We start from the raw sequence: 72,089 nt of genomic DNA on the forward strand, positions 1-72,089 counted from the left end.
TGAGGATCTTTACTGCAAGATGGCACTGAGGCTGCAAAAGGGTACCACCTTCTTTGTTTATGTAATCCACTACTGTGGTGTTGTCACTCATCAACACCACAGAGTGACCTGCCAGCAACTGTTAGAACTGATGAAGAGCTAAGTATGTTGCTCATATCTCTAGAAGATTTATGTGCTGGTACCTTTCTGACTGACCAAAGGACTGAGATCTTGTGATGCAGCAAGTGAGCCCCCAACCCTTTTTTTTATGCATCTGTGAAGAGCATCAAATCCGGAGGAGGGACGAGAAGGCCCTGACCCCTTTGAAGGGTTTTGTCTGCCCCAACCATCAATTCAAGTCTGTCAACTGGAACTAGAGTGTCCGGTGGATCCAAGTGTTGGTTCCACATGGACTTTAGCTGAGGTGGCCATTTGGAACCAGACGGAGGAGAGAGGTTAGATGACCTTACAGACTCAACAAACAAGAGGCAGGGAGGATTTCATTTCTAAGGAAGGGTGAAGACACTTCTCTCAGTCTGTGTACTCTTTCGTCTGATGGGAAGACTTTCTGTTGGACGGTGTCTATTATCATACAAAGGTATACCAGCCTTTAAGAAGGTTGCAGTGATGACTTTTCAAGATTTATCAGGACACCCAGATCCTGACAAAACTCTAGAAGCATGTCTCCAAGTCTGCCAGGATTAGCCAGTCGTCCAGATATCTGAGGAGATGAATGCCGTTCCTGTGAGCCCAAGATGACACTAGGGCAAACACTATGGTAAATACCCGAGAAGCTGTCGCGAGACCAAAGCATAGAATGAACTGGTATATATTTTCCTCATGTATGAAACTCATATACTTCCTTGAAGAAGGATGGATTGGGATCTGGAAGTATGCGTACTTTAGATTCAATGTGCATACGAAGTCCCTTGGTCGAACTGCCTGAATGACCGTTTCTGGTGTCTCCATTCTGAACTGAGTCTGTTCCACAAACTTGTTCAGAGAGGAGAGATCAATGACTGGTCTCCAGACTCCAGCTGCTTTTTTCACCGGAAAAGTTTGACTGCAGAAGCCTGGGGACCCGTCCACAACCTCTTGGAGAGCGCCCTTCTGCAGCATGGTCTTTGATTTCGGCCCTGAGGGCCAGCTCCTTTGCCGATCCCTTCACATAGAAGCTTAGATGCACTGGATCCTGAGTCAGAAAAGGGAGAAATTGAATGAACAGGACACGATACCCTACAGTGATCACTTCAACCATCCAGGGATCTGTCCCGTGGCATTGCCACCTCTGCCAGAGGCGCTGTAGGCATCCTCCCACAGGTGGTAGGTGAAGAGGAATGCCATGCCTAGTGGGAGGGACCACCTTGGCCACTTCCCTTTCCTCTCTTCTTACCTCTGAAGGACTTGTTCCCTTTCTGGCCTTTGGACTGAAAGAGCCATTTAGACACCTTTGTAGGTCCTCAGGACCTAGAAGTTGAAGGGAGAGATGAAGGTGCTGCCTGACTGCGAGATAACTGGGAAGGTCTATCATAGAGCCTCGATGTCATGGCCCTATGAGGAGAGAATCATTTAACGATTTCCTCCATCGTTCAGAAGCCCTTTTTATCTCCTATGGAATGAAGAGAGAAGAACCACCAGGGGTGGAATTCTGCAACTTGCAGGTGTAATTTCCCGATGATGGTATCCCTTCTCTTGAGTATAGCATTCGCCCACAAGTTGACAATGTGGTGCAACAGGAACTCAAGAGTTCAGATCCCAACAACAGGAAAGACTCCAAAGTTTTCCAGGCCGACTCCTTCGAGAGATAGTGGGAGCAGACCATGAAGCCCAAGGATCTGAGCCATAGGTCAAGCTATGAAGCTGCCTGCAATGCATACTTCGCGCCTCTCTCTATGTTAAGGAGCTCAACTGCCAAGAGTGAGGCCCTCAGAGAGGAGAGGGTTTGAGCCGGAAGACCCTTCGTTAGAGACTACTGTCCGAGGTCATTTAGGAGAAGGACGTGTTGAGGGGCTACCCGCTGATGGACTGCGTGAATGCCTACCTCTACCTCTAGACGAGGAACTTCAAGACCTTGATTGTGAACACGCGGTTCGCAATCATGAACGAGCTGTATGTGAACGGGAGCGTTTAGCTCTCACTCAAGAACAGCGTGAGCGTCGTGAATGCCTAGCTTGCGAACATGAGCGTTAGCATCCTGAACGTGAGTGTCGTTCTCGTGAACGGCGCCCTCGCAAGTATGAAAGCCGGCCTCGTGATCTAGATCGTCGAGATCGACTGGAGGTGAAGTTGTTCCTCTAGGTGAAGCAATTACCCCTCCTGTACACCGGGGATGCCAAGCAAGGAGTTGATCGGTCTGCGCTACTGCTTGATCGTCCCCTGGAAACGCGTGAGCGAGAAGGAGCTTTTGAAAGAAGTTTTGGGGTGCGAGAGGAAGAACGCACTTTCGTCGCCCCTGAGGGTAAAGGTCGCGCTTGGCCTCTTTCTGCGCCGCCCAAATTTCTCCCATTGGGAGGCTCGCCACTCCCTACACTGTGCAAGGCGAACCCTGATCACAACGATGCCCTCTACACGAAGGACACAGAGAGTGGGGGTTGATACCCAGCGACAACATGGAGGTACTGCACACAGCACCGTCACACCCAGGACAGGTCTGCATGAAGACGATCCGAAGAAATCACGCACACCTGAAAAGAAAAGGTAATTAAGATGTCCAATGACAGCCTTGGGAGGAGAGAGAGGAGACGTCCACTCTCTACCGAGCCAAAAGAAAAAGTGACCAACTGTACCTCACAGCTGTGAGAGTATATATAGAGGTGGCTGGGTAACCCCCAAAGCCACCCCTGCCCTACAAGCTCAAGCAGTTAGGCAGGGTTGTCGCCTCGCACTTTAAATCTAATGGCTACCTTCCAGCTTCGCCAAAAGATAATACAAATAAATAATGAAAGGTTTGTTAGTATGGGAACAAATTAGTTTTAATTGTTTTATAATTTTACACATTTTGTAAAAATTTTGTCTAAATAATAAAAGAATGAGAAATGTTACAAAAAATCCTTACACATAGAATATGTCTTCTGAAATTCAAGGGGTTAATGAGATATTTGTTTTAATGTGCATTGCACAATTAAGAGAAAGGCTACTACAGTATATTTCACAAAGGTATTTCAAATTATCACACCATTTCCCCTAGTTTTCAATCCTTTCTATGCCACAGCTTCTAATGACATTATTAACATGACAAATTCGGAGATAATTTGTATTTTTCCTAACCATACAAACCTTAGCTATTTACATTGGGGTTACTTTTCGGTGTAGCTGAAATGACGAGCCAATAGTTTTTAACGAGGGTTGACTACCCCCACGCTAGTTAGCGGGGGTAGGGGAAGGGGTAGCTTGCTACCCCTCCCCCCCCACACACCGGTGATTTGCTTCACTTCACTTAAGAGGTAGGACTTGACTTGGGGGTCAGGGCTGGCGGGCAAATATGTGTAAATAGCTAAGGTTTGTATGGTTAGGAAAACTACAAATTATCTCCGAATTTGTCATTTGTTCCGGAACCGAAATACTAACCACCCTATTTACATTGGGTGACTTACCCCTTAGGAAGGGTGGAAAGTCCCCAGCCTTACTGACTTTGGCTTTGCCCGGGGGCTCCGCCTCCCAGTGAGTAGCACTTGAGAAAAGGAGCCCCTGGACCTCACAAGTTCCTTGCTTCGCTAGGAACGAGTGGCCTACATAAGTTGTGTGTGGAGGAAAGAGCGTGACTCGTCCTATGAAGTTGACCTTGAGACCTTTAGATAGGAATCCAGGATAGGACGTTCCCAATACCACCTCGTCAGGGTATGGGGGACGCGACAGTATTAAGCTTAAAACTAGGAGCACAAGGAAGCATGGGTTACCTGCAGAGGTCGAGGTCAGCTATGCGAAGACCAGGATGCTGCTTCCCCAAGAGAGGGGAGAATGAAGAAAGAAGTAAGGGTCAGACATACTCTTTCATTCACGCAGACTAAAACCAGATAACAACGCCCTCTACCTACTGCTACTTGTCCATAAAGGAGCCTGAGGTTAGACCAGCTGTTGTGCAGCCACCACAGGGCCGATAGAAAACGTATCGAGGCTCCTGTGGGTCACGTCCAGCAGGTAGTGGGCTGTGAAGGTCGTCTGACGCTTCCAGACCCCAGCTGGAAACACCTGCGTCACTGACAAGTTTCTCTTGAAGGCCAGGGACGTAGCAACGCCCCTGACGTCATGTGCCCTAGGGTGACGTGACGGAGGAGGGTCTGGATTCAAGGCGTGATAGATAACCCTTCGAATCCAAGCCGAGATGGTATTCTTGGTGACCCTCCTCTTCGTCCTGCCTGTGCTAACAAACAATGCTCGCACTTGAGGACGAACTGCAGCTGTTCTCTTAAAGTAATACCTCAGACTCCTCACTGGACATAGTAGCAGCTGGTCTGGGTCGCTTGTTACAGAACGGAGACTCGCGATCCTGAAAGAGTCGAATCGTGGATCAGGCACTCCAGGATTCTGAGTCTTGGCAACAAACTCAGGGACGAACCTGAACGTTACCTCCCCCCCATCCCCTTGAATGGGCGATGTCGTATGAGAGACCATGAAGTTCACTAACTCGCTTGGCCGAAGCCAAAGCGAGCAGGAAAGCCGTCTTCCAAGACAGGTGACGATCAGAGGCCTGGTGTAATGGTTCGAAGGGAGGTCTCTTAAGACCCCTGAGAACCCGAACCACGTTCCAAGGAGGAGGTCTCACTTCTGACTGAGGGCAGGTAAGCTCATAGCTACGTATGAGTAGAGAGAGTTCCAGCGAGGAAGAAATGTCCACGCCTTTCAGCCTAAAAGCCAAGATTAAGGCTGAGCGATAGCCTTTCACTGCTGAGACAGAAAGGCGCATTTCCTCCCGCAGATACACAAGGAACTCCGCTATTGCTAGAATAGTGGCATCGAGTGGAGAAATACCCCTCCCACGACACCAACCACAGAAGACTCTCCACTTCGCCTGGTAGACTCCTTCAGAGGACTTTCGCAGGTGCCGAGACATTCTCTCCGCAACCTGTTGCGAAAAGCCTCTCTCCGTGAGGAGACGCTGGACAGTCTCCAGGCGTGAAGCCGAAGCGAGGCCACGGTCTTGTGAGGGATGTTGGAGTGGGGTTGTCTGAGTAGCTCGTGTCGTGGGGGTAGTTCTCTCGGGAGCTCCATCAGGAGCTGCAGAAGGTCCGGGAACCATTCCGCATGATGCCATAGGGGAGCTATCAGAGTCATCGAACAGTTGACCGATAATCTGGTCCTGTTGAGCACCCCTCTCATCAGACAGAACGGTGGGAAGGCGTACACGTCGATGTTGTCCCACCATTGTTGGAAAGCATCTTGCCAGAGTGCCTTGGGGTCCGGGACTGGGGAGCAGTACAGAGGCAGCTTGAAATTCAACGCTGACGCGAACAGATCCACGGTCGGGGAACCCCACAAAGTCAGGACTTTGTTGGCTATCTGAGGATCCAAAGACCACTCGGTACTCACTATCTGCGAAGCCCTGCTCAGACTGTCGGCAAGCACATTCCTCTTGCCAGGAATGAAGCGGGCTGATAGTGTTATCGAGTGGACTTCGGTCCACCTCAGAATCTCTATTGCAAGATGGGATAGCTGCTGCGAAAAAGTACCTCCCTGCTTGTTGATATAAGCCCTTACCGTGGTGTTGTCGCTCATCACCACCACGGAGTGACCCGCCAGGGTCCGTTGGAACTGTTGAAGAGCCAGGAATACAGCCTTCATTTCTAGCAGGTTGATGTGCAGGTACTTTTCTGATTCTGACCAAAGGCCTGAGGTCCTCTGGTTCAGAACGTGCGCCCCCCACCCTTCTTTTGACGCGTCCAAAAACAGTGTCAATTCCGGGGGGAGGACGAGAAGATCCACTCCCTTCCGTAGGTTCTCGTCGACCAGCCACCACCGCAGGTCCGCCTGTTCCAAAGGTCCTATCGGGACCTGTACATCCGGGGAATCGGATCCTTGATTCCACCGGGACTTGAGCCGCCACTGCAGGGATCTCATCCTGAGGCGGCCGTTTGGAACCAGACGAGCCAGGGAGGACAGGTGACCTAAGAGACGCAACCACGATTGGGGGGAAGCTCTTCTCGCCTGAGGAAGGGTTCCGCCACCCTCCTCAGCCTTGCTATCCTGTTGTCTGATGGAAAGGCTTTGTGGAGATTGGTGTCTAACAACATGCCTAGATAAACCAGTCGTTGGGACGGCTGCAGAGAGGACTTCTCGAGATTTACCACGATCCCCAGATCCTGGCAAATACTCAGAAGCCTGTCTCGGTGTCGAAGAAGGGTCGACTCCGAGTCTGCTAGGATCAGCCAGTCGTCCAGATAACGAAGGAGACGGATGCCGTTCCTGTGCGCCCAAGATGAAATCAGGGTGAACACTCTGGTGAACACCTGAGGTGCTGTGGAGAGACCGAAGCACAGCACCTTGAACTGGTAGGTCTTGCCGTCTAGGCTAAATCTCAAGTACTTCCTGGAAGACGGATGGATTGGGATCTGGAAGTACGCGTCCTTTAGATCCAGTGTGCACATGAAGTCTAGAGGTCTCACCGCAAGTCTGACCGTGTCCGCTGTCTCCATGCTGAACCGAGTTTGCTTGACAAACTTGTTCAGAGCCGAGAGGTCGATGACAGGTCTCCAGCCTCCAGACGCCTTCTTTACAAGAAAGAGTCGACTGAAGAAGCCTGGGGAGCCGTCCACGACCTCCTGGAGAGCATCCTTCTTTAGCATGGTCTCGACTTCTGCCCGAAGGGCTAGCCCCTTTACCGATCCCATGGCATAGCAGCTCAACGACACTGGATTCGCTGTCAGGGGAGGTTGAGATGTTGTGAACGGGACGCGATAGCCTTGGCCGATCACGGAGATCGTCCAAGCATCGGCCCCATGTTGCTGCCACCTGTGCACGAAACTTCGAAGGCATCCCCCCACAGGTGGACACGTGGGGGGACTGCCACTCCTAGCGTTTGCGGCCGCGGCCGCCCCCTCTAGGAGTCTTGCCTACCCTGGAGGACTTACCAACCCTCTTGTCCTTGGCAGGAAAGGGCTAGGGCTTAGACACCACCTTCTTAGCTGCCGGTGCCTGCTTTGATGTCTTGCGAGGCTGCTGCTGCTGTTGCTGCGGAGCTGGAGGTTTATAGGGCCGAGATGTAAGGGCCCTTTGGAGGAGGGAGTCCTGGCTAGACTTCCTCCACCTCTCAGCTGTGCGTTCCATGTCCTGAGGCTCTAACAGATTCTCCCCAAGGAGGGAAGCATGCCTGAGCCTACAGACATCCACGGCAGGGACCTTCGGGTGGAACTTCTAGGTCACCGCTTCAACACCGAGTTGGCCCACAGGGTGGTAACCTGATGTGCTAGGGACTCAATGGAACGGGTTCCCGAGAGGAGGAAGGTCTCCAGGGCCTTCCTATTGGCCTCCTTAGACAAATACTCGGAGCGCAATAGGATGCCCAGAGACCCTAGCCATATATCCAGCCACGAAGTGGCCTGCATGGCACACTTCGCGACCTTTTCATGGCTCAGGATCTCCGACACCGAGAATGTCACCTGCCGGGCGGAGAGCTTCTCGAGAGGAACTCCCCTAGCAAGCTCTTCTACTGAATGATGGAGGGGAAGAGCGAGGCTAGACTCCCCCAAGATCTCAAAATACCTCCTCTGCTGGAGACGAGGAGATGGGAGGAGTTTGTTCCCGGCAGAGGAACGACTGGAGGAAGCGAGAGCTGCGAGTTGAGCATTGGCCCTGGCTCTGGCACTCTTCAACCCCTGGGACCAGGGCAGAGCCGCACTGGCCTTGGGGGGCTTCTGAGTACCGTACACCTGGTCCAGGACAGTGTCCTTGCCTTCTCGGGGGGGGGGGGATCACGGGGTCCATGAACCCGTTGAGTTGCCTCATCAGGCTCAGGACCTGCCAGAAGGCATGCTCAGACTCCTGCTGATCTCCTTCCTGCGGACTGGTAGCTAAGTCTCCCGTCCCCGGAATCTCTTCCTGGGGAAATGCGTGGACATTCTCCCGGGGTGCAGCTGGTTCCTGACGAATCCTAGAAGAGGACTTCGGGTTTGTCTTGGAGTCCTTGGGTTCCCTCCTGGGCGGGATAAACGACCCAAACAAAGAGGTCTGGAAGGCGCCCTCCACGAGGAGATGACTCCCCCCTTGGTGCCGAGGGGGAGATCACTGCCTCACTGGATTCTCCTGAGGACGGAAAAGCCTCGTCCTCGGGAGAGGGGGAAAACGCCTGCGAAGGGGATGGAGCCTTCCGGACGGACCTCTTAGGAACCAACTTCTCCCTGGGAGAAGTCACCACGAAGTCCACTCCTCTCCTTCTCTTCAGCGGGGGCGAGGCAGCCGCTGGCTTGTGCCCTTGATCGGCGAGTGCCGGCTTCATAGCCTTCACCAACGCCCGCATCAGAGGACCAAACCAAGACTGTCGAGAGACGGACACAGAGTCCGAAATTCCCGCTGGAGGGAAGGGGATCGTGCGATCCTTCGGAGTGGACACCACTGGACCTGCCTGTAAAGAAAAGGGGACCTCTCTGATGGGTCTTCCCTATCCTGAACAAGAGTCCGGCGCTTAGGCGGAGGCGATCCTGATTGTGGTCTGGCGACACGCATCCCTGCTGCTGTTGCGGGCTGCGAAACCCGACGCGAACAGGGGTCGTGCTGATGCTCGCACGTAGGCGAAACAACGGAATCGCGAGGATGTTGAGGCGCGGGCTCGTAATCACGCGGAGACAAACGAGCACGGGAGCGATCGCGCGCAGGCGAGCGGTCGCGAGGGCGCGTGGGCGAGCTGGCAAGTGAGCTGGTTGGCGCGTGGGTGAACGAGATCGCTCCGATGACCGCTGACGATATTGACCAGGAGACCTGTAGTGCATGGGAGAGCAATGGCGAGCAGGCGATCGGTGGCGCGTTGGTGAACGCTGGCGGGTAGGCGAGCAATGGGGCGTTGGCCCATGGTGGCGCTTTGGTGAGCGATAGCGCGTAGACCGCGTAGGTGAACGACCGCGCGTGGGCGAGCTGACAGAAGGTGACCAGATCCTCTGGGCAACGGCACGTCGGAGAGCGCTTGCGCGCAGGCGATAGGTCACGCGGGCGGTCTGGAGATCGCCGATGTTCAGGTGATCGCTGACGCGCTGGGCACCGTTGACGCACTGGGGACCGCTGACGCGCAGGAGACCGCTGACGAGCAGGCGAATGTTGATGAGTCTGTAATCGCTGGCGTGCTGGTGATCGCTGGCGAGCAGGAGGGCAACGCGTGGAATCCTGTGAGGGCGCTGCCGGCGCGGTGCGCAAAGGCGAACGCTCACGAACGAGTTCAGGAACAGGAGGCGCGTGGGCGTACAGGCACTTTGGAAGTACGCACAGGAGACCGCGAGCGTTGCTGCGCTGGGACAGGCTGACGAGGGCGAGGAGAAGAGTCCTTGATCACAACCTGAACTGAAGTTCTAGGTAGCGCAGGCGAGCGTGGGCGCATAGGGCGCGAGTCAGGAACTGGGAGCGCAGGTGCGCTCTGACGGGCAGGAGATCTAGGGAGCTCGGGAACGATGGCGCACTGGGCACTCAACAGGATGAACGATGTCCTCAGAAGAGCGCTGGCGAGAAGAGGGGCAACGATCATCAGGGGAGCGCTGGCGAACGGGAGAACGCTGGCGATCAGGAGAACGCTGACGAGCAGGGGAGCGCCTGTACGCTAACACTGCAGGAAGGCGCGCAGGGGAACCCTGACGCGCAAGGGAAGAACCCACACCGTGGGAAGCAACCCTTTGCCCCGGAGGGACCGTTGCCCGTCGGCTGACGAGGTCAGGCTGCTGGACGTCTGCACCAGAAGCTGAAGGTCTGGAAGGCATAGGAGACCGATCCCCAGAGAGGCCTAAGGAAGCTGGAGCTGCAGGCTGCTTACAGCGAGGAGAGTCCCCCTCGGAGGAAGGACGAGAAGATTCAAAAAGGCGCCTCTTAGCACCCTTATAGGGAGACGGGAGGCCCTTACTGCGCAGCGGATGGTGAGCCTTACGGCGAAGGCGGCCACGAGGAAGATCGTCAGGACCATCAGTCCTCCGAAGGGGAGTCTCAGTCAAGGCACTCCCCCGAGAGGGAGGCTTGGTAGCAGAAGAGCCCGCGGGACTCCCTTCCCCCTTCGAAGGATGTACGGAAGGGGGAGGAGAGCCTTCAGCACCATCATCCACAGCAGGAACCGCAGAGGATTGACCCGACCCGTCGGAAGCCTCTGCCACCTGGACGTCGACGATAGACAGAGGATCTACCTCTGCTATCACCGGCGACTGCTTAACAGCAGCCCCCAACTGGACAAGGTCAATCAGGGCTTCCCTGGAGGGCAGGCCCTTAAGCCCCAAGGAAGCCCAAATCTGAAAAAGATCATCATGAGACAAGGAGTCATTAGCAACAACCTCCCCCGGAGGAGGAGGGGGAGCCGCCCCGCTATGGGAAGCGACGCCCTCTCCCTCAACCCAAGGTCGGGGAACAGAACTAGGGCCTGCGCTCCCACTCGGCGGTCTCTCCTTAGGAGCCGAACGAGGGGGAGCTTCGGAGGAGGTTTGGGCAGCGAAAGAAGAGTCCCGAGAGCCTTCCTCCTTCAAGGCAACCCCAGAAGGAGAACGGTCTCTCTTGGACTTCTTACGCCGGTGGCCAAACCTCTCCCACTGGGAGGCAGACCACTCCCTGCACTCACTACAAGTATTCTCTCTGTCACACCGTCGGCCTCGACACTGCGGACAAAGGGTGTGAGGATCTGTGTCCACCGCAGACATGAATGTACCGCAAGGGCGACCGGCAATACCAGGGCACTTGCGCATGGTGAACAACTAAGGGTGAGGCCAACTTCAAAAGCGCACACACAAACTGGAAGAAAAAGCAAAAAAAGACTAAGGCCGTCAACGAGGACGATGGACAGACACGTCTGTTCATCGCCGCAGCCAAAAGTGAAGTGAAGCAAATCACCGGTGTATGGGGGGGGGGACCCCGCTAACTAGCGCGGGGGTAGTTAACCCTCGTTAAAAACTATTGGCTCGTCATTTCAGCTACGCCGAAAAGTAACCCCAATGTAAATAGCGTGGTTTGTATTTCGGTTACGGAACAACTATTAGTTCATCATATTAGGATATCCAAAACAGAAAAAATATTTCTTACTGCTCCTGGTAATATTCTGGTTAATACCATCCTAATGTAGCCTATGTCGTCTTTTGTTAATTCTAAACGTGTATTTTTCAGTATTTACAAATGAGAATTATCATCATTACAGGGTATTTGCAAATGCGAATTTTTTGCTCGAACAGGCGATACAATAATTACAATGACTTGAGCCTTTGGCGAAGGCTTCATGTGTGCCTGCAGTCTGCATCTGTGCAGTGCAGATGTGCAAGTGTACATTCAATGTTATATATGGTGGGCTGGAACAACTCAAAGTTTAATTGTTTGCAATATAAACGGACAAAAATGAAAAAAAAACGCAAGACAACCACTCAAGAATAGAAAATCTTATAAAAATATCTGCTTTTTTATAATCCATTCAATAAATTACCAAAAGAGCTAAAACGTGAGGGGCACTCAATAGAGTGCAGACCTCCACCACGGCAGCTTATTTCTCTTTGGCGTGGAATTTCATGCACTCAAATATGAACTAGGATTGAAGTCTCTGAGACAAGGATGTCCAAACTTATGGCTGATAACATGATATGGACGTTTTGCTCGTCCGTGACCTTGGCCTTCCAAAATTTAATCATTTCCAGCTCTTTACTTTACAATTAAAATTGTAACCGTATGGTTGATAACAGAAATTTGACCATTTGCTTAACCTTGGACTGGACCTTGACCTTTGAACCCGACGTATTAATTGGCATGGGTTTTCATACACTCAAATATGAACCAAGTTTGAGTCTCTGTGACAACAATGTCCAAATTTATGGCTGATTACGTGAATTGGACATTGACCTTGACCTTTGATGACCTTGCAAAAGTTTAATAATTTTCAACTTTTTACATAACAGTTAATAGCTGCAAGTTTCATTACTCTACGCTTTAAAACAATCATTATCTCCTTGGGAGCCTTTGTAGTTTGTTGGGACAAAACAGATGTAAAATTTAAAAAGTTATGACTGAAAACCCACATTTTAAAAGGGAAACAAATACAAGAACACCACATAACCTAACTGTATCCTTACCTACTAATCTACCAGGGGGGGAGGTAGCATTGACAGCCATATTTTTAACTTACCCTAAGACTAATAAATACTTGAAAGCTCATAATTGGCTCAAATAACCCATTGTACATCAAACATAAACAAAATAACAGGTGTCGAGTGAATGTAAATAACAAATGAGCAGTAACCCTCAACCACTCTTAAAAGTAAACGAAATTAAGACACTGAAATGGTGTTCAGATTTTACTCGACCATTACGGAAGCTACCATGCCCCGACCCCTATTAGCCATGCAGAGAAAAATGTCAAAATCGCCAACACTCGTACATTTCTTTTAGTGAAATTGTTTCCAAGAAATTAAAGTAAAAAAAAAAAAGGAGCCTTTGTATATTAGCGGCCAGTTCCTCCAGCGAGAAGATAATATGGACAGCAACTAACATGAACTTTCCCCCCTAACCCAACCTACAAGCCGTGTTCTTACTTACCTAACGAGGGCTAACGGCCCCTACGACCCGCCTTTCAGCAACGAAAGAAAGAAAATAATAGAACTACACCAGCCGTACGAAGAAGAAAGGAAGAAGGTACGGTAATAGGAAACTTGCTGTTCAAGAAAGAAGGAATAGAGAAAAGAAAAGAATATATATATCAAATGTGGAAAAAAAAAGAGAAGAAAATAAAAGAATTAGAATAAAGACGAAAGTTAAGGAGGTACCGATGGAAAGGCGAATCCCTCCGCCCAACAACTGAATTGAACTGCTATATTCTTAGTCAGCCGTCACCATACATACAGTTGGCCGCTATTATACACACACACCCCAAAAAGAATTGACAATAACTAGGGTAAACAGTGGGACTGATGGCTCAAAATGAAGGTCTTCAAAATAAAATAAAGCTGGTGCTTACTTTGACCATTGAATTCTATGTCAGATGGACATTTTAAATTCTTTTACTACAACTACAACCTCCAACAACATTCCCTATTATTATTGTTATTATTACTAGCCAAGCTACAACCCTAGTTGGAAAAGCAAGATGCTAAAAGCCCAAGGGTTCCAATAGGGAAAAATAGCCCAGTGAGGAAAGGAAATGAAATAAATAAATGATGAGAACAAATTAACAATAAATCAATCTAAAAACAGTAACAATGTCAAAATAGATGTCATATATAAGCTATTAACGTCAAAAACAGATATTGCGGTTTCTATGCAACTATGATACCTCAATAAGAACCACAATTGCAGAGATGCCTCTCGTGATTGTATCAAGTTCATAGTCGTAATTCTAATCTCACGCCATGTTGAATTGTTCCATTCTGATGCCAAATTGTGTTGAATTCTTGTGATAAAATATATATCCAAATTCTGAAGCATCATGAGGAAGTAACGCCAGGTAAACAATAAATATTCAACCGAAGGTCAAACAAATGATAAATTAACCAAACAACTGGTTGGAATTATTCTTCTTTTGCAAACCAACACCTGTATATCATAATAAAGATTCTATAAAATACAATTGTAACAAGCCGTAAACGATACGCATCCTTGAATTTAAGGCTTAAACCTAGGCCTACGCTCGACAAATGGCGCCTAAACTGCAAATTGACAACCCAAGTTACGTAAGCAAATTTTTAAATTGTCAATGTAATTTTCTTTTTTACAGCAACAAGATGGAGCTACAAGCCGTTTTACTCTGGAGGCTGAATAAAAATGAATGAGACGTTTCTTGTAACAAAATACCGTCGTCGAACCTGGGAACGGCAGAGTGGGACCCAAACCACGAAAACCACTCCGCTAATTTTAATGAACTACTGACAAGAATATACAAAATACAACATAAATAAGTGTTTAGCATACTTGATAGAATGTCCTGAAAGCTCACAAAACGTCAGTAAGATGTATAAACATTAAGTTTGCAATTTCGAAGTTTAAGACGTTAAATTTTCAGTTGTACACAAAGATAAACATACAGAAACAATGCAAACTCAAGGAATATGTTTCCCGTGGAACTGTTCGTTATCCAAACTTTCATCGCAAACGGCGGTATTCGCTTAAAATGTTTCGGCTTTTATTATGTTAGTTTCAATAAAAGATAATATGTATCTTAATGTTCTGCTAATATATCTAATTTTTTGTCTCAATTAAAGATACACCATATTCATATCTGTGGCCGGAAAAGCTTTTCAACTGCTTCCTTGCATAAGGAACTGCTCCTTTTCCAGCGCATGTTGTCTTGCTTCAAATTTGCATCCACTCAAACTTAATGATTAATTAAGGAGTTGAAAATGTCTGAACGAAACAAATTAATATTATTATTAATGGTATTATTACAAGCTAAGCTACAGCCCTAGTTAGAAAAGCAGGATGCTATAAGCCAAAGGGCTACAAATGGGAAAAAAGAGCCCAGTGAAGAACAGCAACAACAGTCAATTGGATCTTTCATTTGTAAAATACAAACACTTCAAAATAACAAGAGGAATAGAAACAAGATAGAATAGCATGTCCGAGTGAACCCTCAAAGCAAGAGTTTGTGAGTTGTGACATCAAATCCTTTGCCGTCACCTCAATGGAAACACACAACGTTCACGGTGACTCACAATAACACAAGAAAAAACACAAAAAAACACACAAAAAATTGGTATTGTTTCTCTCGTCTTAATTCGATAGGACAACGTACTGAATTAAGAATACCTTTGGTATATGACACCCGTAATATTAATGCAAAGCCGGAAAAAATCAATCTTATATAATCTATTTCCTTTAAAAAGGCACCGGCTACCCATTGAGATACTACTGCTAGAGAGTTATTGGGTCAATATTATATTGGACGGTGACCCCTCTCTCTGGTTACGGCTCATTTCATCTTTGCCAACACATACACAGAATAGTCTGACCTATTCTTTACATATTCTCCTCTTACTCGTACACTTGGCAACACTGAAATTACCAAACAATTAATCTTCTCTTGAGAGGTTAACTACTGTACTTTAATTGTTCAGTGACTACTTTCTTCTTGAAATGGGTAGAGGAGACTAGTAAGCAGCTCTTCTAGGAGAAGGACACTCCAAAATTAAACCATTGTTCTCTGTAGTCGCCTCTTTCTCTACCGACTAATGGTGGAGTAATTAATACCGCAGTGTTGAATTCACTATTTATCTGTTGTGATCAAACCTGGTGACATAGACAATATGCGAGTTAGTATCATTACAAATTGACATGTTATTGATCTAAAATCCATGTGTCAGACAATGAATAACAATGATTTGTATGTTGATCGTTATAGCCTCCTCTAACTTACATTTGTTAATATATTAACATATTATAATTGTGTACAACATTATACATACACAATGCGGTATTGTGGTAGTTTTGGAGATTGCTCTACAATGTGTATTCTCTGCAAATTCTCGTTCACAACTACGTTATACATTCACGATGGAGATGTGTTTATGCTCCGCACATCAATGGCTTGATTCTTTTCCTATGGTGGTGTTCGACAAGTGTTAAGTCTAACTCTAAAGGTTAATGCGCCCGGGATGAGCACTTCCATAGTAAGCATATTTTCTCTCGCTAGCTTTTATCTCTTTATTCTAGTTCCCTTTCTTCCGTATAGCTATATTATTTATTTCACACATATACTTATTCTACATTCGCTGTTATGGCGATTACATTCTCTAGTCTTGGGTAGTGCCGTAGACTCTGTCTTGGGGAAGCCTATAAGTCTACCTGCTGAGTAATCAGCAGTCATTGTTTAGCCTTCTCTGATCCTAGCTTGGGTGGAAGAGAGCTTGGGCGCTGATCATATGTAGGCTATATATTGTCAGCCTCTATGGCATTGTCACTGCCCCTTGCCTCTGTCGTTCAATGGGCGACCTTTATTATTATTATTATTATTATTATTATTATTATTATTATTATTATTATTATGATGATGATGATGATGATGATGATGATTACTTGCTAAGCTACAACCCTCGCTGGATAAGCAGGATGCTATAAGCCCTGGGGCTACAGCATGGAAAATAGCCCAGTGAGAAAAGGAAATAAGAGAAGTAATTTACAATCAAAATAAATTCTTTTAGGAACAGTATCAACACCAAAATAAATATTTCATATAAACTATAAAAACTAACAAAATAAGAGGAAGAGAAAGAAGATAGAACAGTGTGCACGACTGTACCCTCAACCAAGACAGTGAAAGACCATGGGACAGAGGCTATGGTACTACCCAAGACTAGAGATCAATGGTTTGATTTAGGAGTATCCTTCTCCCAAAAGAGCTGCTTACCATAGCTGAAGAGTCTCTTCTACCCTAGCCAAGAGGAAATTAGCACTGAACAATTAGTGCAGTAGTTAACGCATTGAGAGAAGAATTGTTTGGTATTCTCAGTGTTGTCAGGTGTATGATGACAGAGGAGAATATGTAAAGAATAGGCCATAATATTCGGTGTATGTGAAGACAAAGGTAAAATTAACTGTAACCAGAGAGAAGGATACAATGTAGTACTCTCTAGCCAGTCAAAGAACCCAATAACTCTCTAGCGGTAGTAAATGGGTGGTTGGTGCCCTGGCCAACCTACTACCTACTACCTCTCATAAATGAATGCTCCTTAGAGTACTTTATAGACACGCTTTATAGAAAATCTTGTACAAAACGGTTATCTATGTAGTTATTATATGGAAACAACCATTCTGTAATATAATCTTATAGATAATACTTACCATACTACAAACTTTACAATAATTTATTACCACCTCACTAGACCCACTATAGTAATGCTATGTTAAGAGAATAAGGGTAGAAGAGACTCTTTAGCTATGGTAAGCAGCTCTTCTAGGAGGACACTCCAAAATCAACCCATTTTAGGTAGTAGGTTGGCCAGGGCACCAGCCACCCATTGAGATACTACTGCTAAGAGACTTATGGGCTCATTTGACTGGCCAAACAGTACTGCATTGGACCCTTCTCTCTGGTGACAGTTCACTTTCCCTTTGCCTACACATGCACCGAATAGTCTGGCATATTCTTTACAGATTCTCTTCTGTCCTCATAACCCTGACAACGTTGAGATTATCAAACAATTCTTCTTCACCCAAGGGGTTAACGAATGCATTGTAATTGTTAATTGTTAGGGTTGTAGCTTAGCAATTGATAATAATAATAATAATAATAATAATAATAATAATAATAATAATAATAATAATAATGTGTGATATAAGAGTGAATTGTTGATCATGCTTTTTGTTATGGAAGTAGACTGTAAGCCTATATTATGAAATTGAATGAGAGAGAGAGAGAGAGAGAGAGAGAGAGAGAGAGAGAGAGAGAGAGAGAGAGAGAGACGATGTGTTCCTTGTTGAAGGATGCACAGGAAACTTCTATCAAGGACTTACAGAGGCCATCAAAAGAAATGGCTTAATAGATAATAAGGGAAACAGTGGCGTAGTTAATTAGGCGGGGGTCTTTTTTCAAAATATCTCCCGGGCCTCCAAATTATTACGAATATTCACCCGTGTTTAAAGTATAACATTATGAATAGTCTAATTTGCGATATATGCTAATTCATTCTTATAAATGTATTAATTCACACACTTCATTTATTTACTATTATCGGCATTTTATTTTCAAAGTGTCTTTAAACCCAACCTCAATAAAATCGTGTAAAGTATAGAACTACATCTAATTTTTTTTTTCTACAGTGGCGCCCTATCTCCTTTCAACTAATCTAGCTTAGCTTGCCTCTCACCATGGTAATGGGGCTGGGCCGGGTGGGCCCTCCATAATATCTCCCCCACCCCGGCCCCAAACCTCAATAGCTACGCCCCTGAAAGGAAATGGAGATAAGGGACGTATATTGGAGGAAGGAAATAGTCATGTTAGGTTGTAACTCGTAATGATGTCCGGTCCTTAGGTAGCAACACTTCGTCCATACTCAAGTAAGATATGCTCTCGGACCTCTTCAGGGTGTGAACATCGTGGGACCTAAAATCTAAGCGTTGCTGCCTAAGCTGATCACAGCCATCCTTATCAGTTCCAACCTGACCTGACACCATTTCCTTCCGACTATGCATTTCCGGTATCTCTATTGCCCAACCATATCTTGAGGTACTTCCTTTGTTGGGTATTCTGGGCCTTCGTTTTCTACAGCTGAATAGGCCCCCCGAAGTCTTTTGTCCTTTCCTTCCCAGAACCTCAACTTCGTCATATCCTTCTGTTCTATAGAGGCGTTCTTTTTATTTCCTTTCTATTATCCTTTATGTCCATTTTATGATTTTATTTTGAATACATTTCTACCTTTTCCACCTTTATTTTATACTGTTTACATGCGTCTATCAAACTTTTAACTCAGCAATCTTTAAAAGGGTTCCTTATTTGATCTTCCACAATCTCTTGCACTACTCTGTTTCCTTCTGAGGTTACTATCGTGATAATTTGATGAGCATATCATTTTTATATTTAAAACTGTTTTCTATAGGCCATATACCTATTTTTGTTATTAGTCCCTAGAATGGTGTTGTCGAGAATTGTTCTAGCATTCATTTCATTGTTTTGCATTATATGCTTTCGAATTTCTTACTTTCTCTTTTCAGCTAATCTTCACCGTGTTTCTACATACGGAAACATTGTAAGGTTTACTATTGGTTTATGTATCTTAATTCGTATTGATTTTCATTTCCTGTGTGGCACACCATATCATAAATTGTAAAATGGTCATCAGGCAAAAGATGGATCTGATCATTTGAATGCGGTTTGGTATCGTCTAAGGAATGAGATGACATAAGCAATGTGATTAGGAAATGTGGGGCGAGAAAGAAGACCCAGAAATTGTGTGTATGTGTGTGTGTGTGTGTGTGTGTGTGTGTGTGTGTGTGAACGATACAGTGCTTAATCATGTCACTCATTTTATATATGGTACTCACCAAGCAACACTGCGTATTTCGATGTAGGTTGTTAAAACCAAATTATCACTACAATAACGATGAAAACACCGTTTCTAATTTAAAATCCATTGTAACCGCAAGACAACCAGCAACATCAGCATTTAATTATCCTGACACAACCATTAAATATATAGATATATATATATATATATATATATATATATATATATATATATATATATATATATATATATATGTGTGTGTGTGTGTGTGTGTGTGTGTGTGTGTATATATATATATATATATATATATATATATATATATATATATATATATATATATATATATATATATATATATATATATATATATATATATATATATATAGCAGTAGTTCATAATTTTGTTTATTAACTGAGAATGTTAACAGAAAGATTGGCATCTATGATCATTGTTTGCGGTTATTCCTTGGTTTCCACGTTCAGTTTTGCAACATCTCTAACTCACCTATATGTTCAGTATTTTGAATTATTCTTTTGTCTTGAAAAGATAATGCTCTTAACGAAATCGGAAGTACATTCTTTACTTTCATTGCTCGTAGCACATGCCTTCTAAATATGACGCATCTCTCAACAGGTTAAAATGGTAAGTGCCAAGTAAGATACCTGTTGTTTCCCGGTGGCCACCAGACTGCACCAGTTCACGTACTGACATTAAAATAAGCTCCCATTTGATATGAGAACTGAAAACATATCTCCACAGAGCCTGGCGTATCTTGCGGGGCTATGATATAATGGATTTACTGATGGAATTAGAAGTTATCGTACCTTGTGCCAATTTCGGGTAACGAGGATTTTTAAAAAAAATACCACCAAATGCCAAATAAGGCTCTGGATTTTCTAAATCCCTTGCGCTTAATGACTCACCACAGCACCATTTCAACTTTAAACATTCTTCTTTCCTGACTCTATATTATTATTATTTTTCTTTTACTGCTTCTTGGTTTTACTCGTCATTACTTTCAGTTTATGCAATAAGTTATAAACGGTCAGCTCATTTAGAACGGTTACGTTTGGTGCTGAAATATTTACTGTTCTTCGAAAGAACTAGCTTTTCAATTTTCCAACTCATCATTGTATATCTTTGGAAATTCAAGAATGATTTAGGCCATTTAACTTGGATCTAGATTGTGGTAACCTTTTGTTGTTCGTGAGTAAATTAGCCAACCTTAGGTAATTCCTATCTTATCACATAGCTTCCTGTCTTATGTTTGTAACACTTCATTATCAGCTCTTATTTTCCATTCGTTTTCTACATTTCATATCCAGATTGAGGTAATCATTGCATTCTTAACCCCATAAAGTAACTCATCGTCCATTATCTTTTCTTCTTTTTAAACCTTTTGATAGAAAATAATAATATACGTCACTGTAATTGTTCTTATCAAAGAATTACTCATTACATCCGGTTCTCGCTAATGTCTGTGTCCCACACAGTTGTAGTTTACAGCTTGGTCTATCGTTAACACATCGTCTCGCAGTTGCAGTTTGGTCTTTCGTTAATACATCGACTTGTAGTTACAGTCACTTTGTTCTATCTGTAACACGTGTTGCAGTTACAGGTTGATCTCCCGGTAACAAGTCTCTTGCAGGAACTACTTTGCCTGTAGTTAACACGTCGTCTACGCGTCTACCAATTACAGCTTGGCCTATCGTCTTGAATTTTAAATGAGTAGACCTATGCGAACGCTGAGAGATAAAACAAAAAGTGCTGTCTGGACAATAGATAGGTTGCAATGAAAGAAAACTGCCGTACTTCATTGGGTAAGTAAGACAAGTTACCAAAATACATATTTCATAGTTGTAAAGTGATCTAGATGGTAATTCATTAGTGACTCAAAACTAAAACACCTGCGCTGTACGTTGAAATTAATGAGCGTTAAAGTTGTGAAAAACAAAAAATAAAGTTGTTTTGAAGCTTTTCATGTGATCATGATTACAAATAAAGGCCAGAAGAATAGTTAGTCTTGATATTAACAACATTAAGCACAGCAGAGGGCCATTTTAATAGGAATTTCCTACTAATTTGAGGGAGGAATGACATCGCGCAGGAGGTCAAAGCTTGTCACGATCTGTGATCATTGTTGTGTGAATTCATATATATATATATATATATATATATATATATATATATATATATATATATATATATATATATATATATATATATATATATATATATATATATATATATATATATATATATATATATATATATATATATATATATATATATAGTGATGAATTCACATAACAATGATCACAGATCGAGACAAGCTTTGACCTCCCGCGCGAGGTCATTCGTCCCACAAATTTGTAAGAAATTCCTATCAAAATGGCAACACTCCTGTTTGAATGTTGTTTACAACAAGACTAACTATTCTTCTGGCCTTGATTTGTGATCAAGATCACATGAAATGCTTCAAAACAACTTCATTTCAACATACTGGCATTTTTTGCCAGTTTCCGAAGGCTTTTGGTACAGCCAAAAAGGAAAGAAATATATTACCTAGTCACACGAGTTAGGAAATATTTTACGTAAAGGAATATCATACATGCAATATTAAATCAAAAGCTATAAACCTACTGCAATTTCGTGGTGTATAGCTGTATGCCTATTACCGTTTATTCTAAAAGAACTAAGAATAAATTAGCATTAACGATATACAGCATAACAAAAAATAGCCTAGTCCGATAGAGCATCACTCATCATTTCATTTCTGATAGCGATGTCTGGTATTTATGACATGTTATCTTGTGATAAATGTGAGTTTAAACTACTGCATTTCTCCTTTTGTAGGATTGCATAAATGAGTTTGTATTTAAGTGCACGTATTATTGTGTCTGCATATAGCCTACGAACGTGTGTGTTTGTAGGCTATAAACCAAAGCTCATTGGTTAATTTCCCTGTTGGAACCCTTGGGTTTATACAGCATTACTTTTCCAGCGAGGGTTATAGCCTAGTTTGTAATAATAATAATAATAATAATAATTATTATTATTATTATTATTATTATTACTTGCTAAGCTACAACCCTAATTGGAAAAGCAGGATGCTATAAGCCCAGGGGCTCCAGCAGGGAAAATAGCCCAGTGAACAAAGGTAAAAGTGAAAAATAAAATATTTTAAGAAGAGTAACATCATTAAAATAAATATCTCCTATATAAACTATATAAATTTTAATAAAACAAGAGGAAGAGAAATTAGATAGAATAGTGTGTTTGAGTGTACCCTCAAGCAAGAGAACTCTAATCCAAGACAGTGGAAGCCCATGGTACAGAGGCTATGGCACTACCCAAGACTAGAGAACAATGGTTTGATTTTGGAGTGTCCTTCTCCTAGAAGAGCTGCTTACCATAGCTAAAGAGTCTCTTCTACCCTCACCAAGAGGAAAGTGGCCACTGAACAATTACAACACCTTGGGTGAAGAAGAATTGTTTGGTAATCTCAGTGTTGTCAGGTATGAGGACAGAGGAGAATATGTAAAGAATAGGCCAGAATATTCGGTGTATGTGTAAGCAAAGGAAACATGAACCGTAACTAGAGAGAAGGATCAAATGTAATACTGTCTGGCCAGGCAAATGATGCCATTGCTCTCTAGCGGTAGTATCTCCACGGGTGGCTGGTGCACTGGCCAACCTACTACTTAATAATAATAATAATAATAATAATAATAATAATAATAATAATAATAATAATAGCGTCATGTTGGAATTTCCAGTTGACAAGAAAGTCTTACCTACATTAAAGGTCGGTTGCCTGATGCTCCCTCTCCAATACCTTCTATCAAAGGTATCCTTCTTCTGCTCAACCCCTTCGCTTTAATTGCTCTGAAAATAACTATACCAGCAACAATACGTATAAACCACTATTCTATTCTAGCATAACTTTACCTAGGTCTACGTCTCACAGAATTTTCTTCCCATCATGTCACACGGTTGTTTAAAAAAAAATGTAGGCTTATCTTCCTTGTCTGACCCCATTATTTGTCAAATTTTTGTGTTATCTTATTAGATCTACATTGATAGAAAGTCTTAGTTTAAAATAATAAGTAAAAATGGTGGACGATTGACGATTAGGAAATTTTGGATATTCAAAAGCAAACACATCTTTGTTAGTAAAAGAGACTAAAGTGTAGAATTTAAGATATTGTTTTCAAATCTTTCTCTCATGCCACCTGTTATTAGTTGTATGTTTTATACCAACAGATTACCACAATGGCGACAGAAAGTGAGTCTCAGCCTATAAAAGTCGTGATCGTTGGTGATGGTGCAACTGGAAAGACCTGCCTTGTGCTCTCTTACTTAAATGTTAGTAAGAACTGAAATTGGTGAAATCATTTTGTATTGCAGTGTGTGTAGGCCTATATGTTTACTGTTCACATGTAGCGTAATAATTACTGTATAGGCTCACAAGTCTACATTTATAAACATAAACATTAAAAGTTTTTTTTTTATATATATAGCAAACTAGATATGAGAAATTCTGAATCATTCCTATTTGTATAAGCCAAAACAAATTTATCAAAATGTATTAAGCGAAGGTTATTTATATGAAAATGTCTATATGATGATCTCTGGTGGAAGTTTTGGGATTTCAAATTACATCTATTGGGGATAATAACCACACACACACACACACACACACACACACACACACACACACACACACACATATATATATATATATATATATATATATATATATATATATATATATATATATATATATATATATATATATATATACATATATATATATATATATATATATATATATGTATATATATATATATATATATATATATATATATATATATATATATATATATATATATATATATATATATATATAGTATTATATCTACAGCCATAACAAAATTTGCCACCAACACTCATTAATAAATTTCGATGACCTTGTATTTATTCCTTTTTTTTTCTCTTCACCTGGTTTATTGATTATTCTTTCCTTTTTTTCTTAGAGAAGCTTTCCAAGCGAGTACATTCCGACGGTGTTCGAAAATCACGTAGGCTGTTTCAGTGACGGTGAAACGGACAATCACATCAGTTTCTGGGACACGGCTGGACAATGCGAGTACGGAAGACTGAGACCACTGGCTTATCAAGATGTACGTATCACTTTTATAAGCAACCCATACATTACATTTTTTTTTTAGCAGGTTCGTACATTATTTAGGGTTGTATCTTTACCTATGGTAAGCAGCTCTTCTAGGACACTCCAAAATCAAACCATTGTTCTCTAGTCTTGGATATTGCCATGGACTCTGTACTATGGTCTTCTGCTGTCTTGGGGTATAGTTCTCTTGCTAAGGATACTATAGGGCACTCTATTCCTTCTTATTTCTATTCATCTTTTTATTTTTATAGTTTACATATGAAAGGTTTATTTTAATGTGACTGTTCGTAGATTATTTTAATTGTTCATTACTTCTCTGGTATTATTATTATTATTATTATTATTATTATTATTATTATTATTATTATTATTATTATTATTATTATTATTATTATTATTACTGCTGAAAAAAGGAAAGATAGAATATTTCAAGAACAGTGACATTAAAATAAATATTTCCTATATAAACTATGAAAACTTTGACAAAACGAGAGGAAGAGAAATTAGATAGAATAGTGCTCAAGTGTACCCTCAAGCAAGAGAACTCTAACCCAAGACAGTGGAAGACCATGGTAAAGATGGTTTGATTTTGGAGTCTCTTTCTAGAAGAGCAGCTTACCATAGCGAAAGAGTCTCTTCTACCCTTACCAAGAGGAAAGTAGCCACTGATCAATTACATCACAGCAGTTAACCCCTTGGGCCAAGGAAAATTGTTTGGTAATCTCAGTGTCGTTAAGTGTATGAGGACAGAGGATAATGTGTAAATAGGCCAGACTATTCGGTGTATGTGTAAGCAAAGGGAATATGAGCCGTAACCAGAGAGAGGGATCCAATGTAGTGCTGTCTGGCCAGTCGAAAGACCCTATAACTCTCTAACGGTAGTATCTCAAAGAGTAGTATCCTGCTTTTCCAAATAGAGTTGTAGGTTAATAATAATAATAATAATAATAATAATAATAATAATAATAATAATAATAATAATAAAGCAAGTAAGGCAGACAAAGATCAGTGACTTACCAAGATGTATCACTTAGTTTTATAATTAACACATTCAGATATATTTTTATAGTAGATACGTACATTTTTTTAGGATTGCATCGCTCTAATTAAGCAACCCGAACAATGATTAATGAACTAATAACAATAGTAAGTGTAATCTTTATTTTGAAATAATCTATAAAGGAATTAGAAAATAATTTAAAAGAAATATGATGCTATGGTGAAGTATAGTTGAATATCTAAGTTTAATGTATTTGTAGGCCTACATTTTCAAACACTGGTCTATCTCAAGCTATTGAAGTCTACTTACGCCTTAGTTTTAATATGTAAGATACTGCCACTTAGATCCCAATCATAGCTTGTTATATATATATATATATATATATATATATATATATATATATATATATATATATATATATATATATATATATATATATATATATATATATATATCCCTCAACTTTTAATTCTAATTCCCCTTTAGCTTCAATGGACCAGTACTTTCAGAGCTATCACTTATAAAGTATTCATATGATTTAACTTTTGGAAATTTGGTCATATGAAAAAGACGTTGGAAGTGAAAATGGCGTAGTAAAAGTGAAGAACTTGAAGCGTAAATATTCATGAAAGTTTAAGTTTTATTTTCTAGTTTATAGTTTTCATCTTTCTCTTGTGTTCATCTCAATGTGACCTTTATTATCTTGTGTCGCAGGAAATCCTCTTATTTCATTGCGCATCGTCATGTCAACAATACCATACAGAAAACATCCAAGCCTTAAACAAGGGACTGACTAAGAAAACGAGAGCCAGCATCAATCGGAATAAATTATTATTATTATTATTATTATTATTATTATTATTAATTAGTAACCTATAACCCTAGTTGGAAAAGCATGATGCTATAAGCCCAAGGGCTCCAACAGGGAAAATAGCTCAGCTAGGAAAGAAAATAAGGAAATAAATAAACTACAAGAGAAGTAATGCACATATGAAATACAATATTTCAAAAACACTAACAACATTAAAATAGATCTTTCATATATAAACTATAAAAACTTCCAAAATTAACAAGAAGAGAAATAGTAGTGTACCCGAGTGTATCCTCAAACAAGAGAACTCTACCCCAGGACAGTGGAAGACCATGGTACAGAGGCTATGACACTACTCAAGACTAGAGAACAATGGCTTGATTTTTAAGTGTCCTTCTCCTAGAAGAGCTGCTCACCATAGCTAAAGAATCTCCTTTGCCCTTACTGAGATGATAGTAGTCACTGAACAATTACAATGCAGTAGGTTACTAGGCTAGTTGACCCCTTAAGCGAAGAAGATTTTTAAGAACCTTAAACGTTGCAGCCATGTTTGAGGCACATTTGAATAAACTATCTACTCTCTCGGAGCCCCTGACTCACTCTGAGTAGTGCGTAACTCATACATAAATGTACAATAAAAAATGAAACAACTGAGCATATGTATAAAATATTATAATTTCATAAACAGAAGGCTTACAAAGAATCATATTCTACCTTTGTTGTAATTTATAAAGAATTCAATACTTTGTAACATAAACTACAGTATAATACTTATAATTAACGTTGAAACGTTCTATCAATGAAATCTGATGCAATATCTCTTTCAATACGTGTAGCCTATGGCCCTTATTGTATTACAGTACATAAATGCATAATATATAACAACCTAGATAGTTTCGTGGAAAATTACGAACACTAGGCGAATATTTCTAACAACTAGACCAAGGTTATGTTACGATTACCTGCGTAGAAAGATTTATGTATTAACTCAAGAATGATAAGGAAATTATACAAAGTAACAAGAAGTTGAGCAAAATATGATCATATTTGTATTGACAGATCAACCAAGAAAATATAAATAATAATTGCTTTGATTTAAAGATGAAAATTACCACCACCAATGTAGTATGTGATATTTATCAATAATTGACAACAGTCAATGATATAGTAAATGAAGCACTGATGTATTAGGGTGCCCTTAATCAAAGTTGACTTTAAGTCATGCTAAGGCTTAGGTTTGCCTGTACACAGACACAGACACACACACACATCTCCCCTATATAATAAAGGGAGTGGGAAGGGTTGAATCTGTACGTGTATGCATTTGTATCTGAATATTTAGTTGTCATTTTGACGGGTTGTGTAAACTAGTGTATATATATATATATATATATATATATATATATATATATATATATATATATATATATATATATATATATATATATATATATATCATCGGCTATTACCAGTTCACTATAGAAGGGACTCAGACATTTCCTTCCACTTGTATCTGTTTACGGTCTTTCAATGTCAGTCCACAACCACAAACTTTCTTAGTTGGTCTATCCATCGTCTTCTCTTCCTTACCGTGCTTCTTTTACAATCTCTAGTGACCCATTCTGTTATTCTTAATATCCATCTATTATTTGTCATTCTCATAATATGTCCTGTCCATGTCCATTTATTTTCCTTATATGTTGTTAGGACCCTCTACTTTAGTTTGCTCTTGTATCCATGTTGCTCTTTTTCTGTCTCTTAAGGTTATTCCCATCATTATTCCTTCCATAGGTCTTTATTTGTAGTAACTAGCTTGTTCTAAGACTTTAGTAAGGCTCCAAATATCTGATGCGCACTTTAATACTGGTCGGACCATCTGATTAAATACCTTTTTTTAGAGAAAGTGGCATTTTACATTTCATAATCTAATTTGTTTATCAAATTCTCTCCATTCCACAATTAACTTTCTTTTAATTTTGGTCTCGTGTCTTGGGGAAACACTTACTGTCTGTCCTAAGTACGTCTTAATTAGATATCTCTAGAGGTTCGTCCGTAACTCTTTATTTGTTGTTTCTCTAAACATTGTGTTAGTTTTATATATATTAATTTTGTCCTACATTTCTGCTGTCTTCATACAAATCTTCTATCATATTTTGTAATTTCTCCAACGATTCACAAAACACAACTGTCATCTGCAAATCTAAAGTATTTATTCCCCATTAATATTAATTCCTACATTTTCCCCTAATTATATATATATATATATATATATATATATATATATATATATATATATATATATATATATATATATATATATATATATATATATATATATATATATATATGTGTGTGTGTGTGTGTGTGTGTGTACACACAAACACACGTGTGTGTGTGTGTGTGTGTGTGTATGCATGGGGTTAGTCTTGCCCTGCTGACGTTCTGGTGTGGATCTCTTCAGGTGATGTTGGAGCTGAACCCAGACATCTTTAACTTATAAACCTTACCTTTAATTAAGCCACTCTCATAGTATCGACTCAAACAATTCAGTTCTTTACAATAATTTAATAATATCACAAATCCATTGTTGGTATGAAGAAGCCATCTGGGATTTTTATGACCAGGGCATTACTTTTGGGAAAAATTTTTCTTTGCTTCCCAGTTTAACATTACAATTTAACTTATCGTTATCTTCTTTTCCACCGTTAACCTTACATTAAGGGGTCGGTTGCCTGATACACCCTCTACAATGCCTTTCATCATAGACATCTTCCACTAAACTTCTTCTTTCCATATTATCCTTCAATTAATCTCGCCATCTAATCCATCTAATTCTGCCTCCATCTCGATCTTCTTCCCCTAACAGGTTTCTCCCAAATCCTCACTCACTCCCCTCCATTCATCCTCAACACAGGACCAAACCATCTATCGTGACACACTTCTTTTCTATGTCTGCCATTCTTCTTAAAAAATAGTTTTAAAATCTTTCAATCTGTGATATTCCCATAATTTAATTCATTGCTATGGTGGCTCTTGAACCTTTGGTGACATTTCAATGTGTAAACAAATGTTAGGCCTACCTTTGGATAAAGTTCTATAGACTGTATTACTAGTTTGTCATTTTCTTCGTGCCAACCTTAGGTAATGTTCTCATGTTTTCTTTCTTGCTATGAATGGGAATACTAGCATTTAAAAAAAATGAAAATCAGTTAAGCAATGAATTACTTTTGTATAAGTAAATTTTACCATATTTGTTCACAACTCCCAATACCTCTTTGTTGAAGACTATACTGTACTTAACTGCTAGAGCATACACTCGGGCTGCAATTTTATCTTGTTTTTCTTCCTGTTTTTTTTTTTTATTTATATATGAAAGGTTTAGCTTAATGTTGTTACTGTTCTGAAAATATTTCATCTTGATTGTTCATTACTTCTCTTGTAGTTATTTCCTTTCCTCACCGGGACATTTTTCCCTGTTGGAGCCCTTGGGCTTATAGCATCCAGCTTTTCCAACTAGGTTTTGTAATAATAATAATAATACTGGCAGGTAGCAGGTTGGCCAGGGCACCAGCCGCCCGTTGAGACACTACCGCTAGAGAGTTATGGGGTCCTTTGACTAGCCAGACTGCACTACATTGGATCCTTCTCTCTGGTTACGGTTCTTCCCCTTTGCCTACTCATACACAGAATAGTCTGGCCTATTCTTTACATATTCTCCTCTGTCCTCGTACACCTGGCAACACTGAGATTACCAAACAATTCTTCACCCAAGGGGTTAACTACCGCACTGTTATTGATCAGTGGCCAATTTCCTCTTGGTAATGGTAGAAGAGACTCTTTAGTTATGGTAAGCAGCTCTTCTAGGAGGACACTCCAAAATCAAATCATTGTTCTCTAGTCTTGGGTAGTGCCATAGCCTCTTCCACTGTCTTGGGTTAGAGTTTTCTTGCTTGAGAGTACACTATTCTATCTAATTTCTCTTCCTCTTGTGTTGTTAAATTATTTAAAGTTTATATATGAAATATTCATTGTTCTTAATATATTTTATTTTTCCTTGTTTCCTTTCCTCACTGGGTTATTTTCCCTGTTGGAGCCTCTGGGCTTATAGCATCCTGCTTTTTCAACAAGGGTTGTAACTTAACAATTAATAATAATAATTCATTATTGCTTGTAATCTTTTGCAGACAACAGTCTTCCTTGTGTGTTTTAGCGTTGAAAATAGAGCATCTTTTGATCATGTGTCGTCTCTATGGCTCCCAGAAGTGAGGAAGTTTTGCGGTCTGGAAGTCCCGACAGTTCTCGTTGGTAAGAAATATTGGCCTGGTACTAAGATAGATAACTCTTCAGTCATTAAAATAATCATCTTTGTCAATTAGTATATCTCTAAATGGTGAAAAAAAAATACCAAAGTCTATAGCTTTCATATTGTCCATAAATACATTTTTCTTATTGCAATAAAGTACTCTAATAGTGTACAGTAGGCCTATTTATAAATATAATCATTACAGTCGACCTTGCAGTAATGTGATACAGTACAGTATATTCAGTTGACTAAATTTCCTGTTTTATAAACAAAAATATTAGCTTCCATATATTAATAATTAACTATACTCAATTTTTTTTAATGAGGCGCATTTGCAGACTAGCGGTGCCCTTTTAGCTAGGAAAAGTTTCCTGCTCTCTGATTGGTCAGAATGATCGTTGTCCAACCAATCAGCGATCAGGAAACTTTTCCGACCTAAAATGGCACCCTTGCGAGTTGGTGCAAATCTGCCTAAGCGTTCCTCTTGGAGGCTGAATCAACTCAAAGGTGCTAAAGTATATAGGGCTGCAACCCCTACTAAAGGACCTCTACACAACCTCTAACCCAGGCGCTTCTCAAGAATGAATTGACCACCCGCCAAATCAAAAGGATGCGGAAGGCTTCTTAGCCTACCGTAACAACCATAAAAACAACAATAAAAGCATTCAAGAGAAAGGTTAAAAAAGGTTATGGGATTAAGGGAATGTAGTGGCTGAGCCCTCACCTACTACTGCACTCGCTGCTACGAATGGTCCCAGGGTGTAGCAGTTCTCGTAAAGAGACTGGACATCTTTAAGATAAAATGATGCAAACACTGACTTGCTCCTCCAATAGGTTGCATCCATTATGCTCTGCAGAGAACGGTTTTTATTAAAGGCCATCGAAGTAGCTACGGCTCTTACTTCGTGGGTCCTTACCTTCAGCAACGCAAGGTCTTCCTCCTTTAAGTGAGAATGGGCTTCTCTAATCAGAAGCCTTATATAATACGAAACCCCGTTCTTGGACATGGGCCTCGAAGGTTTCTTGATGGCACACCATAAGGCTTCTGACTGTCCTCGAATAGGTTTAGACCTATTAAGATAATACTTGAGAGCTCTGACAGGGCAAAGAACTCTCTCTAGCTCGTTACCTACCATGTTGGAGAGGCTAGGTATTTCAAATGATCTAGGCCAAGGACGCGAAGGAAGTTCATTCTTAGCTAAGAATCCGAGCTGAAAAGAACATGTTGCAGATTCGGTCGTGAAACCAATGTTCTTGCTGAAGGCATGAACCTCACTGACTCTCTTAGCTGTTGCAAGGCAGACGAGAAAAAGTCTTGAGGGTAAGGTCCTTGAAGGAAGCTGACTGGAGAGGTTCGAACCTAGGTGACATAAGGAACCTTAAGACTACGTCTAGGTTCCAGCCTGGAGTGGGTAGACGACGCTCTTTAGAAGTCTCAAAAGACTTAAGGATGTCTTGAAGGTCCTTGTTGGAAGAAAGGTCCAAACCTCTGTGGCGGAGAACTGAAGCCAACATACTCCTGTACCCTTTAATCGTAGGGGCTGAAAGGGATCTCTCATTCCTAAGATGTAATAGGAAGTCAGCTATTTGGGTCACAGAGGTATTGGTAGAGGATACTGCATTGGCTCTACACCAGCTCCGGAAGACTTCCCACTTAGATTGGTAGACTCTACGAGTGGAAACCCTTCTTGCTCTGGCAATCGCGCTGGCTGCCTCCTTCGAAAAGCCTCTAGCTCTAGCGAATCTTTCGACAGTCTGAAGGCAGTCAGCCGAAGAGCGTGGAGGTTTGGGTGCAACCTGTCTACGTGAGGTTGACGTAGAAGGTCCACTCTTAGAGGGAGAGTCCTGGGGACGTCGACTAGCCATTGAAGTACCTCTGTGAACCATTCTCTTGCAGGCCAAAGGGGAGCAACCAGCGTCAGCCGTGTCCCTTCGTGCGAGATGAACTTCTGAAGGACTTTGTTTATTATCTTGAACGGTGGAAATGCGTAAAGGTCGAGATGGGACCAGTTCAGCAGAAAAGCATCCACATGAACTGCTGCTGGGTCTGGAACTGGGGAACAGTACAGCAGAAGTCTCTTGGTCATGGAGGTGGCAAACAGATCTATGGTAGGCTGACCCCACAAGGTCCAAAGTCTGTTGCACACACTCTTGTGGAGGGTCCATTCCGTGGGAATGACCTGATCCCTTCTGCTTAGGCGATCTGCTGAGACGTTCATGTTGCCCTGAATGAACCTCGTGACTAAAGTGAGGTTTTGACTTCTTGACCAAATGAGGAGGTCCCTTGCGATCTCGTATAGGCTCCTCGAATGGGTCCCTCCTTGCTTGGAGATGTAAGCCAAGGCTGTGGTGTTGTCTGAGTTCACCTCCACCACCTTGCCTAGCAGGAGGGACTTGAAGTTCAGCAGGGCTAAATGAACTGCTAGTAGCTCCTTGCAGTTGATGTGGAGCGTTCCCTGTTCCTCGTTCCACGTTCCCGAGCATTCCTGTCCGTTCAAGGTCGCACCCCAGCCCGAGTCCGATGCATCTGAGAAGAGATGAAGATTGGGGGTCTGAATAGCCAACGATAGGCCCTCCCTGAGAAGGAGATTGGTCTTCCACCACAAGAGAGTGGTCTTCATCTCTTTGGTGACTGGGATAGAGACTGCTTCGAGAGTCAAACCCTTGTCCCAATGAGCTGCAAGATGGAATTGAAGAGGGCGGAGGTGGAGTCTCCCTAGCTCGACGAACAGGGCCAGCGATGAAAGGGTCCCTGTGAGACTCATCCACTGTCTCACCGAGCAACTGCTCCTCTTCAGCATGCTCATGATGCAATCTAGGGCTTGGCTTATCCTTGGGGCCGATGGAAAAGCCCGAAAATCCTGACTCCGAATCTCCATTCCCAGGTACACAATGGATTGGGAGGGAATGAGCTGAGACTTTTCTATGTTGACTAACAGACCCAGTTCTTTGATTAAGTCCAAAGTCCAGTTGAGACTCTCCAGACAGCGACGACTCGTGGAGGCTCTCAACAGCCAGTCGTCTAAGTAAAGGGAGGCTCTGATGTCCGATAAGTGGAGGAATTTTGCTATATTCCTCATCAGATGCGTAAACACCATAGGAGCTGTGCTTAGGCCAAAACACAGGGCTTGGAATTGGTACACAACCTTTCCAAAAACGAATCTCAGGAAAGGTTGGGAGTCTGGATGAATAGGAACGTGAAAGTAGGCATCTTTCAGGTCCAACGAGACCATCCAGTCCTCCTGCCGGACCGCTGCTAGGACCGACTTCGTCGTCTCCATCGTGAACGTCTGCTTGGTGACATACGCATTGAGCGCGCTGACGTCCAGCACCGGTCTCCAACCTCCTGTCTTCTTGGCCACCAGAAAGAGACGGTTGTAGAAGCCCGGGGATTGATGGTCCCGGACTATAACCACTGCCTTCTTCTGTACAAGGAGCGACACCTCCTGGTGCAACGCTAGCCTCTTGTCCTCTTCTTTGTAGTTGGGAGAGAGGTTGATGGGAGATGTGGTCAGAGGGGGTTTGCGGCAGAATGGAATCCTGTAACCCTCCCTCAGCCAACTGACAGACTGGGCGTCTGCACCTCTCTTTTCCCAGGCTTGCCAGAAGATCTTGAGTCTGGCTCCTACTGCTGTCTGGAGATGCGGAGAGTCAGTTTTTTCCTTTAGAAGCCTTGGAACTTTTCCTAGACTTGCTCCTGGAAGAGTCTGGACGGGAGCTTCCTCGGCTGGGGGCTCTACCACGAAAGGGCGGTATGAACCTCGTAGCAGGAGTATCAGCCACTGGGGTGCGATAAGTCCTGGGGACTGAGGTAGGAACCTTAGTCTTACGAGCCGATGAGGCCACAAGATCATGTGTGTCCTTTTGTATCAGGGCAGCAGACAAGTCCTTAACAAGCTCTTCGGGAAAAAGGAACTTCGAGAGCGGAGCGAAAAGGAGTTGAGACCTTTGACAAGGTGTGATGCTGGAGGAAAGGAAGGTACAAAGCTGCTCCCTTTTCTTAAGAACCCCTGACACAAACATCGAAGCAAGCTCGCCAGATCCATCTCTAATGGCCTTATCCATGCAGGACATTAATAGCATGGCAGAATCCTTGTCCGCAGGGGAGGTCTTCTTGCTGAGGGCCCCCAGGCACCAGTCTAGGAAGTTGAACATCTCAAATGCTCTAAAAACACCCTTCAGGAAGTGATCAAGGTCTGAGAAGGTCCAGCAAACCTTAGAGCGCCTCATTGCTGTTCTACGAGGAGAGTCTACCAGACTTGAGAAGTCAGCCTGGGCAGAGGCAGGTACTCCCAAGCCTGGTTCCTCTCCTGTGGCATACCAAACGCCCGCTTTAGAAGTGAGCTTAGTCGGAGGAAACATGAACGAAGTCTTTCCAAGTTGTTGCTTAGACTGCAACCACTCCCCTAAAATCCTTAACGCTCTCTTAGAGGACCTTGCTAAGACGAGCTTAGTATAAGTAGACTTAGCTGGCTGCATGCCCAGCGAAAACTCAGATGGCGGAGAGCGGGGGATAGCAGAGACAAAGTGGTCTGGGTATACCTCCCTAAAAAGAGCCAAGACCTTACGAAAGTCAATAGAAGGAGGAGAAGACTTGGATTCATCCACGTCTGATGAGGGATCCAGGTGTGCAGCCTCATCATCAGACACCTCATCACCAGAGTGTAGCGAAGAGATCGGTAAGGTATGCTGAACAGCAGAGTCAGCACGAGCTGGAACAACAATATTTGTGGTTTCCTCCTCAAGACTCTGTTGAGGGAACACCTGAGGCTCAGTCTGCAAAGGCTGATCAAAAGAAGTAGCAGAAGGTAGGCGCATGGGTGGAGTAGGCTGACTCCTGGCATGAGTGTCTGAACTCAAGGGTTGCGCTTGCTGAGTGGTTGGCGGATGCGCAGTAGCAAGTTCCTGAGGAACGAGTTGAGGTTCCTGAGGTGTGAGCTGTGAGCGATGAGGTAGTGGCTGCGCAGAACGCAGTAATTGTCTCGCGAGTTGAGGTTCCTGAGGCGCAAGGCTAAGGTGTTGAGGTGCTTGCCTTGAGGAGGGTTGAGCTCGCTGCAGCGAGAGCTGAGGAGACTGACTCATGGATGGGAGAGGTTGTTGTACCTCAAGAGAGTGTTGCCTCACTGGTGGAACTGCAAGTGGAAGCGGAGGAAGTAAGGTATAAGCTTCCTGTTCCCATTGCTGAGGTTGCCTTAAGGAAGGCGGAGGGAGCTGCACACCACTGGAAACAGTAAACTCAGAACGTGGTAAGGTATCCTGAGGAGCCTCAACATCGTACGCCTGGCAGGCAGTACTGCGGTCAGGCGGAGCGATCGCAGGAGGAGGTGTAACCTTCTCAGCCTGACACTCACGCATCAAGACCGCAAGTTGTGACTGCATGGACTGCAGTAGAGTCAACTTGGGGTCGGCAGACACTAAGGTCTGCTGAGGTAAAGCCTTAACAGCAGAGATCTGTTGCGGCAGAACCTTACTCCTCTTAGGAGGAGTGCATTCAACTGATGACTGCGGCGAGTCTGAGCTGATCCAATGACTGCAGCCCGGTTGAGTTCTTGAGGTCTGGACTCTGCGTTTGAGTGGTCTTGAGACCTGAGTCCAGCGTTTCTTCCCTGACAATTGATCAGCAGACGAGTAAAAGACGGGCTCAATCGTCTGCAGGTGGGAGTGACGGTCTCTGGAAGACACGCCCGCAACCACCGAGGATACTTCTGTGCGCCGATCAAGGCCTGCCGAACCCTTTTGCCCTTCGACATTGCTTCTCCCCTGGGCTTGGGAGCTTGCAAGAGGTCCCGGACTGGGAGGACGACTGGCACGCACAGAAGTATCCTCACGCACCACACTGACACTGACACTAGCACTTGGCACTGCACTGACACTAGCACTCGTCACAGCACTGGCACTAATACCACCCACTGCACTCTTGACCTTAAGTTCCTTGACTTCGGCCATAAGAGACTTATGATCACTAACCACTGACTCTACTTTGTCACCTAAGGCCTGAATGGCACGCAAAACAACAGACATATCAGGCTGAGGGCAAATAGTAGGTTCGGGGGTAGCCACTACAGGGGTAGGAAAAGGTAGGGGATCATGAGGTGAGGAAAAAAGTGAAGAGTGAGAAGAACTCCTCCTAACTCTCTCTCTCTCTAACTTGGTTGAATACTTAAGAAGACGGACAAAATCAAGTTCCGAAAGTCCGGCGCATTCCTCACATCGATCTTCTAACTGACAGGGCCTTTCCCTACAGTCAGAACAAGCGGTGTGAGGATCTACCGAGGCCTTCGGAATACGCCTATTACAAGACCTACATCGTCTATGGGTGGGGGCTTGTGAAATGTCAGACATCTTGAATCAAAAGAGTTAGCCAAGTGGGGTTTCAAAATCAAGCAAAAGATCGTTAACCGTTAATCAGGACTAAATAATAGCTATCTAAGCTAATATAGAAGTTTTCCAGTAAAGCGACAGCCGAAATCTGAGAGAAATACTTCACCAAAAGCCGTGAAAATACTCCAAGATCATAAGCGTATCCCAGAACGTCTTGCCGGAAGCACGACAGAGGAAAAATTGAGGAGGTGTCAACAAGAAGTACTATAGTACCTGGCCACAGGTGGCGCTGGTAAGTACACCCCCTTCTAGTATTGTGATAGCTGGCGTATCCCTCCATAGAATTCTGTCGGGCAACGGAGTTGACAGCTACATGATCATCGGGTAAGTTTAATATTGAAAAAAGATAAGTATATAACTCCTCTAAGAAATGATGCACATTGAGGAATGTAATCTAAAGAAGCGATATGTCAATTAATTTAAAGCTGTTGAATGCACAGAATGGAAGAGTGGCAGCCCTGGATGGTACTCTACTGAAGTGACAAAAAAGAAGAATTCACCCACTTAATGAATGACAAGTTTGGAAAAATATGCTTTACTACTATCAAGCTGCTCTTTTACAGGACTTACATATAAGAACAATAAGTTCTAAAGTATTATACTCTTACATTGTGACTGAAGCGATCCTCTATCACAAGAAATACATATGTATGTTTATTATTTATACACTGTATATACAGGACATCTAGTTGTCCTAGTGATACACTAGCCAATTCATTATTACTCACTTATGTACGCTAGAACTAGTTGTTATTCTGTCTAGGAGCTTGGGGTGTTACACAATCCACTGAGCAGCCACCACAGGTTCAAACGGAAACATCAAATGACCTTTGAACATCCTTGAGTTAGGAGGTTGTAAAGGGGGTGTAGCATTGCTAGATACTAATGCTATTCATAAGTTTGTGAGCTCTAACTTGCAGCAATGAACCACCACAATTGGAGATTTGTACACACAGCAACCTTTCAACAAGGACAAAATAGTTGATTTCATCAAAGTGAACTATAATGCCTGTGATCCGTTGCAGTTGCTATTTGGCACAGCTGTCCCTGAAAATCCTGAATAATATTGAAAGCCTTTGAAATCAAACTCTGAGGAAATATAAAAAAAAATCTGTTCCAATTCAGATTTAGAGCATCACTTACCACCGCTGAGAGCAGGCATTCGGAAATACACATATTGGAAGTTTATGGTTATCTTTCGTAGCAAACAGGTCTATTTGGTGAGCCATAAAGAGCTCTAAAATCTCCTGAAAAAACTCTGGTGCAGGGTCTATTCCATATGCAGGACTGTCTGACTGGATAGTATCCGCTACTATATTGAGTGATACTGACAGATGGAATGTTTTCAGGAATCCATTTCTCTTCAACATCAGGAAGACTGCCATCAGTTCCAACACATACTGTATGTGAAATGTTGCGAACTGAGGGGACCACATCCCGAACATGAAGTTCTCCTCTAAATGACCTCCCCCTACCCTACTGGGATACTTCAGTATGAATAACCATGTTAGTCAGGGCAGTGGCCAATAGGAGTACTATGGGCAAGGAATCTCGAGTTAGCCATGGCCTGAGAATTCCTTCGCAATGTCTGGATAATTGAGCCACAGTCCAAAAAACCCTTCCAAGCCACTTTTCTCTGCACGCAATACAGACCTTTTAACTTGTTCCTTAACACAGGGTCAACTATCGAGGCAAACTGGAGAAGGCTCAAAGTCTTCTACAGTTGCTAATTGGAAGAAAAGCGGCTCAAAACCAAGAATCGGACCCTGCTTAGAATTCTTTGCTTAGATACTTTTGAAAGATCTAATGTGGCATTCACCATATTCCATTAGAGACCTAACCACAAAAATATTCTTCTTGGAATTAGTCTTGACTTTACAAAGTTGATCAGGTGACCTAGGCCTGAAGAACCTGCAAAACCTAATGTGTGTAATTGAGGCATAATTCTTTTGTCTCCCCCTAAATCAGTCACCTGTCTAAATAACCTGATCTGAATTCCCTGCAACCGCAGGAGTTTCATCATTGCCTTTGTAAACACATTTGGGGTATTGTTGAGGCCAAACGGCATTCCTTTGAACCTCCTCTCAAGCTGAAACCCTCGTTAATATTGGAACTGATGAGCAAAAGGGACGTGTCAATAAGTGACTTTTTGATCTATAGTACACGTGCAAGCCCCTTGGAATAGTAATTAGTGGACATGCAGAACTGTTGCCTTTTTGAGTAGATCACACCTGATGTCTTTTATGAGGTGAGACAGGTTGAGGACCATTCTTCTCTCTGGGAAGTCTTTCTTCGGCACAACGAATAATCTGCCAAGGAATTTTAGAAATCTGCAGTTTTCTGAATGGGGATACCTTAACGTGGTGAAAGGGTTTGTGTACAGCTATGATCAGCAAAGCTGTACCAGTCATGGCCACCCATACAAGGGAGGTTTGCTGTGAGAAATCAGACCAAGGTCTCCCACATCACCAATCTGCAGTAGTCAGTGATGAAAATTCCCAAACCCCTGACCTGACCAAGACATGTCTGATGCATTTGCCCTGCAGTGAACTAGAAACTGCTGCAGTTGTTGTTGTTTGCACATTTCTATGACTCCTTTCTTCAGCATTTTGCTTACAAAAGAATAAAGTCCCAGGGTCCTGGCATGATGAGACTTGTGGCGTAAGGTTTTGATATCCACAAGCAACTGAAACCCATTGAGACTATACTCTGCGTTCACTGAGAAAAACTACAACGTTCCTAAAAACAATGGAGACGACCCCAACCTGAAGCCCCTCACTGACGAGATCCTCTACCTATATGTAATTTACCAGCTCTGTTTCCCTTGGATGATCTCCAATGGTCTCTCCTTGCTCTAGAGCCAAAGTCTGATTGGTCCTGGGATATGACCTCACCTTGGTAGGGTAGCTTTATAGCTTTGTTGTCCTTGTTAAGCCTGATGCTGGATCTTATAGGCAGTAAATATACAAAAGGAAGCCTTTTTCCTTTTAAGGGCTGAAAACCTCTACTCCAATTCTCTTGAGGTAACGTAACCATTTCGTCTGCATTGCCTTTCATTTTGTCCACTAGAGGTTCAGGAAAAGAAATTTGCAGTGGATCAATGTAGAAAAATTCTTCTACTGTACCTCCATTTTCATGAGATCAAAGGTAGCCAGCACGTGGCACACCTCACCTTGAACTTTGCTTTAATAAAGTTCTGCAAGGCTTTGTAGGCGGGCTTACACAGTAATTTTACTACTGCTGAAGTTGACATCTAGGATTCCCTTATAGCCCACACTTCCATGGAAGCCACAGCAGACAGTAGTTTAAAGGTCTGGTCTGCACTAAATTCTGCAGTCCAAAGATAATCTGGGCCATATTTTAGGAAGGAAGATTTCACAAATCCCTTTTAGTTCTGTTAAATCTTTAATCCCCTTTAAGCAGCATCTCCCTCATTGATTCAAAGGAAACTTCACTATTTTAGCCACAAAGAGCATTTTCTGGCCTGGCATTGTCATTCACATCAAAGAAGCATCCAGTAAACTGTGGTTGAGAAGAAAATCCCCAGTGTCTGATAGTAATTCTGCTAAGGCATTGAGAGCAGACCTGTAGTACATCAGAACAACCGACTTCTGGGTGCAAGGTAAACAGAAGCACAGACACCGCTCTAAAGCTTAGTTTCTTAACACTAAGGATTTTGGTCAAACTGCAAACTGCCTGGTCTACCAGAAAGGGTTCAGATTCAGCATCAACTGGCACATACTGTACATATGGGTTAAAGAGTCAGGCGATGGTGAAAAGACAAGGGTTCATTGCTTAAAAGTTGTTTGTATGATTTTGAGAGGATTTAATTCACAAGTAACAAAATATTAATGGTTACCATTTTGATTAAAGAAATAGGATTTCATTTAGAATAAGGAAATGGGGAATCGGAGTGTAAAGGTGACCAGCATACAATCAGAGATTTCAACAGCCCTAGATATGTTACCGAAACCCATCCTTATTGTTCTGGGGCAACTTCGTTACCTTGCTATATCATCTTTGTATTTACATTTTATATATGCTATATGAATGTCCAGTTCATGAGTTGATTATGGTATTAAGACTGTTTGGCTAACTTGATTTTAATGCATGTCATTCACACTACCTTGTTTGATTTCAGGAACCAAGACAGATTTACGAGTAGAACTAGGTGGTACAGGGAAAAATCAAAAGAAAGACACTATTTACGTGCCTACAGAGGAAGGGATAGCACTTGCCAAGTCAGAGAAAATGTACACCTATGTTGAATGCTCAGCTAAACAATCTATAGGTTGTGATGCTGCTATCAGAGCTGCAGTGGAAGCTGGGAGAAATTATGAGGCTCCTACAAAAAGGAATTCTTGTTGCACAATATCTTGATAATTTGGACCAAATTACCTACTGCTGGAGTTGAGAGCAATTTGGCACTGAAGATGCAACTGGGGGAATTCCTGCAATTGCACCATGAAGTTAGAGGTTGGGAAGCAAGATGGAAAAATAGAAGCCTAACCCCAAGTGCAACTAGGGCATAAGGAATGCTGTAGACTCTCTGGTAATGCTTATTGCACAGCATGATGTGTGACTACATCGACCTGCTGCAAGGAAAATCTTCAAAATATAAATGAATGTTCTGCAAATTTATCATTAAGGTCATATGTATCAAATTTAGCTTTGTTATTCTATAACCCACCATTGCTGTGTAGCAATGCCACTTTATAAAATGAACAATACACTGTTAGTACAACATATCACAGACTTTGGGTTGGATCTATGAATTTGTTGTACCGAACCATGCATGGCATTGAGTGGCCAAGTGCTACCTGGGTGGGAAAAAACAAAGCAATTGCACCAAGAAGTAAAAGTCAAGAGGTTACATAGCAAGAAGGAAAATGGAAGTCGAAACAGTACCGCTAAAGTGGATTGCAATGTTTTTTTTTGGCCTGATCAATGAAATACAAACTTAAGCCATTAGCACAAACTAACAATAGATAGACTTCTGCCAATCAACTACAGTACCTAACTTAAAAAGACAATTACTGTGGGTGCAATGTGATCATACATATACGTGAATTATGGTATGATAAGGTATAACAATATATTTATAAAAGTATTATAGTTACTGTATGGATTTAAAAAAAAAATACGAACTGCAGATGTAATGCGATTATATACAGAAACTGTGGTATGATAAACAATAACAATACATCTCTATTTGTATATTACTGTACTGATGTAAAAAAGAGACAATTACTGTACAATAGATGCAATGTGATTATATACACGAACTATGGTATGACTTTCTCATTTTGTATGGAAATGGTTAATTTCAGAATTTTCATGTGTACAGTAATTGTGGCTCAGAATGACAGCAATCTCAGATTAAATATTGTATTTAAATAAATTTAATTTTACAGGTATAATTGTTGAATAATTCATAAATTTACCGATGTAGAAAAGAAGAGAAGTTAAATCTCATATCTAGCTCACTTCAAGTTACAAAAAGACAAAATGAAGATAAATATTTAAATGACCAACACTATAACATCCACATAAGATCTGTTAGCTACTGCTGGTCTTATGAAGAAAAATTTTATTTTGATAATAAAATAAATTTTTGAATATACTTACCCGGTGATTATAATAGCTGCAACTCTGTTGCTCGACAGAAAACTCTAAGGTAAAACTCGCCAGCGATCGTTACACAGGTTGCGGGTGTGCCCAACAGCGCCATCTGTCGTCCAGATACCCAGTACTCAATGTAAACAAAGACTCAATTTTCTCCTCGTTCCACTGCGTCTCTATTGGGGAGGAAGGGAGGATCCTTTAATTTATAATCACCGGGTAAGTATATTCAAAAATTTATTTTATTATCAAAATAAAATTTTTCAATATTTAACTTAGCCGGTGATTATAATAGCTGATTCACACCCAGGGGGGTGGGTAGAGACCAGCAATATATGTTTACATTATTATGAGCTAAGAGTTTTTATTTCATTTTAGAAGTTATCAAAATAACAAAAACAAAATAAATAGGTACCTGGTAAGGAAGTCGACTTGAACAATTACTCTGCCTTTTTAAGTACGTCTTCCTTATGGAGCCTCGCGATCCTCTTAGGATGCTGATCGACCCCTAGGATATGAAGTATCAAGGGTTGCAACCCATACCACAGGACCTCATCAAAACCCCTAATCTAGGCGCTCTCAAGAAATGACTTTGACCACCCGCCAAATCAACCAGGATGCGAAAGGCTTCTTAGCCTTCCGGACAACCCAAAAAACAACAATAAAAAAATTTCAAGAGAAAGATTAAAAGGTTATGGAATTAGGGAATTGTAGTGGTTGAGGCCTCACCCACTACTGCACTCGCTGCTACGAATGGTCCCAGTGTGTAGCAGTCCTCGTAAAGAGACTGGACATCCTTAAGATAAAAAGACGCGAACACTGACTTGCTTCTCCAATAGGTTGCGTCCATTATACTTCGCAGAGATCTATTTTGTTTAAAGGCCACGGAAGTTGCGACAGCTCTAACTTCGTGTGTCCTTACCTTCAGCAAAGCTTGGTCTTCCTCACTCAGATGGGAATGAGCTTCTCGTATTAACAGTCTGATAAAATAGGATAAAGCATTCTTTGACATAGGCAAAGATGGTTTCTTAACTGAACACCATAAAGCTTCAGAAAGGCCTCGTAAAGGTTTAGTTCGTTTTAAATAGATCTTAAGAGCTCTTACAGGGCATAAGACTCTTTCTAGTTCATTGCCAACCAGATTCGATAAGCTTGGAATATCGAACGATTTCGGCCAAGGTCGAGAAGGCAGCTCGTTTTTGGCTAGAAAACCAAGTTGTAGTGAACATGTAGCCTTTTCTGACGAAAATCCGATGTTCTTGCTGAAGGCATGAATCTCACTGACTCTTTTAGCTGTGGCTAAGCATACCAGGAAAAGAGTCTTTAAGGTGAGATCTTTCAGGGAGGCTGAATGTAGCGGCTCGAACCTGTCTGACATGAGGAATCTTAGTACCACGTCTAAATTCCAACCAGGTGTAACCAAACGACGCTCCTTCGTGGTCTCAAAAGACTTAAGGAGGTCCTGTAGATCTTTATTGTTGGAAAGATCTAAGCCTCTGTGACGGAAGACTGATGCCAACATGCTTCTGTAACCCCTTGATAGTGGGAGCTGAAAGAGATCGTTCTATCCTCAGGTATAAGAGGAAGTCAGCTATTTGAGTTACAGAGGTACTGGTCGAGGATACAGATACTGACTTGCACCAGTTTCGGAAGACTTCCCACTTCGATTGGTAGACTCTAAGGGTGGATGTTCTCCTTTCTCTAGCAATCGCCCTGGCTGCCTCCTTCGAAAAGCCTCTAGCTATCGAGAGTCTTTCGATAGTCTGAAGGCAGTCAGACGAAGAGCGTGGAGGCCTTGGTGTACCTTCTTTACGTGTGGCTGACGTAGAAGGTCCACCCTTAGAGGAAGAGTTCTGGGAACGTCTACTAGCCATCGAAGTACCTCGGTGAACCATTCTCTCGCGGGCCAGAGGGGAGCAACTAGCGTCAACCTTGTCCCTTCGTGAGAGGCGAACTTCTGCAGTACCTTGTTGACAATCTTGAACGGAGGGAATGCATATAGATCTAGATGTGACCAATCTAGGAGAAAGGCATCTATATGAACTGCTGCTGGGTCCGGGATTGGTGAGCAAAATATTGGGAGCCTCTTGGTCATCGAGGTTGTGAAGAGATCTATGGTTGGCTGGCCCCAGGTGGCCCAAAGTCTCTTGCATACATCCTTGTGGAGGGTCCATTCTGTTGGAATTATTTGTCCCTTCCGACTGAGACAATCTGCCATGACATTCAAGTTGCCTTGGATGAACCTCGTTACTAGTGTTATGTTTAGACCTTTTGACCAGGTGAGGAGGTCCCTTGCGATCTCGTACAACGTCAGTGAGTGGGTCCCTCCTTGCTTGGAGATGTACGCCAAAGCAGTGGTGTTGTCCGAGTTCACCTCCACCACTTTGCCTTGAAGGAGAGACCTGAAGCTTTTCAAGGCCAGATGTACTGCCAGTAGCTCCTTGCAGTTGATATGCATTGTCCTTTGACTTGAGTTCCATATTCCCGAGCATTCCCGACCGTCTAATGTCGCGCCCCAGCCTACGTCCGATGCGTCCGAGAAGAGAACGTGGTTGGGAGTCTGAACAGCCAGGGGCAGACCCTCTCTGAGGCTGATACTGTCCTTCCACCACGTCAGGCAAGACTTCATCTTCTCGGAAATGGGGATCGAGACCGCTTCTAGCGTCTTGTCCTTTTTCCAGTGAAATGCTAGGTGATATTGAAGAGGACGGAGGTGTAGTCTTCCTAATGACACGAACTGTTCCAGGGATGATAGCGTCCCTATCAGACTCATCCACTTCCTGACTGAACATCGTTCCTTCTTCAGCATGTTCTGGATGCATAACTGGGCTTGGCTTGTTCTGGGGGCCGACGGAAAAGCCCGAAAAGCTAGACTGTGAATCTCCATCCCTAAATACACAATAGTTTGGGATGGGACCACTTGTGACTTTTCCATATTGACAAGGAGACCCAATTCCTTGGTCAGATCTAGAGTCCACTTTAGATCCTTCAGACAGCGACGACTGGAAGAAGCTCTGAGAAGCCAGTCGTCCAAATAGAGGGAGGCTCGGATGTCCGCTAAATGAAGGAATTTGGCTACATTCCTCATCAGCCTCGTAAACACAAGAGGAGCTGTGCTTAGGCCAAAGCACAGGGCTTGAAACTGGTAGACAACCTTTTCGAAAACGAATCTCAGAAAAGGTTGGGAGTCCGGATGGATGGGGACGTGGAAATAGGCGTCCTTTAGGTCTAAAGAGACCATCCAGTCTTCCCTTCTGACCGCTGCTAGAACCGACTTTGTGGTCTCCATGGAGAACGTCTGCTTTGTGACAAAGACATTCAGCGCACTGACGTCTAGCACCGGCCTCCACCCTCCTGTCTTCTTTGACACCAAGAAGAGGCGGTTGTAGAATCCCGGGGTTTGATGGTCCGAGACTTTGACTACCGCTCCCTTCTCTAGTAAGAGAGACACTTCCTGTTTCAATGCTCGTCTCTTGTCTTCCTCTCTGTACCTGGGAGAGAGATCGATGGGAGACGTTGCTAGAGGGGGTTTTCGTACAAACGGGATCTTGTACCCCTCTCTGAGCAACTTCACAGATTGTGCATCTGCGCCTCTCTTTTCCCAGGTCTGCCAGAAGTTCTTGAGTCTGGCTCCCACTGCTGTCTGAAGAAGCTGGCAGTCAGACTCTGCCCCTAAAGGACTTGGTTCCTTTCTTCTTTCCTCGCTTCCCTTCAGCACGAGCACCTCCTCTGCTGGAGGCTCTGCCACGAAAGGGCGGAATAAAACGGGACGCTGGAGTGTCCATCCTTGGTCTAGCTGACAAGGTAGGCAAAGGGGTGGCTTTGCGAGCTGAGGACGCAACAAGATCGTGAGTATCCTTCTGTATCAAAGAAGCGGCAATTTCCTTAATCAGGTCTTCTGGAAAAAGGCACTTGGAAAGGGGAGCAAACAGAAGTTCGGATCTCTGGCATGGTGTAACTCCAGCTGAAAGGAATGAGCATAGGTTTTCACGCTTCTTAAGGACTCCGGACACAAAAGATGCAGCAAGCTCATTAGACCCATCACGTACGGCCTTGTCCATGCAGGACATAATGAGCAAGGAAGTCTCCTTCTCTGTCGGAGAGATCTTTCTGCTTAGAGCTCCTAGACACCAGTCTAAGAAGTTAAAAACTTCGAAGGCTCTAAAGATACCTTTCAAAAGGTGGTCCAGGTCCGAAGATGACCAACATATCTTTGAGCGTCTCATGGCAAGGCGGCGGGGAGAGTCTACGAGGCTTGAGAAGTCGCCCTGGGCAGAGGCAGGAACTCCCAAGCCGAGAACTTCTCCCGTGGCATACCAGACGCTCGATCTAGAAGAGAGTCTAGCAGGGGGAAACGTAAAAGCAGTCTTCCCTAAACTCTTCTTAGACTGCAGCCATTCTCCTAACACCCGCAAAGCTCTCTTGGACGAGCGTGCGAGGACGAGTCTAGTAAAGGCAGGTGTGGATGACGGCATGCCTAACACAAACTCTGACGGAGGAGAACGCGGAGCCACAGAAACAAACTGGTCCGGAAACATCTCTTTGAAAAGGGCCAAAACTTTTCTGAAGTCCAAAGAGGGTTGCATAGACTTAGGCTCGTCCAGTTCTGAATGCGGTTCATCTACGTGTGCAGCCACATCATCATCAGAAAGTCCCTCATCCGATAACTGATGAGGGAACGGCAACGGAGTGGGTAACGGCTGGTTAGCTGAGTCCGGTCGCACGGGTGCATGCGTGACTGAGCCGGACGCAACGTCATGGAACTGCTGCCCAGTCTGTGAGCTGGCAACAACCATAGCAGCACGGGGACGCACAGCGTCTACTCCAGCCTGTCTGGACTGATGTGGGTGAGCAGTGGCAACCACACTGGGTTGCGGAGGTTGACGCACCGCGTCAAAACACAACAACTCTGACTGTTGTTGAACCTCACGAACGTCAACGGAGACCTTCGTGCGTCGCTGAACGTCAACATGCGGCTGGCAGATCACACTGGAACGCATGGGTGGCGGAACTCTCTCAACTGGTGTGCGTGAGAAGGTTACCTCAGCGTCCACAGGACGCACAACCGATCGAGTGGGCGGTTGTAGGCAAGGAGCTGCACTAGCTGGTGCGGCAGCAACGTTCTCCGCACGAAAGTCCTGCATAAGAGACGTTAGTTGTGACTGCATGTCTTGCAGTAGAGACCACTTAGGGTCTACAGGAGCAGGTGCGGCGACAGACGGTGTAACTGTCTGAAGCAGTACCGCTTTACCTCTCTTAGGAGGCGAGCAGTCATCGGATGACTGCAGCGAGTCCGAACTGACCCAGTGGCTACAACTGGGCCGTTGGACTTGTGCGGAAGGGACCGACTTGCGCTTTAACGGTCGTGAGACCTTGGTCCATGGTTTCTTGCGAGAAACACCTTCCGAAGACGAGGTATAAATGGGCTCTCTCGTCTTTGTTAGGCAGGGGCGATCTTGGGTAGATACGCCCGATACCACGGAGGGAACGTCTGTTCGCTGATTAAAGCCTCTCGAACCCATTTGTCGTACGACATTGCTTCTCCCCTGGACTTGGGAGCTTGCAAGAGGTCCCGGACTAGGAGGACGACAGGCACGAACAGACGAACCCTCAAGCGCAACACTATCCACAACACTATCACTCACTTTAACACTTCCCACTGAACTTTTACACTTCAGCTCCTTCACATCCGCCATGAGCTGATTACGGTCACTAGCCAGGGACTCAACTCTCTCACCCAGAGCTTGGATGGCACGCATCATATCCGCCATCGAAGGTTCCTGAGTGCCAGAAGGGGGATTAGGAGCAACCACTACAGGGGAAGGAATAGGTTGTGGGGCATGAGGAGAGGAAATGTCAATAGAACGAGAGGAACTTCTCCTAACGCTATCTCTCTCTAGCCTACGTGTATACTTTTGGAATTCGATAAAATCGAATTCCGAAAGCCCAACGCACTCCTCACATCGATCTTCCAATTGACAGGTTTTATCCCGACAATTGGAACAAACAGTGTGAGAGTCGATAGAAGCCTTCGGAAGACGCCTTGAACAGTCCCTAGCATTGCACTTCCTAAATTTTGGGACTTGTGAAGGGTCAGCCATTTTGAATTGGTCAAAGGGGAATTCAAAAACTATCAAAAAGTCATCAACAAAGAATCCGTTATCAAAAAGAGTTCAAGAATTTGTGAAGAGAAAGCCTGCACAGCGAAAGCTCAAAACTAGAATATTGTACTTCACCAATTAGTTGTGAAAACAAATCCAGTTTAGCAACAGCGAGTAAGTACGTCTTGTCGGTAGCACGACAGAGAGAAAATTGAGTCTTTGTTTACATTGAGTACTGGGTATCTGGACGACAGATGGCGCTGTTGGGCACACCCGCAACCTGTGTAGCGATCGCTGGCGAGTTTTACCTTAGAGTTTTCTGTCGAGCAACAGAGTTGCAGCTATTATAATCACCGGCAAAGTTAAATATTGAAAAATATACAAGGCAAATTCAGCAACACAAATTGTATCTGAAAAGGATATAATGGAGAAAAGGTACCTTTAAAGGTTTTACACACATATAATCAGCACCCAAGCCTCCCCAGGACCAGGGAGGGTCAGGCAATGGCTGCTAATGACTCAGCAGGTAGACCTATAGATTCCCCCAAACCACACCGTCCCTTCTGCTGGTACACTGAAGTCCCCTTGATTGCGTCTGGGACTTGGGGGAAAGTGAAGGCATTATGTGGAGTTCAATTTTAAAACTTGTGATTTGCTCCTACATAAATAAAAACATTTGTCCTATAACAGGAGACTCATTCTTAGATAAGTGCAAGTCCCTGTTATCAAACTGACTGGCTATAATCATGAAATAGCTATGCTCAAACCTGATAAGGTGCAGAGCGTAACGTCCTGGACACCTCACAAACCAGGGTCGAAAGTACTGTCAGGTCCACAGCCCACGCAACTAAGGCTGTTGGAAAAGAGAATATCTCTCTCTCTTAGACTGATGAGTTTGCCAAGTAAGGCATTACAACTGGATGGGTTTGTCTGTACCTATCCATCCTTCCCCGCTTAAGGAAGACGGTGGAAATTCTCTTAAGGAAGATGGTGGAATGAACACTTTTATTTTAACAGTACAGTAATAGAAAAGCTGCTATGTTTACCTATATCAACCTCCCTCCAGCTCTATGGGATTCCAGTGGATATACTCCAACGGAATGAAAGAGAGGAAAAGGTGCCAGCAAACTTTTAGCCTAGACTTACACTGTAACCATTATCTTAAACATGATACCTTTGGTCCTGTAAAAGAGACAAGGTTATTACACGACTGCTGAGCAGTAGTTACAGGCCCTAGTGAAAAAATATTCAGTAACTACCTTATACTTCCATACCACAGCATCTAAAAATTAAGCCACAGATTTTTCTTGAAGGCTGTAGCACTAACTCCTATGATCTTATGACCACACACCTTAAGTTGGTTTGATGCACCAGGGGATCTAGAGCACAATGCTCGATTGATAACCTCCTGCAGCCAAAAGGAGACTATACTCTTGAGGACCCTACCAGTACTTATGAATAGGTTCTGAAACCTACATCTGACAGTCTAAGTTTTCTTAAGGTAGTGCCTTAGCATCTTTACAAGAGACAAATGTTAACCCATCCAGATCAATAGAAAAGAAACTGTAAATGATGAACCTGGAATCAATAATCGACAGAATTCAAGCTTTGCTACAAAGTCGAAAACATAAGATAAAAACACCTGTCTCCAGTACTCAGTAAGAAAACAAATACTATAGTCCATGTAATTCACTCATGCACTTAGTGTAAGCCAAAGCAAGGAGAAAAACCATTTTTAGCATTAGGTACCTATCCAAGGCTAGTAAACGGTTCATATGAAGCTCTCTTCAAGGACTGCATCAGCTTGGTCACATCCCAGACTGGAGGTTTGATCTTACGAGGGAGACAGGTATGTTCCATACTTCTAATGAACATTTATAATTCCCACGAGAAAACATCTACTCTTTTTGGTCTCAGTACCTGGCTAATGGCTGAACCATACTCTTTTACTGCTGAGACAGAGGAATTTTTCCTTTCATGGCTACACTAGAAAATCAGCTTCAACTGGAATAGAAGCTCCAACATAAGAAGTACTCTTCCCACAGCTTGGTAAATATCTGGACCTCTTGAAGTATTAGGACATGTCTTCGCTTACTCATGCAAAAAGCCTTTCTTTTCCCTGGAAGAAGTGCTTGATAACCTTAACCCATGAAGTGATAGACTTCACTGGGTCATGGAACTTCTGCAGGTTGGGTTGACAACGCAGCTTGTGCCAAGGTGGAAGCTCTCCGAGTCTCTCCTAATAGGAATAGAAGGTCCAGGTACCATTCTGCTCGAGACCACTTTGGAACTAATAGTCAACTTTTGATCTTAGGATAACACTGTATCACACTTCAAAGAAAGCAAAAAGGCAGAAAAGCAAAGATATCGAGGCCATCCCAGGGGTGCTGGAATGCGTCCCTGAGTGCTGCTGCTAGGTCTGGCACTGGTGACCCAAAAACATGTATATTGTTGGGAAACCTTTCAAATCATGAGCCTCATCACTGCTTAGGGATGTAAAGACCATTCTGATCCAACTATCTGACCACTGACTCATTTTGACTGTCTGCTACGACAAGCTTTTTGCCAGGAATTAACCAGGCCGGGAGGATTACTGCGTTACCAACCGCCGAGTCGTGTACGAATACAGCTAACCGGCAAGAGGAACTGGGCTGTCTTCCTTGTCGAATGTCGTTCACCAGTGCAACTGATCGGCTTGTCCTCTAGCAACCACTGTTCTGATGCCAGATTATCCTTGAAATGGGCCCTATTCTTTCCGATGCATGTGAAATGCCCTGGAGGGATACACTCCAAGAAAGACCCTTGAAACATGGTTTCTCGACTAGCAACCAAAAGTAGGTTGGATCTGGGTGTCGAGGGGAGTTTATGGCCTGCAACCAATGACTTCTTAGACAATAATGTAATGATCGTAAGTGGAGGCAAATGTGAAGAAAAAGTTTCTCTAGAGATCAGGTGACCTAGTAGCTATAGCCATTGTTGTGCTGGTAACAGTGTCTGAAGGGAGGAGCCACTTACCTGAATTGGATTACCGTCTTGGGATGGATAAACTCTTCATACTTCAGTATTGTAACAATGCCCAAATCACAACAAAACAAGAGAGCCTGTCCTGATGATGACAAAGTTAGGACCCTCGAGTCCGCCAGCAATCTAACTACTGGATCAGACAAATTCTGTTGACATGGACAGCAACATGAACACCCAAGTGAATGCCTGGGGTCATGAACAACCCGACACTAAGCAATACTCTCTTGAAGAACAATTAATGGCTATCTGAAGTTTCATCCAAGAGATCGAGAGAAATCATAGTCGTTCTTCCTTGAGAGACTGTGCTGGGCATTTAAATCGTGAATTTAGTGGAGTCCGATGGCTGAACTTGTCCAGGGCAAAGATCCATTACAGTATTACTACTGGTTGCCCGTGCCCTGATAGTTTTATGACCAAAAACAGCCAGGTTTATCTCCAATTACAGTACTTACAGAGTAACCTTTACCAGCCAAGTCTATATCTCCGCTTGAAGGGCAAGGCATTTCTCCCTTCCTGGTTGATAGTGCTAGCTCTATCATAATCAAGGGCCTTGCCTACCTTTTCCTCTGTGATTCTAGTACTGACCCCATTGTTGCCAAGTCAGCCAGAATCAGAGGGCTTACGAGATGGAGATGGTCAAAAAGAAAAAGAGGCAGAAGGCTGAGGGCTCCTAAAAGATACCACGTGATGGAGAAGCAAATTCTCTCCATTTATTCATTGTCACTTTTCCCTGTTCTAAGGGGGGAAAAGGATCCTTAAGAGAGCAATTCTTGGGGTTCAGTACCTCCTCTAGTCCGCTTGCTTCGCGAAGTTAAGAGGCCGCATCTCGCATTTTTAAACCCTTTTGAACCACTGGTTAGCTGTCTGGTTTATCAAAGATTCCACAGCTTCTGCCCCAGAGTGAGGTTTGTGAAAAGCCTCCTCTCTGCATCACAGGCACCTGAGTTCAAGGCCAAGCATCCCACAGTCCCTGACCAATGGTCTAACCAGGAGGCTGCGACCTCTGAAGCAATAAACATAAGGTTAAAAAGTTTCTAAGCTGTAAAGGATTGGACAAGGGGCAGAGGAGAGTGTTGAGAATCCTGTGTCGGGTAAACGAGCCTCTACCTCGGAAAAGCTGGTGAAATTATCCAGTGGCTACTTTACTTTTGGTAAGGGTAGAAGAGACTTTTTAGCTATGGTAAGCACCTTTCTAGATGAACATTGCATAACCAAACCACTGCTCCCTAGCATTGGGCAGCACCATAATCTTTGTACCATAGTCTTGGGATAGAGTTCTCTTCTTGAAGGTAAACCAAGGCACAATATTCTATTTTATTTTTTTTTCTTATTCTTCTTGAAGTTTTTAGTCTGTATAAAAGATGTATTTTAATGTTATTGTTCTTTAAAATATTGTTTTAATTGTCCATTACTTCCCTTGTACTTATATTTCCTTTCCTCGCTGGGATATTTTTTTCCCTGTTGCTTGGGCTTGTAGTATCATGCTTTTCCAACTAGAGTTGTACCCCCGTTAGTAATAACAATAAAAAATGATCGGCCTTCTTTCAGGAAATCTTTTAGACGATACTTGTATATAAACTTGTTGAACAGTATAGTCTGCCTATTGGCACTTTCCTGCCTTTAATTCATGATCTAGGGGCTTTTCCAATGTCATCAACCCTCCTAAGCAGGGACAGGAAGACTTGCTCTGCTTTCTTGGATTCGCTGCAATCCAGACGCCCTGGGAGATGCTGCTCCTATCTGGACAGGGATCACACTGCTTCTCATCTTCCTGTTCGAATGCCGTACCCAGCAGGCACCAAAGAGGGTTGGAGATTATAAACTTATCTCTATTTTGGGGTCTAAAAAATCTCATGGGTGAAACTTTATCCTTTGCTGAGGAACTCTTCCTAATACGTGGAAAATAAGGAGAAAGATTCTCAGGATATCTACAAAAAAACCTGAGGGAATCAGCCAATCTCTTAATCCCTCTTTTTGGAGTTTATGCTCCATTTGTAAAGGACAAACAAGGGTCCTCTGTCACTTCTGAGAAGGCAACACCTTTGTGACATTGGATCCAAAGGTGGTTGCCTAGATAAGATTTCTTCAATGATGGTTGTGCCCTTATAAAGACACAACCAGACCACCTCAATTGGTGACAATCGTTAGTTTTCAACCTTAAGGATCATCTCTGCAATCTCAATAGCCTATGGGTCTGCATGTGAGGATCTACAACAACCATTCACACTAAAGTAATTTCCCTGCTTTCAAGTCAGTGGACTGTGCCGAGTGTGGCATTTGCGAGTCATTTTCCATCCTACACAGTATATCCAGAATTAAAGCAGTGAAGCGCACTTGAACACCAGAAGTTCAAACCTTTTATAGGTAGAAGATTGACTAAGGTACCAGCCACCCCTTGACATAATACTGTTAGTTATTAGGTAATTTGACTGGTCAGACAGTAAAAATCGGACCCCTCACTTTTCCTTTGCTTAATACACCAAAGTCTGGCCTACTCTTTATACACGTGACAACACTAAGATAACCCAAAAATTTGTAGGCAGTAGGTTGGCCAGGGAACCAGCCACCCGTTGAGATACTACCACTAGAGATTTATGGGTTTTTTTGACTGGCCAGACAGTACTACATAGAATGATCCTCTCTGGTTATGGTTCATTTTCTCTTTGCCTACACACACTGAATAGTCTCGCCTATTCTTTACATATTCTCATCCTCATACACCTGACAAACACTGATTACCAAACAATTCTTCTTTACTCAAGGAGTTAACTACAGTACTTTAATTATTAAGAGGCCACTTTCCTTTGGTAAGGGTAGAAGAAAGACCTTAGGTATGGTAAGCAGCTCTTCAAGGAGGACACTACAAAATCAATCCATTATCCTCTAGTCTTGGGTAGGGCCATAGTCTAAGTACAATGGTTTTCCACTCTCTCGCTTGAGGGTACACTCGAGGACACTTTTCTATCTTATTACTCTTCCTCTTGTTTTGTTTAAGTTTTCATGGTTTATACATACATACATATACCATGGCACTTCCCCAATTTTGGGGGGTAGCCGACATCAACAAAGAAACAAAAACAAAAAGGCGACCTCTACTCTACATTCCTCCCAGCCTAACAAGGGACTCAACAGAGTTCAGCTGGTACTGCTAGGGTGTCACAGCCCACCCTCCCTCATTATCCACCACAGATGAAGCTTCATAATGCTGAATCCCCTACTGCTGCTACCTCCGCAGTCACAGCAGTTTATGTAGGAGATATTTATTCTAATGCTGTTACTCTTCTTGAAATTTTTCCGTATTTCCTATCCTCACTGGGCTATTTTCCATGTTGGACCCCTTGGACTTCTAGCTTTCTACTTTTCCAACTAGGGTTATAGCTTAGCAAGTAATAGTATTAATAATAAGGGGGTTAACTGCCACAGGGCAATTGATCAGCGACTACTTTCCTCAGGATTATGACATGTTTTTTCCAACAGGGGCTGCTGCTTAGCTAGTAATAATAATAACAGATAAGTGAGCTTGTGTGCAAATAGATAAGATTGCACCAGAATGTGACTGTTCTAAGTTGGAGGAATAAGTTTTAGCTCAATTTGTAAAGGATAGGGCCAAGCGACAGTGACATAACCCTAGAGACTGACCATGTATACATATTACCAGCACCCCAGCTAAGACCAAGGTGGGCCAGGCAATGGCTGCTGAAGACACAGCAGGTAGACCTATAGGCTCTCCCACACTCCATCTTTAGCTCATAAGGATGGTAAGGGGGCAGACACTGAAGAAACTTAACAAGTTTGAGTGGGACTCAAACCACAGTCTGGCAATCGCCAGGCAGGAAGGTTTCCAATAGGCCACCACAAATAGGTAAGTGCACATGACTACACATTTTAGTATGTTTACTAATGCCAAAATCAAGGTGATTTATTTACCACTGAGCATCCACTAAGATGAAATAAAAAAAAATGAGAGCAATCTAGTTAGCAGGTGAGGGGGTTGCAATTGATCAAAAGCTAGTGCTAAGGCACTTCAAGAGGTACAGACACTCTTATAGTAGTTCACCTTCGTTCAGTGTCATGATCTTGGTTGAACGTGTGGAAGTTGCAGCCTAGCTCACTTCTTCGTCAACTATCCTCTGTCTGTCTGGGAAAGAATGCTTTAAATAAGTACCCCTGTGATCAACTGTTCAGGATGGAATGTAATGCAATATCTTCCCTTCAGATTGTGTGAAGCTGTCAGTGTGTATGTATCAGGAATGCCCCAAGCATAGACAAGGTTTGGTGAAGCAGGGATTTCCAATCTATTCTGAGAAGGTTGTCTAACTGATGTAGCGTGTTCATCGACAAACGGTGATTCAGTCCAAACCCCCAACACAATTAGAGACATTGCTCGCTAGTAAACATCAAAGAGAATGCCTATTCTCCCTTTTGGGAAGGGGAATTTGCTCTTCCCAACTGATTTGGATTTTCTAACATTTCAATGGTTTTTTTCATGAATTGTAGTAAGTTGGAAAATCAGTCAAGTTTGACAATGGTATATTGACCAGCTGCGAGTTCAGACCTAATGACAATGTCTTAAAAGGTTGGGGTTTATTCTACATAAGGCCTGTATACACTATTGGACATGCCCCATGGGCACAGTGATACCAGATCCCAATGGGTAGCGCGAATGACTGATGACGTCAAAACTGGGAAAACAAGATAGGAACCTCATAACAAATAGGATTACCAGATGGAGTGTAGCCCTCGATCTCTACTTGTTTAGACAGTAAATGACTGGTGGGCAAGAACACACCACGCACGATTTCCCAAGCATAATAATGACTGAGGTACTCAATTGACAAAGAAAAGTGCATTCTCGGCGACCTGCCACCTTACAGACATTAACCTATTTTACTTTATAAAATATCCTTCACAATTCAAAATATGTAATTAGTTCAGCCAACGACTTTTCTAAATTCGTCTGCCATAAAGAGCCCCTTGTGATATTTAGTTTCTGTAACTCATATCCTAACACGGTAAGAAAATTAATCTGCAAAAATAAGTGACCATGCCTGAATTGAATCAGTTCTTCACGAGTAGTAATCATGAATACTGTAGTTCATGCAAAAATTTTTCTTGAACTATATTCTCACATGTGCTATCTTAAGTGTCACCATTGGTGAAAGCGAAAAAAAAAAAAAAAAAAAATTCGCTTCTGGTGTCACCTTTGTGCTTGTCACGGTGACCACCCCTTCCACTCATGCTCCTAGTATGCGTGTTGGCTTTACCGGATCAAGTATCCGTTTGCTGTCAGTCATACCCAATAGTGTGGACAGGGCTTTAGAGGGATCGAGTCCAAAGCTTGAAGAGAAGCCAATAGCACACCTATGTTATTTGGTGACTTTAGTGTACCAGCAGAAGGCATGGGCTTCCCCATCAGTAATTACTGGCTAATACTGATACTGTACTTTGTTTCAAGGTTTATCTGCACAGTTCCAGGTGCTCTTGAATAATTTCTATTTAGGGACGAAGACAAAGGCTTAAATTCGTATAGGAAGAAGTATGTAATCGTCAAAACTAATGAACAAGTTTATGAATCCCCAACTTTGTAATACACAACTTCAAAACAACTACTCGACTTACGCAAGCCTCCAAAAAATTTGGCAATTGTTCGCCCTTAGAAAAGCTACAAGCAAAATTTACCAGGATTAAAATGTATTCAATATATTCGGGAAATAAAAATCAGCCTAGAAAAAAAAAGTTTAATGTTGTAATATAAAACTAGACGTAAAATATATAAAACTTCTTCAGATTAATTCTATAACAGAATGATTATTATGTACTTGTTAGGTTAATTTTTTTTTTTGTATATATGGAATTTAATCGATGCTGGATATGTTGTTCTACACCAAGCTAATCTAAAAAGCAACCTGTAGATTATGGACCAAACATGAAACTAAAATAAACAATATTTAGCTATTATTCTCTTCTTCGATTTTGGGAGCCAAGAAGTAACGGATGTGGCCGATATCACCGATAGCATATTCCACCACAAGAGGGACATCAGGGGACATGGAGAGAGATACCTGGAATGAGGATACATACAAAATTAAGTGTTTAAAATGTTGGAAGTAGTCTAGTTAAACTACTAATCTATGGCAATATATATCCAGCAAAAACTGATTCTTGGAATCTGGAGATATACATTACACTATTAGAAAAAATTTACTGGTCACTCAGGTGTCCAAAATATTGATGGTAGTCTACTTGAATTACTTATTTTTGGCAATATAACTAGTAAAAACTAGGTTGGGCTAAAGTAAAATACATACCCTTGGAGATAAAGCGGTAGCCTTGGTAAACAGATTAAGGTATCTACACGCAAAGGTCAACGTGACAGGTTCTTGCATCTCAACTTCTACAGCCTCTTCCTCATTATCTACACTCGAAGTCTGTGCCAACTGCAATAAAAATAAATAAATTAAATCAAAATGACACAAAACTAAATGTAAATCTCATCAAACTATAAAGGTATAGCCTTTTGTATCACTGTAAACACAAAATTAATCAATTCTATATACTTGCCTTGATGTTTGCAGTACCAATATCACCAGCTGCTGAGAATTTCACACCTTCCTTGGTGCACGCTATGACTATGGAATCTCCAAATTGGCTAAGATCTCTGCAGATACGAGCAAATTCACCGGAGGGCATCTTAATCACGCAATTGTAGTCAGTATCCTGGAACATGAATAATGATTTAAGGAAAAGATCAAATTATGTCAATGACCCTCAGGGGGCAACCTACTTTAGAGTTAACATGGCTCTAAAAATGCTACAAAATACCAATGTGAAGAAACAATAACGGCTTAAATAGCACTAAGAAATCAAATTTGTACTTACAGGAATACCCAAGTGTTCTTGATCCAAATTCATTAATTTCATTACATAATCGGAAACCTTTTCTTGACTGGGAGATTCGAAGATGAATGTGACAGTGTCGGCATTGTCTTGGGCCTTAATTGTTACGATGTCGTCATTTGCAGCGCACTTCAAAATTTTGGACATGCTGAAATGAAAAATAAGCATAGTAAATAACTACACACTTCAAAACAGTAGACAAGATGAAATCCCTAAATTTAGTTAACAATACACAACTAAAATAGGTTGCCGAACCTGACAAAAAGACGTCATTTTACTTTCAAAAATGTTGAAAATACCTAATTGTAGAGAACTATAAACAAAGAAACCGCAATTATCTCTTGGTTGAGTGCCTATCTTTAAAACTAACATCAAAATTAAAACATTAGCAAAGGCTAACCTCATGATGCAAACAATCTTGTGGCTGTGGCTAAAACCTTATTACCAAGGCCTCATACAAAAACCTAACCTAAGGCAGCACCCTTACTGATCAGATGGACTTGGCCCTCTTAATTTGAATGGGTAGTGTGACAAATGAAAATTCTCTTTTCGTGTATTCATTTCTTACCAAAGCTAAACATGAGCAACAAGACAAAAATTTCGAAGAATTGAAAAAACTAGTAATTCTTAAGATTGAATATTCTAACATTTCCAGTGCTTTTTATATTTTACAGTTCTGCTGGGATCTACATCCATGAAAGAACTTATTCCTTCAGATTTTTGTACTGTATAAGCTAAGCACATCTTCAGCACCCCTCAATTTCCACTATAAATTTAACATTCCATATGTCATACTTCTTTTCCTATATTCTCTTATGCTTGTTCATCATACAATTAGGCTTAATGTCATTTGCCATTCAGTTCCCATGCTCACTAAGGGGAGAGTACTTTGGTTTACGCAATAGCGACATTCGTGTCGCAGAAGTATTTTTCAAATAAATACTATGAGTGTCTTGTGCTTAAATACATGTATAATCTTTCTTATAAATGTGATAAGTATCAGATTATCCTGATTTCAGTTTAATGTATAAATTTCCCTATACTCTTTTGCACTAAAAATTTTTCCTGAAGCAACACACTAGTGGGCTGGGGTAATATATGTAGTCGATTTAATCAACTGGATGAAAAAATATTAGCCAAGGTTATCACCCACTCAAATTGTTGAAATTTCTTTTACATTACCTATCGTTGATTACTATGAATATAGGAACGTGTCAGTAATTATGATTTAAAACACAAAGCTAACCACTACATACTTTTTCTTACCTTCTGCCCTACATCAGGTCTCAAAAACAAATGTAGAAATTATTTAATTCAAGAACTATTACTACCACAGATATCTTAAATGTTGGGGAACCACATCAAGTCGCATGATACTGTACACTTTTTTTTTTTTTTCAAGTGATAACCTTTCCAACTTTTGAATTTCCCATGACTTAAATCACAAAAACGGGGGAGTATGTATGATAGCGGCCACCTGTATGTAATATTATATGCAACTTAGAATACGGCAATGTAAGGCGGGTCACAGGGGGCGTTACTGCCCCGTCAGGTAAGTAGGTAAGGGCACGGCTTGTAGGTTAGGTTAGGGGGAAAGCTTAGATTAGTTCATGTCAATGTTTAATGAACGTGTGAGGAACTGGCCACTGATATGCAAAGGCTCCCACAAATGGCAGTAACTTGGTAGAGATGATGAATCATATTGTAACCTATACTGTATTTTTGGTAATTTTGTATATTATTCCATGCTAATGTAACCTAGGAAAAAAACTACTGTTTCTTACAGAAAAAATTACGATCTCTTCAAAAATGACTCGTTTCCGTCGCAAATGAATAGTTTCAGAAATATATATACATCTATATCCTACGATAATGGGGGACCCCCAGTGGGAACTCGGGGTTTTGGGTGGGGAAAACATACTGGGGAAACGAAAAATAATTGTTTTCCTATAGTAAATAACGTGAATTAAGCGAATTTGATGTTCATTTCAATGGGAAACAAACAGATCAACCAATTCGGATAACTTTAAGATGCACGGTGTCACTTCTCTTACGAACGAACGATAACATTAGCAACGTTACCAATAATACACAGTTACCAACGTTGATGTATGGTACAGAGTTACCAACGGCACGTTGACATTACTAAAGATAGTAATGATAGATATTTCCATAATTTGAATAATTTCTCCATATAAGTTTTACTCAATATATAAAATGTACAAAAAGGGCACAGAACCTAACAAACCCACCTAACCTAGCCTAGTAGTATGACAGGTCACAAAATAACATTTGATCTACATCGGACGTTGGCAGCACTGGTTACTGTATTTTTCAATGACAATCTTTGTAACGGCGCCTCCAAAGTTTATCCAAATATAATGTTTTGTATTTTCCTCCAGTTATTATAATTTCAACAAGGTAATGTATAGAGAAGAAAAGGCTTGTTTTACGTTTATATATCAATTCCCCAGTACGTTTTCCCCACCCAAAACCCCGAGTTCCCACTGGGGGTCCCCCATTATTGGAGGATATAGATGTATATTTATTTCTGAAACTATTAATTTGCGACGGGAACGAGTGTCATTTTCGAAGAGAGCGTAATTTTTTCTATAAGAAACAGTAGTTTTTCCCTAGGTTACATTAGTATGGAATAATATACAATGAAACCGTATTTTTACCCATGCATTAATCGATACATGGGATCTGGTTACCTGATAAGTAGGAATGCATGGTTTCAATGATTAGCACAGTAGTATAATTTTTATCGGACGCTTCAATTACTACAGTGGTACCAATTTCAATTGAGGTCGACAGGTTCTTGTTTGGTATAGCAGACAAAAGAACAGAAGACTAAGCCTAGCAACAAAGAGAAAAATTCTGGGACAAATACACTCGGTAAATACTTATAGCTAACATATCCTCCTTACCTAAGCTAATAGATACTTGGCAGCTATTGTAACTGGTTGAGACGAAAAAACACGTAAAAGAACACCACCTAAACTAGGAGCCATAGCCGGAGCCTTTGTATATCAGTGGACATCAACCTAAACTCACCCCCCTAACCTAACCTACAAGACGTATCCTTACTTAACGGAGGGGAGGGGGGATATACCGCCTTCTGTGACACCCCCCCCCTTGCACTGCCGTATTTTGAGTTAGACAATACATACGTGTCCACTATCACACACACGTCACACAGCCTTACCTACCAGGGGTAACCCCCTAGCCTACTGCATTACCTTACTGAACAACATTAACTCCTTCAATTTGTGAGTTAGGACAAGTTACCTTTATCTGTTACCAGAATCAAATACTAGGTCAATTGGCTTGAGTACGAATAAGTAAATAGAAATACTGTATAAAGAAAACTTACGAGTATGCAGAACGTGAAGTAATTGTCATATCGATATGAAGTTTATCGTGATCTAAATTTAGCTATGAGGCTGTTGAAACACTAAATTCGGTTGCTAATAGGTTAAATATCACAACTTTTTGTGCCAACGGTGTCCCCATGGTAACATTTGGCCATTACAATAAAGGAATGATTTGACTGGACCAACAAAATTTGGCATGAGGAAAGTGATATTTTCGACAAAATTTGGCATACGGTATTATTTACGACAAAAGTAGGCATACGGCAAGTGACATTTTCGACATGGCATACGGAAAGGGATATTTTCGGCGAGTCCTGAACAGCTATGGGGTGGGGCTAAACTTATTACTATAATCCACCTAAATATTACAATTACCTGGAAAGGTCCATCCCCATAACCAGATTACGGTCGCATCTGTATTTGTCGAAACCTTCGGCGCGTAGATTAAGAGCAACAAGGGAAACATGGCTCATGTCCATGGCCTGGAGTTGAATCCCAGAATCAGCACAGTCCCATGACGCTTCGTTTAACAATTCCTTGATGGCATCGAGGACTTTCTTGAGGATGCTTCCTTGGACGAGACGTGCTTCAAACATTTTGTAAGATTTACTGCGATAACCGACGTGAAAGAACACTTGAGAAGACAAAACGTCAGACGGACAGATGACACGTTTGATCCGGTTGTCCTACGTGAACGAAGTGCGATTATTCGCGCGTTTTCTTCACTGTTTTCTAACCAAAATTCGCGGGAAGCAATGTGATTGGTTACTTGTTCCCTCCATGAGTTCTGATTGGGTAAACACTTGCAACGTATGAAATGCAGCTTAGAACAAACACAAAGATGATATAATACACCAAATAAGCTATTTTGATGTTTTTTTAAATATTTATTTTTAATATATATCACTGAATAATATCAATACATAGCATATCTTATGTTTTTTCACGTTGTTATTAAATTCTAAAAGAAAATGGGCTATCCTCCTTTGCCTTGAATGAAACTCATACAAATAAACCAATTGAGTAGTTAATACTATTATTTAAAGCAAATAAATTAATGAAAATTTATATTAACACTATAATAAGAAACTTTTATCCTTATAATCTAATATAAAAAGTCAATTATAAAACTTCAAGAATAAGTACAATAGTTTCTCAGGTATGGTGATTAATTTCTAGTTCGCGGGAGTTCAAGAAAGGTACTCGGCTCAGTCGTCTGCTCGCGTCCGATCTAGCGAGTGGGGCAGGCAGGCGGGATCAGGTAGTGCCGTGTTTGTCTTGTGAGAGAGACGCATAAGTGTTATTTAGTCTAATTCCTCTCGAGCGATTCACCCAACCAAGAATTAACCATGTCGGTTATGACAATAAAACTAAGTAAGGCCGAAGGCACACCATGGGGCTTCAGGCTACAAGGAGGAAAGGATTTTGCCACTCCTCTGTGCGTCCAAAAGGTATGTCACTTGAAATTAGTTTTAAGACTAATTTTTGTATTCCTTATGACCTCATATTAACAGTATCCTATTCTTGTAACATTGTTTTATCAGTCTTTTACAAATTTGGTCTCATTAATTAATAAGGCTAAATATTTTTTAAGTTGAATTCGCTGATAGGCTCTATAGTATTTTTCTGTTTTGTCACGTTTCAACAGAGGCCTAGTTTTAGTATTAGGTTTAGTATTTAGATTCAGTGAAAACTCAAGCGAGTTTTGGTTTGTAATTTTTAAACTTATTACAGTTTTCAACATTATTGTCATTGCTAGATTCTAACCATCGCGTCAAGATACTGTTGTCCCGTGTGCGACTTGACTCTTAACCATTTCCCTTCGCCCTCCCAATTTGATATTTCACTTCTCCCTGACAAGTTATTTTTATGATATCTTGATTCTCATAATACCCAGATTAATATAAGTGATTTAACTATAATATATTTGCCCCCAGTTTTAGGTTTTATTGAATCTATAGTTTTTCACTTAAGTATTTTTGTAATAGGTAGTCAAACTTAAAATTTATGAAAAGACCAACATTGATTGTGGTGTTTTTAGCAATAGATGCAGCTGAGGCACAAAATTTGTCAATGCATATGATTTAAAAGTTAGTTGGTTTTGTTTTATTTTTTGAATTGATTTGGGTATCGTTAATTTTCTTCTGTAGTACAATGAGTCGGTTTATTCCCCCCTTAAGGTTTATTTTTTTTTCTTAATCAGGGTGGGAATGGCACCTATGTAAGCGTTATGTTATGTTTGTGAAGTGCCAGAGCTTTATTAGCAAGATTCTTTAAAGCAAAGAATTAGATATTTGGCTAACGATGTAATCTATATAATTGAAGCCAGTCTTTAACAACCTCTTATTAATACTAGCTAAGCTATAACCCATGTTTTAAAAGCAGGTTGTTATAACCTCAAGGTGTCAAGATTAGATTTTTTTCCCCTATGAGTTATTTCTTTTATTAGATACTGGCACATTAGTGTGGCCTACGTGATTTATATTTTACCCCCTAGTGGTTGTTGTTTAGCCATTCTGCTCTAGGTGCCAGACTTCCTGAAGTCGGGTCTTTTAATACACTCGAAGGACCTTTCCCCTAAAGCTTGCCAAGTCGCGAATACAGACTTGTTGGTGTTTCTTAAGTTTGTTTTTTTTATTCTATTCTACCCTACAGTATTTTATAATGGAGTCATTTTTAAATACATTTTAAGTGGGTCGTGAGTTTTAAATGGTTGAAAGGATGTAACCGTGATTTGTAAGTGTGCCGAGGCCTGGCATTTGCTGGTAGGGAAACTGTTTCAACCGAGGGTTTTTAAAATTAGCCGTGATATCAGCTACCCCCTTCGCTCTCTTCAGCCAGCGCCTGTTCTCTCCACTGGCTCATTTGTGTGCTTCTTTTCTCCTTTTCTGTATGGCTTTAGCGCTTGTTTCAGTCCAAATTATTTCCTGTCGTTTGCTCTTGTATTGAAACCTGTTTGTTTATTTCAGTCTTTTTAAACTTTCCTTAAAATGTATCCTGTTGTTTTATACAAATTGGTAAGTTGTAAGTGCTTATTATAAGTATTCTAATACAGCCGTAGGTACTGGTGTAAGGATATTAGTTATGCTTGCCCACTTTCACTTTCTTATTGTATTGCACGCTTTCTAATGTATGATTATTTTTGCAGTTGTCATTTGTTTGTACCATACGTATAATTGTTAGGAGGACAGGATGGATATTGTACTTAGTACAAAGTTGAAAATGTCAAATTTCGGACTGACACACACATACACACACACACACATTATATATATTATATTATATATATATATATATATATATATATATATATATATATATATGTATATGTATATATATATATATATATATATATATATATATATATTATATATATATATATATATATATATATATATATATATATATATATATATATATATATATATATATATATATATATATATATATATATATATATATATATATATATATATATATATATATATATGATTACTATACCTGTATTTTATCTCTCTCTCTCTCTCTCTCTCTCTCTCTCTCTCTCTCTGTTTTAACCACCTTTTAATTTTAAAGTTTAATCATCTTATAGATAGTATTCCAAAGGCAGTTTAATATTCTCTTCACTGGGTGAATAGTTCTGCAAGCTTTAAATGTCTTTATCAATTTTTCGGTTGGAAGGACAGGAAAGCTATTTTATCACCAGACGAAAATTTCTCAGGGTATCAACACAGTATGGGGTTCAAATTTCGTCTTCTGTCTGAAGTACTTTGGTCATTAGTATCATTTTGCACTTATTTCTCTAATTATATTGCGTTAGGAGTTTTTCATTATAGGCTAGAATGTTTAGCATACGAGATTAGGTCGGAACATAGCTTAGAAGCTACACCTACATTTTCTAATAGCTTTGAGATTTGTTTTGCAAAGGGGTATTTTTCATTGATTCAATCAATGAATTTGTGATGTATTATCTTACGTTGGACGTTTGTGTATGTTGTATATCATTCATAATTCCTGCCGTCCTTTACATTCAGATCTTCCCAGATTGTAGCAGCATCTTTTAACCTGTACTGTATATACAGTTAATTCTAACATTCTTGTCTTCATCCTAAGGCTCTATGCTACCTAGAATTCTAGAATTATTATTCTAGCTGTACTCAGATTGTGGAATAATCTTCAAATCTGTAGGTTGGGAATTGGTGGAACTTTAACTTGCTGCAAATGCCTATGTTGGGCAGGTTGACATTAGTCTTTCCATATTGTGTATGACAGATCTAAAGTATTTTAACGTTATACACCTTAGGATGTTTTATTTTTATTCATTACTTTTCGTATATTTATTTCCTTTTTTCCTTTCGTCATTGGACTGCTTTCCCTGTTGAAGCCGTTAGCCTTGTAGTATCCTGCTTTTTTCGACTATAAATGTTGATAACAATAACCAGTTAATATCTACGGGTGGTGCTACTGTGTCTAGAAATTTGAAGGTTGTCTTAAGAATAGTATGATTGGCCCACTGTATCGTTGAATAGCACGATTGTTGAATATATATCACAGGATGTTATAGACATTCCTGATAGTATGTGCGATAAACAGTGTTGCCAAACTCGGATTTTGGATAATTGAAAGACTCATGATCGTGTGAAGTTTTGAAGTTATATGACATTTTGACAGTGAAAAGGACTGCATTCCTTTTGTATTCTTGGAAGTTTCATGACGCCAGAAATCTCTCAATCAATCAGTTCTTAAATAGAATGAGATCCCCCCCCTCTCTCTCTCTCTCTCTCTCTCTCTCTCTCTCTCTCTCTCTCTCTCTCTCTCTCGACTTCGTGGCTGGGAATGCACTTGAGATTGAATAATATAAATTCGATGGGGTGAGTGAAAAGGAGATTGAAGATGCTTAGAATTGTGGTAGGTTGTTCCTTGTTATTTTACGGTAATTTTGTCCCATTCTATTTTTGTGATGGAATGACTGATATCGTTCCTTTAAGGGGTATCTTCCAGGAAGTTTTGATTTACTTTTCTCAGACTGATGTCCGTTTCTTTAATCATCGTGGAACTGGGACAATTTAAAGTGTTCGTTCTCGATACATCATCCATAGTGCATGGTCGTCGTTAAACACTCCCCCCCCCCCACCACCCCCGCAGACCCACTTATAACATAGGTATCCAGTAACATGCCAAGGAAATGAGTTTGAGGGTTGTTAGCGTTGTCTTCTGGATAAGGAAGTATGCTGGCAGCAAGAGGAGGAGGAGAGACGAAGGTGGGACTTTGTGGAAATGGTGGGTGGCTGAGTGTAAATATAGCGCTTGTTCGGGGATACTTTGCCAAACTGCCGATTCCCCCCCCCCCCCCCCACATGGCCTGAGTCTTCTCTTAGAAGCTGATGTAAAAAAGAGAAATAGTTGAAAGAAGGTGGCGATTTGCTCTATGGATAAACTCTGCACCTGTTGTTTTTAGCTATCGGAATTGTTCTGAAACCGATTGGCACGTTCACGCAATTATGAATAAATTTGAATTTAGTCTTAGAGGGAGGCGGTAACCACCGAAACCTTTGGAGGGTGGGAGTGTGAGGTCCACTTTGGTATAACTATCCTGAATGTGTTTGTGGTAGTTGACATTAATTATGAAATCTAGTTTTCTCTAGGTTTTGGTATCTAAACCATTTTACATAATGCAATTTAAAAGCGTTCGTGATTTTGATTTTGACATTAACTGGTGGAGAGTAGGTTTGGAAAATCAACAATATAAAACATATCAGATTATCTTAGCTGATTGACAGGGGTGTCCGTTATATCCATTTAGCCTACGTTCCTAAACATAATGATGAATTTGAATTCCAAAGTACCTATACATGCATATATAATCTGCCGAGTCAACTTTTTAAAGTGTTGAATGTACAGGATTGTCAGGGAGCGGGGTGGTGTAGGGACGAAAATGCTTTTGAAAGAGACGACGATATAAGAAATACTATTAAGAGTCTGATGAAAGTTTTTAAGATACCATGAGATGACGGACTTGACGGCATTGAAAATGAGATACTGCACTACGTTGGTGATTGAGTGGCTGATCCGGGATTGCAGGTCATATCTGGAGGAGGGAAGAGGTTCCGAATATTGGAGTGAGTGGATTGAATGTTTAGTGCTTTACCATAAATCCGTTAAAAACATTATTAAGAAGTTACTCGGTATGTATGGTTATGATATTGAGAAAACCAGAGAGAGAGTGTTTTTATACAAGGAAGATATCTTACCTTATTGCCTTATTTTTTGTTTGGGTTCCCCCAGGTCCCTCAGTGTGAGGCGCCTCGTATATCCACCAGAGAGTTGCTAATGCATCTTCCGGTGTATTTTGCATCTTCCAGTCTTGGATGGTCTGTGAAATAGTGTTAAAAGGAAATTGCTGTATGTCGCAGACAGTACACATGCATGTACATTTAGGAACCCCTTATTATAAAAATTAATGGAAGTATTATCAAGTGGTAAGAATGGATGGTAAAGTCGGTAGGTTGTGAAAATAGAGACTATGAAGGCAGGAGAATGGTTGGTTTGCAGTAAAAGTTCCTGTAAGACTAGGATGGGCTGCCTCTAGGGATGTTATACATCTCCACGAAGTAAAATGAGGTCAGTCACAGGACAGGAGAGGCAAGGAAGGTAGCAGGATCTGTGCAGAACATTAGGAAGAAACTTTAATTATCTGTGGAATTCAACGTGTTAATATATAAAGTCAATATTTAACAACTGCTTTGATATGTGTGGATATAGTAACCAAATGAGAGGAAGGTTTAACATCGTTAAAAGCCCATATCAGATTTTTGACATGGGAAGTAATGGAAACCAATGGGTTGGTTCCAAATTCTTAATTGCTAGAAAGAGTAAAGAGGTTAGGATGGGTTGGATGGGAGATGGAACATAATGCTATATAGGTGTTAATGCGCTGCCAATGAACCTTTGATACATACACACACACACACACACATATATATATGTATATATATATATATATATATATATATGTATATATATATATATATATATATATATATATATATATATATATACATGTGTGGGTATATATATATATATATATATATATATATATATATATATATATATATATATATATGTGTGTGTGTGTGTGTGTGTGGGTGTATATATATATATATATATATATATATATATATATATATATATATATATATATATATATATATATATATATATATATGTGTGTGTGTGTGTGTGTGTGTGTATGTATGTATATGTGTGTGTGTATGTGTATATATGTATTTTTATATATATATGTATGTAAATATGTATATACATATATATATATATGTATATATATATGTATATATATATATATATATATATATATATATATATATATATATATATATATATATATATATATATGTATATATATATATATATATGTATATATATATATATGTATATATATATATATATATATATATATATATATGTATATATATATGTATATATATATATATATATATGTATATATATATATATATATATATATATATATATATATATATATATATATATATATATATATATATATATATATTGAAACTTAATAAAAGTGGAAGTTCTATGGTAATTTGTGTTTTCTTGTTTATTGTTTACTGGGATTCTCGTACCAAAACTTTTGTATATTTGTTGATGAACACATACACCGTGCATACGCCTACTCGGTAATCAAACGACTCCTGATTGTTGCTTGGGGTCACGTGACCAGTTTATAAGTCGCTGAAGAGGCTTTAATGGTTTTACATTATTTGTTCTAGTCATAAATTTTTTGTTTTATAGTGAGTGTAGGATTCAAGCAAGGATGCTTGGATATCGATATTTTTTTTTTATCTACTGTGCATTGCTTAGAAATCTTTTGGTTGTAGTGGGCGAATTAGAAAAAAAAGTCGTGATTTTGATGCCCCGACGAATATAGGAAGCTGACGCAGACAGGAAATGCGAGTGCAAATGCTTAAGGTGCGTGCGTTCGCCTGCACCTTCAGATTGTAAACCGGTTTTTCTCCGATCTACCCCACCCACCTGCTGGTTTTTATCCTTTATCCCTTCCGTAGTACTCTCCGTCCACTGGTTTCGATTCAAGAAGTAGGGTGTAATTTGGTTTAAAGAGTTCCTGCCGATCGGTGTCGATGTCATTGTTATTAATATCATCCTTGTTGATATTTGTTTATATTCCTGATGTATTAACTATTTCCATTCGCCGCTTGGCTTTGATTCAAGCTATGGCCGACTAATTGGTCTAAGATTACGGTGACCCAATTGTACGCCAGTTTACTCGTAATTGGTTTAATCTTAAGCCTAACTGCTCGAGTTGTCCACCTGTTTTAAGTTAAATCCAGTAAAGTTATGTTTACTGTCATTTGATTCAGACCATCGGCTTCTCTTGATAAAATGGATGACAGTGACGCTAACTCCATTTAAGTCAATTCACTTTATTTTAATTCTAGGCACATAATTCCCATCTAACCATATAACCAATGCACTTTTCGCCCTTGCTTTGAGAGAGTTTAGTTTACTGCTCATTGATTTAAAGGCAATCGTGTTTAGTGCTATTTCATTCATAAATTGAAATCCTAATGTTAAATTTTGGTTAAATATGTAGCCAAGAAACTATCGAAATATAAAGACTTGTTTACTATATGCTTATAGTTAGTCAATGGATGATTGGTTAGCTGCTTATTAATTTTTGAAAAAAAAAGTTATAAGCTGTCTCATAATTCTGGCCATCCTTTGCATTCAGATCTTCCTAGATGTACGGAGGTAGTACTGTGTAATTGTATGCAGCTAATTCTATGAATCTTGCCTTCGTAGTATAAGGCTCATAGGCTCAACATCACATAATATTCTAGAAATTTATCCCAGCTGAGACTAGATTGTGGAATAATCTTCCTAAGCGGGCGGTTGATTCAGTGAAGCTTCAGATGTTCAAACTTGCTGTAAATGTTTTTAGGTTGAACAGGTTGACATGACTTGATAATTTATCTATTTTAGCGTTGTTACTGACCTTAAATTATATATATTTTTCATTAGTTCTCTTATGTAATTTCTTCCCTTATTTCCTTTCCTCACTGGGCTACTTTTCCTGTCGGAGCCCTAAAGCTTATGGCATCCAGATTATCCAACTAGGGTTGTACCATAACTAATAATAATAGTGGCGTTTTGAAAGATGACATAATGGAAATTTGATCTTGACTGGTCGGAATTGGGCTTTCCGGGAAACACGTATTTTTCTATTGGTGTTGCATTTTTAAAGATAGCTTTCAATTCCCCTTCTTAATTGCTGTTTAATCGGCTTCTCTTGGCACAGTTACGTTGGCACTAGCCTACAGTGTACATGGCTGACCCCGTTTTTGACACTTGTAAGGTTCGGGTTGACGCCGCATGGCGTTGATGAATCATTAACAGCCTGTTGACGCCGTTGGACAAATTTATTTTGACGTTCGATAAGACCGCAGTTTTAAAAAATAATTCTTAAGATTCAGCAATGTTACAAACACTTAGGATCTTGAACAGTTTAATATTTATTAAAGGTGCAAATATTTTATTTCTGATGTAAGGGTTGATTCTTGGCATTAAGAGACGAAGGTTGTGAATTATAAGGTTTCTACAATTTAACAATTTTTCATAGTATTGACAGGCACGATTTGTTGAAAGATATATCATAGCCTATAATATCCGTTTTAAATTGTCAATTACAAATGTTACATTTGATTATTATACATTTTATTGCAAGTTTTAGAAGTAGTACTACTACTTGAGATGAAAAGATTTTGGGGGTATAATACGATGATTATCAATTTCAATGTCTCATATGCCATCTCTTAAGCAGCAAATTTCATTTTAATGTTTTCCTATACCGTCAACTTTCCTTGGAAAGTAAAAGTTGAGGGATTCTTAGGATGTTTATATGACACTCCAGCATCGGTAGATTTTAAGGTGCGGCGTCTTGTTCCTGGAGAAATCTCTGGAGATAAACTTGTACGTCAGGGAGATGTGTTTTGCAGTCATGGTTTTTGTAACTTCTTTTAATAAGTATTTTATTATTAATTGATTATGGATATTAACTTCCTTTGATATATCTTGCTGGCCATTTATTTTCACTTCCCCACAACGCTGATTGTCTTTCCTAGGCCTAACTGTATGTCCCAGCCATAACATCTCAAAATTTCCCTCTAGTGAAAATTTATATCAGCTGCGTGTTTGGATTCTCCCTATTGGCCTTTGTAAGATGATGATTGGTACGTAAAGCCATAGGTATGTCCTAGAGGTTTT

The 72,089-nt window shown here is 41.3% G+C and overlaps 4 protein-coding genes across 29 annotated transcripts in view; 2 read left to right on the top strand and 2 right to left on the bottom strand.

The window, feature by feature from the left end:
• The window catches only part of LOC137624508 (E3 SUMO-protein ligase PIAS2-like), an 80,133-nt gene extending 65,959 nt beyond the window's left edge, over positions 1-14,174 (bottom strand). Inside the window, exon 1 of the mRNA XM_068355321.1 lies at positions 14,029-14,174. The gene's annotated coding sequence lies outside the window, so the exon portion shown is untranslated. The remainder of the gene's footprint in view (positions 1-14,028) is intronic.
• Positions 14,175-20,502: 6,328 nt separating this feature from the next.
• LOC137625008 (rho-related protein racC-like) lies at positions 20,503-42,127 on the top strand. The gene is made up of 5 exons (XM_068355950.1): positions 20,503-20,876; positions 23,323-23,424; positions 24,096-24,242; positions 30,246-30,366; positions 40,887-42,127. The coding sequence occupies exons 2-5, from the start codon at positions 23,332-23,334 to the stop codon at positions 41,123-41,125; spliced, it is 600 nt and encodes a 199-aa protein (XP_068212051.1). The 5' UTR covers positions 20,503-20,876; positions 23,323-23,331; the 3' UTR covers positions 41,126-42,127.
• A 15,089-nt stretch (positions 42,128-57,216) lies between these two features.
• PCNA (Proliferating cell nuclear antigen) lies at positions 57,217-62,477 on the bottom strand. The gene is made up of 5 exons (XM_068355350.1): positions 62,142-62,477; positions 58,372-58,537; positions 58,054-58,209; positions 57,801-57,929; positions 57,217-57,554 (listed from the first exon to the last, which is right to left on the bottom strand). The coding sequence occupies exons 1-5, from the start codon at positions 62,360-62,362 to the stop codon at positions 57,441-57,443; spliced, it is 786 nt and encodes a 261-aa protein (XP_068211451.1). The 5' UTR covers positions 62,363-62,477; the 3' UTR covers positions 57,217-57,440.
• Positions 62,478-62,961: 484 nt separating this feature from the next.
• Positions 62,962-72,089, top strand: part of Zasp52 (Z band alternatively spliced PDZ-motif protein 52) — a 128,979-nt gene continuing 119,851 nt past the window's right edge. For 15 of the 26 annotated variants that reach the window (XM_068355347.1, XM_068355346.1, XM_068355341.1 and 12 more), the window contains exon 1: positions 62,963-63,217. In XM_068355347.1, the coding sequence (XP_068211448.1) occupies positions 63,116-63,217 (102 nt within the window). In that variant the 5' untranslated portion in view covers positions 62,963-63,115. Of the gene's footprint in view, positions 63,218-72,089 lie in introns of all 26 variants that reach the window. The other 11 variants (XM_068355323.1, XM_068355322.1, XM_068355326.1 and 8 more) reach the window with 1 other exon arrangement.

Source organism: Palaemon carinicauda, chromosome 31 (genome assembly GCF_036898095.1).
Source record: "Palaemon carinicauda isolate YSFRI2023 chromosome 31, ASM3689809v2, whole genome shotgun sequence".
Lineage (NCBI taxonomy): Eukaryota > Metazoa > Arthropoda > Malacostraca > Decapoda > Palaemonidae > Palaemon > Palaemon carinicauda.

Bases quoted from the DNA above. Each gene is read 5' to 3' on its own strand.
- PCNA (XM_068355350.1), bottom strand. From the start codon at position 62,362: ATGTTTGAAGCACGTCTCGTCCAAGGAAGCATCCTCAAGAAAGTCCTC. The intron at 58,538-62,141 runs GTAATTGTAATA...TTTTCATTTCAG, and splicing joins ATGGGGATGGACCTTTCCAG to CATGTCCAAAATTTTGAAGT. The intron at 58,210-58,371 runs GTAAGTACAAAT...TTCATGTTCCAG, and splicing joins AAGAACACTTGGGTATTCCT to GATACTGACTACAATTGCGT.
- LOC137625008 (XM_068355950.1), top strand. From the start codon at position 23,332: ATGGCGACAGAAAGTGAGTCTCAGCCTATAAAAGTCGTGATCGTTGGT. The intron at 23,425-24,095 runs GTTAGTAAGAAC...TTTTTTTCTTAG, and splicing joins TTGTGCTCTCTTACTTAAAT to AGAAGCTTTCCAAGCGAGTA. The intron at 30,367-40,886 runs GTAAGAAATATT...GTTTGATTTCAG, and splicing joins AGTCCCGACAGTTCTCGTTG to GAACCAAGACAGATTTACGA.